The sequence below is a fragment of the Diospyros lotus genome, chromosome 5 (assembly GCF_014633365.1).
Source record: "Diospyros lotus cultivar Yz01 chromosome 5, ASM1463336v1, whole genome shotgun sequence".
NCBI classification, from domain to species: domain Eukaryota; kingdom Viridiplantae; phylum Streptophyta; class Magnoliopsida; order Ericales; family Ebenaceae; genus Diospyros; species Diospyros lotus.
In genome coordinates this window covers 34,931,380-34,992,327 of record NC_068342.1, presented here as the reverse complement: position 1 = coordinate 34,992,327, position 60,948 = coordinate 34,931,380, and the positions used below count along the sequence as shown (strand labels likewise).

The following is a 60,948-nucleotide window of genomic DNA, read 5'->3' as shown; positions in this document are numbered from 1 at the left end:
GTAGCTCTATCGTTGCAAATCCTTTTTTGTGGTCGTTCTGATTTAAAAGATTATAAATTTGTGTGTTGTATTCAACTCATTACATGGGGAGTGGTTTCACTTTATGAGGATTTTTATTTATTACATAAATTATGTATGTTTTGTGCTTAATTATTTTATTCCTTGATATTATCAATCCATTAACAAATTACATATTGGACCCAACTTTAAAACCAAAAAATTAAAAAAAAAATTTAAAGCTTATAACAATGTAAATTTACCCATCATTTTCATGTCTGCTGAACAAGTCATGGTTAATGTCACTTTTAAGCAGGAAAATCACAAATGATGGAAGCTTTACTTAATTTGGTGAGTAGAAGAAAGAATCAAAGAAAGAGACTCAAATTATTCAATGGAAAGGAAGAAAATGCGATGAGATCGTTAGGGTCTCCATCAATAACCCCCCATTCAATGGAAAGCAAGAATGTGACGAGATCAGGCTCTGTCTCACCAACCACCTTTTAATTAATTGTGGTTCCTGAGATTTCTTAAAAAGCTTATTAAAATTAGTGATGAACGAAAATGACTTAGAGTTGTCGTTTCAACATTGCTAAAATATTTTTCATTTCGAAAATACTGAAAATAGTCAGAAACGTTTTTCAAGTCATTTTTATAATTTTAGAAACGTTTCGAGAGAGCGTTTCACAATTAACCTAAGTTATCAGAAACGTATTTTTGATTGGAAATGTGTTTCTGGTGATCGAAGCTGATCAGAGATGAAAGCAATTTTGTCTTTGACCAACAAATATATACTTATGTTTTTTCTTTTTCGGTTCTCTTTCTCCACACTTATGCCCTAGCTCTAATTTCTTGTCTGTAGTTCGAAATTCGACTCAATCCTTTCATCGCCATTCTCATGCCCTATGTTGATGTTGTCATTCTCTCTCGTCGTTAATTGCTTGGTGCTTGTGTCGCTATCTATTCAATTGCTCGATCATTTCGCCGATCTCACTCCCTTTGTTGTCGTTTGATGCTCGTGCCATCGTCAATTCGGTTGCTCGATACTCGACTGCTCCCTTTTGTTGCCAATTGCTCGGTGTTCCATTTCCATACTCAATTGCTCTATCACATCATGAATTATTGGATTACTCGTTCTGGGCATGATCGGGTGATTTTTATTTGTAAGTTTATGTTTAATAACTATTTTTTATATTAAAAATTATATTTATAAAATAAAATTATATTTTTTTATTTATACTTTTATTCAAGTTCCTATTTTTTACTTTTAAAAGAAAAAAATATTATTTATTCATTTTTAATTCGTAATAGAAACGTTTCCTTTTTACTACTTCCGTGCAAGCTAGACTAAAAGTGATCCATATCTATTATAATTCACGTGACTAGATCTTGTTCTCTGCTTTTAAGACGCTACATTAACGACAAATCTTGATATTTTCGCAGTGGACATTACCTAAACGACAAATTATCAGAGAGCTGCCCTCAATAATCAATATTCGTACACTTTTTGGGATTGTAAAATAAATTTATACAATAGATTATTGTTCATAGTACGTGTGTGGGGCCTTGTCGTTGGTGGGTCATAAAGATGAGACTCTCCAGCGGCAACCATCTTATCTTTCAAACCAAACATTGCCAATCCCTGACCCACCATTACCTACAATTATTGACTGACTCGATTTGGGAGCTGTTTGGATGCACAGAAAATCCCACATCTCATTGTCTTTTACTTTCACCATCCACTACTTACAACAAGCCAAGTTAAAAACACTTTTTCACCATCCAGTAGAGAGAATTGTCACAACACGAGGAAAAGAACAAAACAAGAGCACAAGGCGCCATCCCTCACCCTCAAAGCCCGTAAGCCCATCAGAAAGACCACAAAGGAGGCCCAAACCAATCATAATTCTATGCCTATTCCAACCTAGAAAGAGGTCCAAACCACTTAGAGTGGAAGGAGGACTGGTAAGACACCAGCAGAAGAAGCACCACCAGCAAGATGGCGACGCCCCACGGCGAACCCCCGGTCTGGCGAGCCGCGGTGTCGCGGTCGGGCCGGAGCGGCCACAAGGTGTACCTGCCGCTGGTAAACCCAGAAAGCACAATGAAGATGAGCAGAATGGGCAGCAAGAGGAGGAAGAGCTGGACGTTGATCATGGAGTGTTGGAGCTGGGCCTTGTAGTTGGTGTATTGAGAGAGGGATAACAAGAAGATGACAATGGCGAAGATGGCTAGCAGTGGCAGCGGCGGGGCGGAGATGGAGGCCAGGGTCTGGCCTGTCCACCCTTGTTTCCATTCTGGACCCCTCCTCTTTGGGTAGAGCCAATCCATCCCTTTGGTTACAACAAAGCCACTCCTTTGTCTCTCTTGCAAGGAGGATATGAACGCTTTATATAAGAGATGGGGTTAAGGAAGAATCTGCTACTTGAATGGTTTGCAATTACTCAAGAAGCTTGTGTCAATATGAGGTGCATGAGACTGAATATTAGTATTAAAAATTATCTTATATATAAAGATTTTATAAGAATATGAATTTAAGAAAGTACTATAGGATTTGGTAGCTTTACTTTAGGGGTGGGCTTTGGCATATATGCCTTGAGTATGGATTCCTCCCATCCTACTTTGGGGTTTGGACTAATGCCCACTCAAAGCAAACTGATTCCCAATCCATAATATCCCATATAGTTAATATGCTACACATATGGTTCTAAATGACACCATTGACAAATTTTTACCCTAGGAAGGATCGGGATATTTAGTCCGATTTGGGACCAAAAATACAATCAGTTCCAGGTGGGGATACTAATATTTTTATAATTTAATAAATTATTATTTTATTAATAAAACATACCACTCTTCCTAATGTATCATCCTTACAAAATTGAACAGAACTCCTATTTTCGAATCACTACACTTTTCTGTTCCCATTTGCCATTGGGCAAGGGAAATGATGATTCGCAATGGAGCTCTTCTATAGGAAGCCTTTGAAATTCGAAGATAGTGCTACTAGAAGCTTCTGAAATAGGAAGAAAGATCAACTGACCTCGCAGTTGAAGTATGAAGTATCAAGTTCTCTAAGCCAGCCATCCACTAGGTTTGGAATGAGAAACTTATTCTGAATATAAGCTCAAGTAACGCCATAAACGTTCGTATAGCTTACCCTATAATGGAAGAAGGTGATATGAAGTCAAGCATAAAACAACTAAAAAGGGGGCATAAGCCATGCACGAAGTTCTCTACTTTGGGTTAGAAAGGAACATTAACCTCTGGTAAAATACTCGGGGCAGCTTGTATGATTAATAACCTACCTTCCCTAGAAAAGTTGAATAGTATGGCATACGATAACCATGCAGGCAGTGCAAAAACAGGATGCAGTTTCAATTGTCATACTCAAGTAAGAACTGGCAAATTATGCAACTGAACGTGTACACCATCTAGTAGGGCATTATTCTGTGAACTTAATATTATTCTTGTTGAAACAGAACCAGCAAAGAGATGCAAGTCAAGTTGTTTATTTATATTTTTCTTGAACTTAATGGCAGGGGAAAAGAATACAAAATGATCAAAATCCCATGAAACTGATCTAGCTCGAGGTTTGTCAAACCGTGATCCCAATGCCATATGTATGCCGGGGTGCCAAAATCACAGTGCATCATCAGGCAGCAACCTTCTTGGAAGTCACAGAATTGACAATGGTTGCAAATTCAGGACCCTGCACCACAGAATCAAACAGACTTGCGTTGAGTACAACAACAATCACTAAGTCTAACTGACTTGTGGTAGGAGAAAAAACAAAATCTTCGGGCTCCTTTTCTCCAACTACTAAATGAATTGCACGGTCCAGCTCAATGATATGCAAACATTGACAGCACCATTATTCAATCTTTTTGGTACAAAATGTAACCTATTGTACAACGTGTGCATAGTGCAGTGGGCAAAAGAACATAATCTAACACATGACATTTTTTTTCCAGCTGACATTACAAACATTTTACTGTATTTTACTTTCATTTATACGTGCAAGAAAACAACTAGTGCATTCTGATAGTATTCTAAAACTTTCTTCCTCTTAAGGTGGAGAAAGGAATATATTCCATCATTTGGTTAAAGGCACTTGTGGTTGGACAACGAAAACAAAAACCCTCCAGAGCCTGTCACTTCTCTTTTGCCCAATGTTAAGACCAATCATTCTTGTCCTCCGTACTACAAGGATCTCAGTGTTTTTTTTTTCCTTCTCTTTTTCAATGAAAATTAGAAGCAATTGAAAAGGCAGCCCATCCCCCCAATGATAGAAAAAGGAAAATCACTACAACCAATAATAAATGCGAGAGGGCTTTCATTGCAGGTTGCACCTTACATCAATCCGAGAACTAAGATATTCTGAATGTGCATCGAGCTTATTGGTCCCCCACTCCCCACTTTCAAAATATTCTTCTCGATATATTATCATTATTCAATTCATATAGAAATACTTAGCATAGTTCAGTACAAGACCTTTTTTTTTTTTTTTGTAATATATGAATGGTACAATACCTTTAACGAAGCACCACCGACAAGAAATCCATCAATATCTTCTTGTTTTGCAAGCTCAGCACAGTTGCCACCATTTACAGACCCTGAAAAAGAAATTCAGATCCCAAATAGTGATTATTAGCAGGAGCAGATAATAACTATATACCTAGAAGGCTAGAAGCGTTCGCACAAATAGGAATGATCACTAGAGCACTCGAGGCTGTGTCACTGAGGTAGCACATGCCAGTGTATGTGCGTGTGTGCGCGTGCGCGCAAGTGAGAGAGAGAGAGAGAGAACAGTTAGGGGATTTCCCTCTAATAGTCATTTCTGCAACTGAGAATGGAAGACAATATATTCAAAAGTACAGTTGTTGCTAGAAAGCAGTTATTAGCATGGTGATGCAAGCATGCAGACAGTGTGGAAGTGTGTCCGCATGTACATGCGCCTGAAGAACAGGGATCAGCTACCACATTCAAGTGACTCAGAGGTGTTGCCAGGCAGCTGTATCTTCATCATCCTCCAGTCTTGGCTACCAAGCCATGAGATGTCCCCTTCCCAGCTGAGGCTACACTCTGACTACAAGCTCAAGGACGGCAGTCCCTGCCACTTATCCTGGAATGCATCTCTTTTATCAGGGGGCTTGGATTGCTCTCTTGGAGATTGTCTAAACCATGTTTTCCCTGGCCTCCTTTTTCTTTTCTTTGCTAAGTATGTCTCTCCTGGTTTCAAGTACAAGAAAGTAGGTATGCTTTCTCCTATTGCATTTAAACCTTTATCAGTTAATTGTTGAGGCCACAGGCCCTTGAATTACAACAAATACAACAATCTCAAGCCTTAATCATGATAGACAGGGTTGGCTACATGAATTCTAGAACTCCATGTGTCCCTATCCATGGCCCTTGAATTCAGCCCAAATGTTCTATTCTGATGTTGCATTTTGATAGTTGAGTAAACACCCAAAGGCTACTTACCACTCTATTGCCTAAAAGAAAAAACAAATAAAAAGGTCCCCAATCAACTAAATGGGAACACAAGTGGCCAAACTGCATCACAGTCACACAGGTGAGAGAGAGGAAGACACTGTATGACCTTAATACGCATCAGAGAGAAGACTGTCATGTATTACATTGAAAATAGTGAAGGCTGTGGGATGTTTCCATATTTTCAAATATAGGGAGATATCACAGATCAGATACTAAAAACTGAAAAATGAACAAGAAGAATGTGTCAACAGACTATTAAAAAGAAGGGAGAAAGAAAAGAAGCATACCTCCATATATTATACGTGTCTTAGAAGCAACTTCTGCTGAAACATTCTTTTTAAGCCAATCACGAACAGCTACATGTACTTCCTGCGCTTGTTGGGGCGTTGCCACTTTACCAGTTCCAATTGCCCATACTGGCTCATATGCAATTACTATGTTATCCCAACTGGGCACAGCATCTGCAAATTGTGGATGTGAATTCCATTGCTAATATAATAAAACTGTTGTGGTTCACAAGAAACCTAGACAGTCAATCTTTGGGTAAAAATCACAAGCAATAAGTTTGCCTGCAAAAGCTTTCATTTGCTGAAAGCAAACATCAAATGTTTTTCCTCCTTCTCTCTGCTCTAACAGTTCTCCAATGCAGGCTATCACTCCGAGACCTTGGCTCAGGGCATAAGCAGCTTTCTTCCCAATAAACTGAAGTCCAAAATTTGTGGTGAGATACAAATACTAATAACCAAGTGACAGAATCTACTAATGTTTTCAAGGTTGATCACAATTTTTTTTATTAAGTTTTACCTGATCATCTTCTCCAATAACGTGTCTTCGCTCAGAATGGCCAAGAATAACCCATTTGCAACCAATATCTTTCAATTGTTCCACACTGAAAATACAAATGTAATTTTGTTAATTGTCTAAAACTGTAAGATTGTATAGCCAGAAATACTTGGTGTATCTAACAGCTCAGCTGCCAAGAATTATAATATAGGTGGTTGATATTATGAGAAATCCACTTCGTGAAAATAATATGATGAATAGGTCTGTCTCCAGTTTTACCCCTCATAGATAGGGGAATCCCTGTTATTGTCAGCAGAAAGGAAACCTTATATCTCTAACCTTTTTTAAGCTTCAAGACCAACAATATATTACTTTTTCTAGGACCAAGGATAATAAGTTACTTGTCTTGGTTTTTTCTTTTTGCTAAATGCCTCAGTTTTTACTATAATAAAACTAAGTGTGTTTCTTTTCTTGGGACCAAGGAAATTAAGTTACTCAGACTGGTTTTTAGCCTAGCAAAACTAACAAAATTCTCACAATTGAATTAAACCTCAGTAAGGAACACTAGTTTCCAACTCTGAAGTATACATAGGATGGGAAGTGCAACCAATACTAACTAATCAAGAAAAAAACATGCTAACCTGATTTCTCCTGTGAAAGCCCCACCCTTTCCAGTCCAAGAATTTTGAGCAGATATCTCAATCCTATCTGTCAATGAGTTCTTTACCAGGTCGATGTAAACAAAGGGAGGTGCAACAACAACATCTGTCAAATCAAATCATATTGAGACTTCGATATTTTTTGAATTTAAACGTGTAAACAATGTAACAGTGACAAATGAATTCAACTATGTGAATAACATGATATTATGCAACACAGAAAAGGTCAGTTAAACCACAAAAGGGTTCAAAAGGAAAAGCTCCCCCCCCCCCCAAAAAAAAAAAAAAAAAAAAAAAAAAACAGACAGTCTGTTATTTGAATTGGCTTCTTGAAACACCATGAGTTCTTATTCAAAAATTCTAGTTGAAGTTGACTTTTGGGTTCATGGGATCAAGTAATATACCCAAGACCTCCCTAGAAAACTATATTGGGTCATGACAAACTCCTCTCCTTTAATTCTTGGCATCCTTGCTAGACCAGAAATCTCATGTCTCAATCTGACCCAAATTAGTCTCAAAACACTTTTTTGGCATGCACCACAAGTCCTCACCTAAAAGTGCTAGATGAAGGTGGCTTCATAGGATGAAGGCTGTTTAGTTGTGGAAAATGATTTGCAGTTTTCTATCTTTAATTTTTCTATAAGATCTCTAGTTTTTATTTTCATAGAAAATTTGAAAAACACATTCAAATGTTAGAAATTCAAAAAACTAATTCCAATCTAGAAATTTGGATGCTTGTTCAAAAAAGGGAGAGATGTTTTAATTTCTTTCATGTAGCTTGTGTTAGAGAAAGAGATGGAGATTATTTGGGAAAATTTTTGAAAAACCTCATTTTCCAAATCTCCAAATTAGCAAGGAAAACTCAGAAAACTCATTTTAGGAGTTTCCCAAGCTTAATTCAAATTTGGAAAACCATGTTTTCCAAATCTCCATTTTCTATTTTGAAAATTTTTGTATTTGAACAAGTTTTCTTATTTTCTATTTTCTGCGGAATGATTTTCTGTTTTCTACAACTATGAATCCCCTAATATACCCAAGACATTCCCAATGGACTACCAATGCAGGGTTGAGTCATGGCACTTATGTTGATTTCTCACATAAAATAACTTTGCCAGTCAACATTTTTGGCTACTTCCATTAAACTTAGTGACTCCTAAAGTGATATGAAGTGACATGATCATACTTACTACCTAGCAACTAATACTGGCCCTTGGTAACAGATAAAAATGAACTTACTGCAATAAGACAAAATATAAAAGCTAGACGAACGATATTTTTGGAAAGTAAGAAATTTCAAATGAATATAAAGAATTGAATGAAAAAACATAAAATCAAAAAGATATAAGGAAATTTCATTTTCTTTTTGCCAGAAAGCCTTGCCTATTCCTTTGTTACATTTCTTATGCAATATTCTTTAGTTAGAATTATTCTTCTGTTAACTTCTTCCAAATCATTATTAATTTTCCTGCAAATACTTATATTGCAGGCAACTAAAGCTTTTCCACATTTACAAATGAAAAAGAAAATAAAAAGAAAAACTGAGTTGTAGACAAGTGATGGAGCTGGGAAATTGTTTTAAGGGGCAATTGAAAACCTAAAGATTGAATTGGCAGGTAAGTATCATTGAAGAAGATGACTAACATTGGGTTAATGCCCCTATGCATGTCATGATGCATCTTCTCTTTCCCTTGTTGATTTCTAATGTATAGATGTGTCACCACCTCGATCATATTTGCTTTAATAAATAAACCATATGTATGATGGATAAAAAAGTGCCAAAAAAAGAGTCCCATACTTTACATCCAAAACCTACAGCCTCTCTATTTATAGACATAGAAAAGTGTCCATAATGAATAAAAAATAATAAGAAAAAAGGAAAAAAGAATACTCAGTCTCAAGCAGAAAAAACAAGGTATACGACAATTGGCCCCTTCAATGTATGGTTTGACAGGTCAACAACCTAAAAGCATGGCTTACCTTAAGCCAAGTAACAAGCAGATTAGTGATCAAAGATTAGTGATCCCCTCTCTTAAAAGGCCAAGCACTAACCAGCAATACTGAATAGATATGGCACTGTGGAGGGTGGATGCAATAAATGACTCATGACCAGAAACTGGATTGTTGTGGAGGCTTGAGTGGTTAAAAAGTATCCATTATGCAATTCATTAGCAATACCACCAAAGTTTACAGAGGAGCATCTACATTTGGTTGTTTAGGTAAGTGTACTTGTAAAGGAATCAGTCTACAAAATAAGTAGAAGAAGAAAGGGGTGGCCTTCAATCTGTGCATGTAGCACCAAGACCAAGGGCAGGGGCACAGGGTTGGATGTGGAGTCAGTAGACCCTACAAAATTAAGGGGCCTGTTCTATATTTCCAAACACTTGGGAAGTTCTTCATCACTGATTGCTCCTAACTATTTTTTCCTTTGACACTATAGAATACACAAAAGTAGGGGTGAATCAATCTTAAATATCAGAAGGCAATGGAAACACATATTTCTGAACTATGAAGGCTTTGGATTCTAATGCATAATGCCCATCGGTGATGAAATATCAGTGAGAAAGTTCCTTGAAGTCCTGAAAATTGAATACCCTGCTTTTAAACGAAGTAGGGCCACATAATTCATGCTCAATTGTGGAAGAATAAAAACATAACCAATTAATCACAAACTTCTAACTCTCCAGAGTTGTAAATAATCCTGTAGTCTAAAAAACTGTGCTTTGATGAACTGAGGTCCAATAAGCTTAGCCCCTCTGGGATGCTTGCCTTGAAACTTAGGTACATAAAACCAAGAATATCTTAACAATCTCATCAAAGATGCCATTGATATTTATTGTTTTAATAAAGGAATTATTGGATAGGCAAGAGTGACTTACCAACATCAGGCTCCAATTTTGCACTGTTCAAGTCAGAGACAAGCTTAGTGATAGATTCCTTTGACCCATTCTATATAAAATGGAAGAAGAATCAATAGAAGATATTACAGCCCAAAAGTTAGAAAGAATAGCAATGCCTATAGTTTCTACAATATTCATCAGCGGATAATCACATATCAGAATGTGATGCTCAACTGATGCAGAACCCAAAAGAACATGAACAAACTAGAAACTTAATCAATAAACTCAAGTTAAATATCTCAATAATATCAAAGGTCAAAAGCTACCTTCAATTATATCCTAAATTACTATATATAGGCAACCAATAATCATAATCCTACCTTAATTAGGATTCCATAATTCTACTCTAATTAGGATTCAAATGGAACCTACTAACTAAAGGAAACCAAAAAAAATAGGAAACAAGTGAAAATAAGGAATAAAGAAAAGAATTAAAATAAACAAGACTAATTCCTATTTCTAGCCTAGATTTGCAAAATATTTGCTTTTACGTCCTCCATCATCAACACTTGCACATGTAGTCTTTACATTAAAATTCATGTTAAAGTGCTATAAAAATCTTGGAATGAAGGGGAGGACAAATGAAACAGACATAAGTTTCAAGCAAAAGAAGCCATAACAAACATCACTATCAATGTGTTTTTTCATGATAAGAAAAAGATTTCCCCAAGCATATGGTGCATGACGCAAAAGAAATAATTACATCTTGTGCCACAACAGAGAATCAGCTCATTCCCCCACCCCACCCCCCAAGTTTAGTCCCTGAAACTCTCCTATAGTATGCTTCCTATTCCTAGAACTTTTCTTCCAAAAATATCCCAAGATGCTCAAACCATTACTATTTCATGAAAAATCATAACTAAGAAAACTCAACTTAAACCCATTAAACATAGACTAAAAGAAAGATAACCAGTTTAGTTGCTGCATTCATTTTTTAAGAAAGTTCAAAAACCCTACTCACATGTCTTCTTGCCCCCCTAACTTCATTATCCACCCCCAGCTCCAAACCTACAAAGGCTTCTGGCAGATGTCCCTATGCAGTTGGGGTGTTAACTGACCAAGTGACTTCCTAGCAATTGGGGGTCTCAACCAAAAAGTAAAGGTGGGGTGGTGTCTTGCAAGGCACATGGCTGCCATGTGACCTGTGCTTATATATAGAAGGCTGTGGGTTTGATTTTCCAAGCTAGACCCTTTGTAATCTCAGCTGATTAATAAAGCTTGGGAAGGTTGCCCTGTAATTGTGGTGTCCTCAAGTTGCACTTGTGCATTGTTTGTGACTGTTTGGCTGAGACTAAGAGGAAATCCTAGTATCATTGAAGGCAGATTGTCCCAGTGACAGTAAAAGAAAAATAAAGAAAGAGGACCCAACCTAACACAGACATATGTATGTTACAGCATGAACGTGCCAGTTCAAGCCTGAGGTGCAACTGCAGCCAAATCTTAGGCTTGCATCGGCTTGACCCAACCTAGCACCTACATTGGATGACAACTGGTAATGGCCTTTGAAAAAATTCCTTCAGCCTTCAGGTAATGTTGAAAAGATTAATCAAAATACACTTAACAGGTTCTTTGTAATCACAAGGTTTCAAGTTCAAATTAGAACAAACTAATTGAAGAAGAGCCCATGCTATCTTTTTCACTTTATCTTACTTTTTAGATAGATAAAACTAGAAGATATAACTTGTAAGAATTATCTTATTGGTTCTAACTAAAACATGTTTATTCTAATGGTTTCTTTCCTGATTGTGTAAAGACCAACCATATTATTAATTTTAAAGAATTATATCTTATTCTATGACTTGTGACTTGTGACTTGTCTTGCTTATGTCCGAGTATGTCCTGAGAAAACCTATACAGTGGGTACGATTAAAAAAGGAAGCATCATCTATCATGCATTACCTCCAGTAATGGAAGATCAAAAAATCACATTGATACCTTGTAGCATCTCTTCAATATTGAAATGGACTTTCTTTTGGCTTCCTACTCAAATTGGGAGCTTCTAAAGATTTTTGATAATCAAAATATCATTTATTGCCTTCACTTGCGAAAGGATGTACACTTAGGTTGATTTGTTGTGATATCTCATTCTGTACAGTATATACCTATAAGGAGAACAATTAAGGGTATTCTGGAAGGCATAGCTACCTTAGTTGTCTTAAAGTCCTGACTGAATCAAGAAGTTTTTACTCTTCCATTTTCATAACACCAGAAACGGAATTTGATCTCCACTAAGGAGGTATCCAGAATGCCCATAAAGACAATAATTTGAAAATTTCAGTAATGTAAGTAAGATATATCATTTGTGACATCTGTGGGAAAAAGAAAAAGATACTTACACATTTCCAATTGCCACCAACAAAGAACTGCAAGCAAAAGAAAGGCAAACTATCAAATTGTGATTAGTAAAATGGGGAAAATTGTATGATGTAAGAGGAAAACAACATCAAAGGCCAGCAATTAAAGATGGACATTGTAATTAAGATAACATTATGGCATGCATGCAAGACAAAGATTGAAACAGACCAAACACTTGAATAGAAGATGGGAAAGTGTCTTGGGCCTCTTGGCAAGGACAAAACAGCAGAATGAATGCACACTATTCATTCGTTAGATCTTAAGCCTGAAAGCGAAGGCATAAAAGCCGTCAAGGAATCAGCATTATCTGTGTTAGAGAAGTGCATGCATCACAGTGAGTGCATTCGTATGCTTGTGTCCTTCATGCGATTATTTGCATGCATTAGGCAGAGTGAACAGTATGTACCTAAGGATAATTTATCAAGAAAGGCACTGCTAGTAAGTTACAGGATAAGCCTAAGTTGAATATATTTAGGTAAAGGTGGGCACCTAAGCTTGCAAAGAAGATGTCTGGAAATATTTAATTCCCAGAAATGATGAAAGTTAATCACCAACTTCCCATCAAAGCTTGAACCTCCTCCAAAGCTTCAAACTAAGGAACCTTGAATTGGAAACAGCAACTAATTTTCTGAGGTTCAAATCACCACATTATTTCTCCATGGATCAAAAATCATCCCCCCCCCCCCCCCCCCCCCGGCGTGCGGCTTCCTATCTCTCTACACTTTGCACCTTACACCTATCCGTCAGTTGGGCATGCTCCTAATTGAACCAACTTTATCTTTTGACACCCTCTTTTTGTTGAAATATGAGTGGTATTTCAAATGGACTATAGTGTCTTTGTCCCACATTGGTTGGAGAGAAACCTCTCTTCTTTTTATATAGATTGAGTCTGCATGGGCTTATGAAAGCTGTGAGAGAGTTGGGTCTTGCGTGCATGAGATTGGGCCAACCCAAGGCAAAATCGAGGATTCCCCCCCCCCCCCCCCGGGGGGCGAATTAGAGTGCATATTGCAACCTTTTGTTCGATTTTTCCTTTTTTGACCTTACCCGAGAATGATTTGAATTAGTCTTCAACCATTGAGAGAGAACAGGTCTCTGCTAACCAATTCTTTTCCTTTATCCTTTGAACCAGTCTTCCAACTGCCCATTTTTCCTCTCAACGGTCACTTTCCTCTCCTATAAAAGCAGCTTCTTTCTGCACTTGTGAGCCACAAAACCCATTGGCCTTTCTCTTCATTCCTCCTCAAGCTGTTATACAGTCATTTTGTTGGGTTCATACACTGTTTCTTGCTCTTCTTTTTCCCTAAGACTTGTGAGTGCACATGAGTTTTGAAGAGTTTGTTGTATCCAGGGGATAGCCACCGAAGCCTTTGCACCATTTATGAGGGGTGGAAACTATCCTTAAGCCTAGTCACGCTTACTATCACGCCTCAAGCTTCCAGCATTTACTGCCCACCCTTGCCAACTTAAGAACAACATTCTTTAAGGAGAGTCACAGACGCCTCTTTTCACATCGCCGCCATTAACCATGCTATCGTCGATCATACCCATGTCGCTGGTGCCATTGCAGTCTGTTAGAATGTTGTCTTAAGTAGATCCAGATTTTTCAGCAGTTAAATGAGTCGGTTTAGTGGGTTTAGTCAGGCGGTTACTCAGCTTTGTAATTAATATTAAGTTTGAGGGTAAAATCGGGAATGTCTAATCTTATTATAAGCCTTAGAGATTATCGCTTATTAATCTATAAACAGGACAGGGGTCTAGGCTTAAGTTATGTTGCTCATTTTCTCATGAGGAAGTTTAGAAGAGAAAAGGCTATGTGTTCAAGAAATAGTCTTTGTAATCTTGGAAAGACTTGTAATCGTGAGGGCAAGTTTGTACTGCTATCATTCTGAATTAAAGAGGCTGCTATCGGGAGGCTTTAAGAGGCTGGATGTAGGGTTGTTCTAAGGGCGATTCGAACCAGGATAAACTGCTTGTGTTCTTCTTGTGGTTTGGTTTTATTTTCTGTCACATTCTGTTTTCATTATCATTCATTTGTTTCTATTATCATTGGAATCTGAGTGTGTGCGCAAGGGTGAGGTAGTGGATTCCGTCCAAGAAATCTAATTCTAAGTGCTCCTAAGTTAACATAGTCGATCACACCACTACCGATGCCACTGCTAGTGCTGTTGTAGCAAACCATGTCATCCCTCCTACTATCGACCATGTCGATGGATCACTGTCATCTACTATGCCTTTTGTGCTTCTTTTAATCCCACCTATGCAATATGCAAAGCCATTTCCCGATGTGTCCAAGATCGAATTGTTTGATGGAAACAACTTCAAAAGATGGCAAGAGAGGGTTCATTCAATCCTTGATGTTCACAGTGTGGCATATGCACTTATTGAATCCAAGCCTAATGAAGTTAGTGTTGATGCCAAACTGTTGGACCATTGGACGTATGCAAATAAGATATGTAGGCACACGATAATTAGTACATTATCTAATGAACTATTTGATGTCTACTGTCCCTATAAGGAAGCGAAGAAAATTTGGGATTCCATGAATGCTAAGTACACAACTGAAGATGTTGGGAAACAAAAGTTCATGATTGGAAAGTTCTATCGATGGGAAATGGTGGATGACAAGGAAATCAAGGTTCAAATCAACGAGTACCACAAGCTTTTAGAGGACTTGAAAGGTGAAAACATCATGTTGCAAAAAGAATTTGTAGCCAGTCTACTCATTGAAAAATTGCCCGAATCATAGAACGACTACAAAAACCAACTCAAGCACAAGCACAAACAACTGTCACCTGAAGACCAAGTTGTACACATCATCATTGAAGAAACAAACCACAAAAGGATACAATCTGCAAGGGCAAAGGAATGGCATCCAAGGCTAACTTAGTACACGGTAAACCTCAAAATCCCAACAAAAGGCATGAACACACACAAAAAAAAAAAAAAATTAATTATAAGCCTAAAGCAAATAATCCCAGTTTCAAGAAAAAGAAAGGTTCTTGCTTTGTTTGTGGAAAACCAGGGCACCATGCACCTCAGTGTAAAAAGAGAGTGAGAAATGACAATCCTACTCAACCAAAAGAAAATTTGGTTGAAGCAGATGATATTATTGTCGCGGTCATTTCTCAAGCCAATATTGTGGCCAATGTGAAAGATTTGGTGGTAGACTCTAAGGCTACCAAGCACATATGTACAAATAAAAGTGTTTTTTCCTGTTACATTCCGGTAAGAGAAGGAGAAGGAGAAGAAACAATTTATCTTGGTGATTCATGAACTACGCTAATTCTTGGAAAAGGGAAGATTCTTCTCAAACTCACATTTGACAAAACTCTAGCTTTGATTAATGTACTTCATGTTCCAAATATTAGAGCTAACTTGGTCTCTGTATCTTTGTCAAGCAAGGTTGGGGTTAAAGTGTCATTTGAATGACCAAAAATAATACTTTTATGGGCAAAGGCTATTGAAATCAGGGTTTTTTTGTACTTAATGTTTCTGAAATAATTAATGAGAATGCTACTTCTTTTGTTTACATGCTTGATTCCATTTATATGTGGCATGCTACATTAGGACATGTTAGTATTTCATACATTAAGAAAATGTAATCTCTTGGACTCATAACTAAAATAAATAGTTCTTGTTTGAATAAATGTGAGATATGTGCAGAAGCTAAATTAACTAAGAAAACCTGTGCTTCTACTCAAAGAGAATCTAAACTCTTAAGCTTAATTCATATTGATGTAGGGGATTTAAAACAAACCATGACTAGAGGAGGCAAGAAATATTATGTCGCATTTATAGATGATTGTTCTAGATATGCAAAAGTATATTTAATGAGAAATAAAGATGAGGCCTTTAGCATGCTTCTTCTATACAAAGAAGAAGTAGAGAATCAATTGAATAAAGGAATAAAAAGAGTTAGGTCAGACAGAGAAGGTGAATATGTTTTATTTAATGACTTCTGTGAGAAAGAAGGAATAATTTATGAGATTACTCCCCCTTATTCTCCTAAATCAAATGGCATAGCAAAAAAAAAATAAAAATAGAACTTTAAAAGAAATGATGAATTCCATGCTTGTTAGTTCTAATGCGCTTGATAATCTTTAGGGGGAAGCAATTTTGTCATCTAATCATCTACAAAATAGGATTCCTTACAAGAAAACTGGTAAGACACCTTTTTGATTTATGGAAAGGTTATACTCCTAACTTGAAATATTTGAAAGTGTGGGGGTGTCTTGCAAAAGTTATGCTTTCTGATTCTAAGAAAAGAAAAATAGGGTAAAAAACATCTGATTGCATGTTTATTGATTATGCTAAACATAGTGCTGCAAATAGGTTGCTTGTATTGAGAAGTGATATGCTTGATTGCAATACTATAGTTGAAACAAAGAATGTTGAATTCTTTGAAAATATTTTTCCATTAAAATTTGAAAGAATTACGTATACACCATCTCTTAAAAATGTCTCTAAAAACATAAATGAAGAGTTTAGGAGGAATAGGAGATTAAGAAAGGAAAATTCCTTTGGAGATGATTTTTACACCTATCTTATTGATAATGATCCTTTAACTTATTGTGATGCTATATCTTCTCATGATAAATTGTTTTGGGAGAAAGTAATAAAAGATGAGATTGACTCCATTTTACAAAATAAAACTAGGGAATTAGTTGATTTACCTACTGGAGCTAAACCCATTAGCTGTAAATGAATTTTTAAAAGGAAATTTAATCTTGATGGTTTTATTGACAAGTATAAGGTTAGATTAGTAGCTAAATGCTTCACTCAAAAACAAAATATTGATTATTTTGATACATTTGCTCCAATAACTAGAATTTCATCTATACATGTTTTAATTGACTTAGCTTCAATTTACAAACTTTATATTCACCAAATGGATGTTAAAACTACATTTTTAAATGGAAATTTAGAGGAAGAGATTTACAAGGTGCAAATTGAAGGTTGTGTTATCCTTGGTCAAGAAAATAAAGTTTGTAAACTGCTTATGTAACATCTTGCATTGAGCGATAGGAAGGACCGGATCAACTTACCCTAATGGGCCTACGCGAACTTCCCAGGAGTCACCCATCCTTGAGCTACCTTAGCTCAAACACGTTTAACCTTGGAGTTCTTTATCCACATTCAGCTCAAAAAGTATCAAACTGGTGTTGTTTTATTCCTTATTATCTCTAGAATCCTTTTTTGGACCTGACCTTGAGCTCTCGGGGTATTACATTCTCCCCCTTGAGCATATGACGTCTTCGTCATGTGAACTTACAATTGATCCCGGATCTTCTCCCCTTTGGAGGCTGCCATTTTAGAAACCTGTCAGGAGTCGCTCCATGTTTAGGCCCTCACGTCTCGGCGCCACTCCCCACCCTCATTGGACTACCTTCACCAAGGGTCAGCTTTGATACCACCTGTAACATCCCGCATCGAGCGATAGGAAGGACCAGATCAACTTACTCTAATGGGACTACGCAAACTTCCCAGCAGTCACCCATCTTTAAACTACCCTAGCTCAAGCAAGTTTAATCTGAGAGTTCTTTATTCACATTCAGCGCAAAAGGTATCCAACTAGTATTGTTTCCTTCTTTACTATCCTAGATATATATACTACCTTCTCTAGAATTCTTTCTTGGACCTGACCTTGGGCTCTCGGGGTATTACAGCTTAAATTCTTATATGGATTAAAGTTAGCACCTAAATAATGGCATGAAAAGTTTGATCAAGTTTTGACAAGCGATGGTTTTTCTTTTGTTGAAGTAGATAAATGTGTATACACAAAATTCATTGATAATGAATGTGTAATTATAAGTTTGTATGTGGATGATATTCTTATTTTTGGTACTTGTGATGCAAATAGTGCATAGTATTAAAAGTTTTTTAGCTTCCAAATTTGATACGAAAGACATGGGTGAAGCTAGTGTCATTTTGGGTGTTAAGATCAAAAGGAGTAATGATGGTATTATGTTGTCACAAGAACATTATATTGAGAACTTCTTAAGAAGTTTGTCACAATAGTTATTCCTTCCGCCAGAAAGTGGTAGAGTCACCCTTCCCCATTCATTTGAAAATATAGGAAGAAAATTTACAGGCATTCTGGACGATTCGCATTCATTTTCGACTACAAGAAAACGCCCAGTATCTTGTGACTGAAACAAGTTAATCGAACAAACAAAAAGGACATTTCAATTAATTCGACGAATAAACGACAGATCCAGACGAAGAGCTGAAAGGAGAGCACCTTTCCGGAACCGGCCATGGAGACGACGGCTCTGCAACCTTTCCGCGAAGAGGCGAGACGGAGATGCGAATCGACGCGCTGGAAGAGAGATTGAGTGGAGGAAGCGAGGGAGAGAGAGTGGTCGAGCTTGAAGCAAGATCGGCGCAGGCCGGAGAAGCTAGGGCAGTACGAAGGCTGCGATTTGGGACCGGAAATTTGCGAGGCGAGAGATGTGGATGCAACGGCCATGGGAACGCAGGCTCGGTCTCTCAGTAAACACGACGAAAGGTGACCGTTGGAGGATCCTCTCCGAAATCTCTGGACCAGAATGCTATATCGGCTGCGCTTTACTATCAGCTGGAGCTTTACTATTAGCTGAATATGTGGCGTTGTGTTTTATGGCCATCCACCGGACCGGATGCCGACGCGTATCCACGCCTGTTTGCTGCGCGTCTACTCCACGCCGCTAGATTCAAACATTCAATCATCTAACTACTACTTTTTTTTTTTTTTTGTTAATGTTAGTTAGAAGGGTGGTTGGGGTTTGAGTTTGTTTAAATTTATTTATTTAATTAAATAAAGAAGTTTGAACTTTTTAAATTTTTAAGTTTAATTAGTAAAATGAATTTGAGTTTTGAAGTTGATGGTACTAAACTCATTTGAGTATTTATTTACAGACTTTATTGATTGTAGCCACATTTATAGTTTATTTATAGGTTCGCATGAAATTTATTTTAAAGTAATGTATTTTTTAACCCCTAATTATGGATCGTTAGGAGGGAAGAAACAGCACGTGCGGTGTGAGCAGTGGGGTTGGCAAATGGCGATGGTGGTTGGTCCATGAAAATATCAGGAAGCATTAAATGAGAAGTCGTTGCTGCCCTTCAACGACGGGACAACGAATAGAGAGAGCCACGAAATCCAGTCGAAGCACGACGTCGTCTCTCCCCAGCTGGGAACATTTATGCGAGCACTGCCGAAAGGACGAGGTGGCTATCTATCTTGAAGCGTGCGTCTTCGGACTATAGCAGCGGCGGCTCGTGATGGGTAGGATGCAGCGGTTGCCAAATGGTTCCTGGGAATATCTATATCTTCTTCATATGAGATGTGAACCAAACGCAACGCCATATCGAATGATTCTTTATGTTGAGACCACAAGAAAGAAGAGATAACTGCGTTGCTTGCTTGCGCCATGGCCCATGGGACCGCAATTTACTATATGAATTGCAAAGCAGCACACACACAAACACACACACACACACACAGCAATACTTCCTTATCAGAAATTGATAAGGTGGGTCCCAAGAATATTCTACTGGACTGCTAAATCGCAGTACTGTTTAAAATTATAAACCCGTATTTCGGTTAATGTTGTCAAGACCCACCATACGCTAAACCCTGATTGAAGAGATACATACCCGAAACCTCCAAGTTTACTTCCTTGCAATGATCTATTCTGAATTTACAGCACCGTTTAACACAAATCCCAAGCACCTCTCCATATCGAAATGAAGATGATGAAGAATACATAGTTCCCTAGTAACTCTAACCTTGCACCCTACATGTTCTGTGCCTAGCAAAGGTGACCGATTCTACAGTCACATGCAGCGTAAGTATTACGCCTATGTAAGATAGATATCTAACTTGGAGGTGAACGAGATTAACATAAAAACTACTTGAGATACCATTAGTAGAATATTATTCCCCATTTATGACCTTCTTCAGTCATCGGCCTTCCCACCGCCAACTACGCTACTTGATGAGCTATCTTGGATGCTAGGAGATGAAGAGAACCTAGTCGAGGAGCTCCCATCTGTGAGGCTGTTTTCCTTCCTGGGCAATTTCTTGGATTTCCTTTGTCGAGATGAAGAGTCCTGCAAAGCAGTTAATAAAGACAGTTAACAAAGACCCAATAATATCAAGCAAAACAAATCATTGAAGATGATGATGCCTTTCTTCCCTCATTTTCTTTGCCTTTGTTTCAGCTTATACACTTTATTTTTTTCACCCTAGGAACATGTGGCGGGACTGTTAAAGTTTTAGAATGGCATCCAAAGATGAACATGACCTTAGGCATTTAATTTTTACTCTTCGCCTAATTTTTTATTCATTAAATATTTTTCTTTTCTAATTTCCCAACCGTGTCACAGTACAATGATTGTTTCTAAAGTATTGTCCTCCAACATATTTACCTATAAACATTATGACTCACCTCATCTCCAGTAGATCCAGGTGTCTTGAGCTCAAGGTCTGTTGTGACATCATTTGAGGCCTCACCTCTTTCAATCTTGCTTTCCCCTTGACAATCAGATGCCTTTTTTCTTGAATTTTGTTGCCCTGAAATATTCAACCTAGTGCCCGGCTGTACGGCAGGAGATAGATTCTGGGTGGACTGTTGTTCAATCATGGTATTAGGAGTTACATATGGAACAAAAGTTGAACAAGGGTTAGGAATAACACCAGGATTTTGATTCCCAAAAAAGGGGTATGGTTGCAACGATGGATGCATGGGAATTGGCCCAGGGGCTATTGGCATGGGAACTGGCATTGGCAAGGGATATGAAGGAGGGTGCATAACAACTGAATGATCAATAGCAGCCCATGGAAATGTAGTCCTGAGTCTCTGCTGATAGTGAGTATTAAGGTTCTCAATATCAGATTTAAGAGAAGCCTTTTCTTCTCTGAGATCATTTTTCTCCTGAGTCAACTGATTTGTCATGCAAAAGAAAAGAAAGGGACAATCAAATACCATATTGAATGGGTCACACAGCAATATAAATTTATTGCAAAGAAAAATCACCTCACGGGATTCTGTAGTCAGTGTGGCATACTCCACTTTTAATCTCTCAACTTGAGTTGTCAAATCCTTCACCATTTGGATTGTATCGGTGAGAATGGATGCTTTGTCATTTTTGGGTCTATCAGGATCTGCAATTTCAAGTCAATGCAAGATTATCTAATTTGCCAGAACCAAAGGAAATTTACAGAAAAACTCTTGGCCTTGCAGACAAAAATGACAAAAAGGATGGGTCTGACATAGCTGGTTACAGTTTCTCCAATAGTCTAGGCATCAGACCATAATTTAGTGCTTATTTACTTCGTTAATAATTGCAAAGTAAATGTATTAAGGGAATATGTTCAGGATAGTAAAAGCCAGTAAAATTATTTCCTCCTACAATAAAAAAAAGTAATTTCATTATATAAAGATTCATATCCACATCCCACCAGACATCATACCTCACACCTTCACCTACAATGTTAAAGGATCATGCAACTCCAGCTAAAAACTGGTTGGACACTACGCACCCAAACTGAAATACCATATATTACTGATTAAAATCAAAATTTTCTGCCACCTCCTAAATAAAAGTACATATGCTTATTTCAGGAAGGGATAGGGGCTCATTATGGAATAGTGCTAAGCCAATCGAAGTTTACAACTTGAAGATATCATTAGAGCAGCAAAGTCTTTTTGGATATTAACATTACCAATTGAAGTTCAATAGGTAAACAAAACAATTCCTGAGCTAGCTCAGCCTGGTTAATGCCACATGAAAAGACACCCCAGTAGTGTCAAATAGTTTAGAAGATAGAGTTCAGCGGTAGGAATTTCATGGCAAACTACTCTTGTCACTTGCTCAGGTAAAAATCCCAAATTCAAAAGAAATATACTTCCCAGTTCCCACCCTTTTATTCCAGGAAAAAAAAAGGAAACAACATCTTCTGGAGAGTCCCTGAATCAATTTTCAACCCCAAGATTAATGATAACATAAAACTTGTATGAGGTATATTAAAATTAAACAAGAAAAAATAGTTTGCCCAATGCAGTCATAGATGATTTTTCCAAGTTTTACTTCCTCTAAGGCAGGGAATAGGAGACGGAATCTATTCTCGAAGGATTCCTGGTATGATATAAAAGGTCTTGCCAACTTTCTTGGTATTTCACTATATGCTATGGGTTTAGTGACACATTATTGATTTCTTCCCCTTCAGCTGGAGCTTGGCTGAATAATGTGCCACTAAACCCATAGCATGCCTGGTGGTCTATTCCATGCAAGCAGGGGCCAATGACATTCCAGTATGGATAATGGATTAACCCAATTTGTTGACTGATTCACAAGATTATGGAGGGAATTGGATTATGATTTCATGGTCTAATCTTCCCAACCTAGCACATATTCTATCTTCAGTATTTAGAAAGAAATTGGAAAGATTTAGATATTTCCTAATCTTGTTTTCTGTATCTTTGAATTTTGTATAGTGTACAGCCTATCCTTCCTTATTGTTTATCTTTCCTATGTTGTATTCTTCTTCCCTATTAATAGGGGATGTAATATTCAGTTCAAGTAATCCAGAGAATTATTATTCTTTGTTCCTCCTACATCCTTTGATCTATTTTTTACATAGTATCAGAGCCAATTCGCTTGAATCATTCTTTGTGAGCCTTCATTGCCACGGTTATACTTTGTTTTTCCTACACTATTTTTTGTAATCCTGTATGATGTCTGAAATTTTTGAAACGACTTCTCCCATCTCAACAAAACAAGCTATGCCAATCAAACAACCAACCAGTGGTGCCCCTGCTGGTGAGCTGCCAGGAATGCACCATTCATAGCGCCTAGATGGTGGGAATTACTTTAAATAGTCTCAGCTAGTGAAACGTTTCTGAAGGGTCGGGGAAAGATTGCTCACCTTACTAGTCCAGTACCTAAAGCCTCGGATCCGAGATTTGTTGCTTGGGATGTAGAAGATTTAATGTTGATGTCATGGGTGTGGAGTTCAATGCTACCGAGGTAAGCAAGAACTATATGTTTTTATCTATAGCTAAGGACATTTGGGATGCAGTTAAGAAAACATATTCTAAGGTGCAAGATGCATCAGTTGTCTATGAAATAAAAACAAAAATTAGTAGCACAAAGCAAGGATCCTTGTCTATGACTGATTACTATAATAGGATGAATGGTTTTTGACTTGAATTAGACCATTATCGGGACATTAAAATGGTATGTAGTGAAGATGTTGTTATTCTAACCTCTATGCTAGAAAGAGATAGAATAGTGGAATTCTTGACTGGGCTTAATTCTGAGCTTGATCATGTAAGAGCACAGATCCCTAGCAGGAAAAAGATGCCATCTTTGAATGAGGTGTTTTTTATAGTACGTAGTGAGGAGCATAGAAGGGCAGCTATGTTTAATGATCATAATTTGGAAGGGTCAGCAATGGTGTCTAACAAGGTGCAGGGATCATGGACTAAGTGACAACAAGGTAAAGATATGTTCTCCTCTAAGCAAAACAAGGAGGTTATGGTGTTCCTACTATAAGAAGCCAAAACACACAAGGGAGACATGCTTTAAATTGTATGGAAAAGAGGTTGTTTTGAACAAAATGGGAGGATTCAAGAATTTGTAGCCTAAGAGTCAAGCAAAGGTGTATCTTACAACTAAAGAATCGGAGGAACCAACTAAGAAAGTCGATTCTACTATCTCCTCAAATATGGGAGAGTTAAATACAGAAGAAATCGATAAGCTGAAATCCTTCTTAAAGACTCTCCAAGGAGGATCATGCTCTCTAGTCTAAGCAGGTATGTGTTGTAATTCTGAATTCTCTATTGCCTCACACACTACTAAGAATGAGTTATGGATCTTGGATTCCGGAGCTACTGATCACGGATTCCGGAGCTACTGATCACATGACTCCTAACCTGAGTGGGTTTGAAACATATAAACCAATAACCAACTAGAATTACAATAGCTAATGGCCATACGATTCCTATAACCGGACAAGGAAGTATGTGTTTGAACCATTCCCTTCATGTCCAACATGTGCTTCATGTGCCTAGTCTTTCTACCAATTTACTTTCAGTTTATAAACTCACTCAAGATCTTAATGGTCGTGTCATCTTTTCTCCTCATACTTGTGAATTTCAGGATCTGGCCATGGGGAACATGATTGGTGTAGCTAAGGCACAAAATGGGTTGTACTACATACAAAGGAACTATGAGCTATCTGCAGGAGCTCAACCTACTCTAGCCTGCTCCTCTCAATCTACCTCTACCAAGATTGATGTCTAGCTTTAGCATCTTAGATTAGGACATTCTCTTTTTCATCTGTTAAAGACTATGTTTCCTACTTTGTTTCAGGGTTTAGATGTTACTGATTTTCATTGTGATGTGTGTGAGATGTCTAAACATCATCGGGTGCCTTATGTTGTTAGTAATAAATTCTCTTTTATTCCTTTCTTTTTGGTACACTCTAATGTGTGGGGGCCCTCTAAAGTTCCCAATTGTTCTGAGGCTAAATGGTTTATCTTCTTTATTGATGACTACACATGAATGACTTGGGTGTACTTACTAAAAGATAAGGTAGCCAACAGTGACATCCCACCTTTATTCCATAGAATGATCCTTACTCAATTTGGGGTTTCTATTAAAAGATTTAGAACTGATAATGCAAGAGATTATTTTAATCACCACTTAAATCAGTTCTTTCAACAAGAGGGTATCATCCATGAATCCTCTTGTGTTGATACTCCATAACAAAATGGAGTTGCTAAGAGAAAGATGAGGCACCTCCTTAATGTGATTAGAGCTCTCTTGCATCAACATGTTGTTCATAAATCTTTTTCGGGTGAAGCAGTGCTCACTGCAACTTATTTGATAAACCCAATTCCTTCTAAAGTGCTCAACCACCTCAGTTCTTTTCAGTGCCTTTCTTCTCACTTTCTTAAACTTGGTCTCCGTACATCTCTTCTTTCAAAGTGTTTTGAGTGTGTGGCTTTTCTTCACATTTCTAAGCACCACAGGGACAAATTTGATCTTAGAGACCTTAAGTGTATTTTTATTGGATACTCTCCTACCCAAAAAGGACTATAAGTGTTACCATCCTCCCACTCACAAATTCTTTGTGTCTAGAGATGTGACTTTTTGTTGAAACTCAGTCCTTTTTGGGGACTTTTCTTTCTGGTCCATAGGGGGAGAGAGTGGACAATGACCATGATCCGCCCAATCTACCTAATTTGGACTTGTCTTTGGATTCTTAGCCACACCCTCCATCAGAATCTAACTCACCTACCCTACCTATTCTCTCTGTACTAGAGTCCTCAGATGTAGAAGTATTGGGAGAATTATTATCATCATCTCCTAGTCCTTCTATTCCAAACCAATTAGTGATGCCATCTCCTTCCAGATTTAAAGGTTCACCCTATGTCTACAAGAGAAGGGTTTAGCTAATTTCATGTGCAAAGCAAGGACCAACATCTACTCCAAGGTCAGGTATTGAACTATCTCAATCTTCTGTTCATTCTGAACCTATTCACAGTGATTTAGATTTGCCTATTGCTGTTAGAAAAGGAGTTAAGAGTTGCACACAACATCCTATAGCCAATTTCATTTCCTATCATCGCCTTTCATCCAAACACAAGAGTTTCTTGTCTTCCCTTGATTCCATAACCATTCCTAAGTCAGTAGAGGAGGCATTACAGAATCAGAATTGGATATAGGCCATGCAAGAAGAAATGAGAGCCTTAGAGAAAAATCAGACTTAGGTGATGGTGCCTAGACTGAAGGGAATTCAACCTATAGGTTCCAGGTGGGTGTTTAATGTGAAAGTATAATGTAGATGGTACATTAAAATGGTATAAGACTCAATTGGTAGTTAAGAGACATACACAAACTTATGGCATTGATTATTTGGAAACATTTGCACCTGTGGCAAAAATGACTACTATTAGAATACTTATATCTCTAGCTAGTTGTTAGGGGTGGAAATTGACACAATTGGATGTAAAAAATGCCTTCCTACATAGTGATTTAAAGGAGGAAGTCTTTGACCCACCTCCAGGCTTCACTAAAGATGTATCAGGCAAAGTTTTCAAATTGAAAAAGGCTCTTTACGGGTTAAAGCAATCCCCAAGGGCTTGGTTTTACAAGTTTTCAAAGGCTATCAAGCAAATAGGGTATTGGCAAAGTAGGGGAGATCATTCTCTGTTTATTAAGCATTCTAAGCAAGGTAATCTAACAACTTTACTTGTGTATGTAGATGACATTATTGTCACCAGGAATAATATTGATGAACAGCAACACCTGAAGGAGAATTTGGCTTGAGAATTTGACATAAAGGACCTTGGCAAGCTTAAGTATTTCTTAGGCATAGAAGTAGCCTACTCTAAGGACAGTATCTTTCTTTCCCAAAGAAAATATACCATGGATTTATTGGAACAAACCAAGTTGTTAGGTGATAGGACAACTGGTACTCCATTAGAACGAAATCTCAAGTTGGGAAAATCTGATGGCCCAATGGTAGACAGAGGGAGGTATCAAAGGTTAGTGGGCCAATTAATCTACTTATCACACACAAGAACTAACATTGCTTTTACTGTCAGCTTGGTGAGTCAATTTATGCACAGTCCAACTGAAGAACATATGCAAGCAGTGAAAAGAATCTTGCATTACCTAAAGGCAACACCAAGGAAAGGTCTTTTGTTCAAATCAGGAAAAGAATTAGAAGTTACAAGGACAGATGTTAATTATGGAGATTCTCTTGTGGATAGAAGATCTACTACAGCTATTGTGTATTCTTAGGAGGAAATTTGGTATCCAAGAGAAATAAAAAACAAAACGTAGTGGCCTGGTGCAGTGTAGAAGCTAAGTTTCAGGCAATGGCCCTTAGTTTATGTGAACTATTGTGGTTAAAAATTGTGCTAGATGATCTACAAATCCCTTGTCATGGTCCAATGAAGTTGTTTTGTGATAATCAATCGATTATCAGTATTGCACATATTCCAATGTAACACGTCCGCACCAAGTATGTTGAGATTGATCGCCATTTCATCAAGGAAAAGTTAGAGGCTGGAAAAATCTGCATACCCTTTGTTACTTCAGAAAATTAGCTAATTGATTTATTGACAAGGGTCTTCCTATCAAAAGGTTTGAAAAGCTTATAGGCAAGCTAGGAATGATAAATATTCATTCACCAGCATAAGGGGGAGTGTTAACTAATTCACAGGATTATGGAGAGAATTGGATTATGATTTCGTGGTCTAAACTTCCCAACCTAGCACAGATTCTATCTTTAGTATTTAGAAAGAAATTGGACAGATTTAGATATTTCCTAATCTTGTTTTCTATATCTTTGAATTTTGTATAGTGTACAGCCTATCCTTCCTTATTGTTTATCTTTCTTATGTTGTATTCTTCTTCCCTATTAATAGGGGATATAATATTCAGTTCAAGAAATCGAGAGAATTATTATTCTTTGTTCCCCCTGCATCCTTTAATCTATTTTTTACACAATTAAAGGAGTATTCTCAATCTCCTCATTATATTAGTTTCCTATGGGTGTTGTCTCTCATTTTTTTGGTTGAAAATTTATTTTTCTTTACTTCTATAATCTCATCACTTATTTGGGGAATCATACATCCATATAAGGCATCCAGGCACTCTTTTCAGCATTCTAATAACTTCTTAAAAAAATTAATAATAATAACACTATGTCAGGTCCCGGAGGACTGACTAGATATTTTAGAGAATGGGAGAGGGAAAACAGAGAGAATTAGGAGAGAGGAAGGAAGAACAGAGGGAGAATTGATAGGATAGTGATATTACTTCTCAATGAATATCCAATCGGGAGAGAGATAGCCCATATATAGCTGGGATTCTCCTCACGTGCTGTAACCGATTACAGCTATAGGGAATGTACAAGCTTAATAAAGTAGCAACAGATTATGTACTACCCCCCACAACAACTAACTAACTCAGCCCAACCTTTCTTATCCAGTCCTTCTATTACATTTTATTGCAAAACTACCCTTATCCCCAACGGTATATGACAATTACCCCACCCTTCAAAACTTTTCTTGTCCACAAGAAATATGGAGGAGGCTGGCCACACGCGGAAATTGGGTCAAAATGTCCGGGAGGTACTCCCACGTATTATCTTCGAAGTGTTGATCAGCCCATTTAATGAGAACTTGAGTGATTGGAGCACCTTGTCTATAAATCACCCTTTTGTCCAGTATAGCTATAGGTTCTCGGAGATGAGCTTCAGCTTGGGGGAGGTTAGGTAGGATGGAGCTTGCTAGCTGTGCCCCCACTGCTTTCTTGAGAAGCGAAACATGAAAAACTGGATGCATATTAGTACCTTCCGGCAATTCCAAACGGTACGCCACTGATCCTATTCGTGCAATAACTGGAAAAGGTCCATAGAACTTCGGATGTAATTTAGAACTGGGATGGGGAAGTAGTGTCCTTAGGTGTCCCGGTTTCAATTTGAGATACACGATATCCCCAACCTGGAATTCTCTTTCACTTCTTTTCTTGTCAGCAAATTACTTCATCCTATTTTGGGAAGTAGCCAGCTCCTCCTTAATTCCCTGCAAGGCTTGCTGCCTTTGCTGTAGGTATGTGTCTAAAGAGGCCACAGTTGAATTATCTGCCAGTGCCGATAGTAGGAGTGGGGATTTGTAACCATAAAAGGGCTTCAAAAGGGGACAATTTTATGGTTGAATGGCGGCTAGAATTATACCACCATTGAGCCATCAGAAGCCACTTATGCCATGTCTTTGGTTGCAGAAAACAAGTACACCTGAGATACATTTCCAAGCACCGGTTAACCCTTTCGGTTTGTCCATCCGATTCAGGGTGGTATGCACTAGACATCTTCAATTTCACTCCCAGCAACCCCATCAATTCCTTCCACAGTCGACTAGTAAAGATCTTATCCCTATCGGAAACTATGGCCTTGGGTGTTCCATGTAGTTTTACTACCTGGTCGAGGAATATCCTGGCCATTTCCTGGGCAGTGTATGGGTGAATCAATCCCATAGAGTGCCCATATTTGATAAAACGGTCCACGACCACCATAATGCAGTCTTTACCTTCTGATTTGGGTAGCCCCTCTATAAAATCCATCGAAATATCTTCCCATGGACCCCAAGGAATATTCAGAGGTTGGAGTAACCCAGGTGTTGCCACATTTTCTAGTTTGCACCGCCTACAAGTATCACACCTGATCACAAATTCCATAACGTCCTTCTTGAGTCCTGCCCATCGGAAGAGTTGCTTAACCCGATGATAGGTGTTTACAATACCCAAGTGGCCCCCTATGGGAGAGGCGTGCAGTGCCTCTATAATTTTCCTTTTCAGTGCTTCCTCCTCCCCAATCACCAGCTTCCCTCGGTGTCTAATCATCCCATTACTCAAAGTGTATCCTGGTTTGGATGAGGGATTGACTACCAACTGTTGTAAGAGTTCTCAGGTCTTGTCACTTGAGGGATAACTAGCAGCGATCTCTTGGCACCATTCTGGAACAATGGTTGAAATGGCAGCTGCACTTCCCTCTTCAAGACATCTTGATAGAACATTTGTTGCAAGATTTTCTTTACCCTTCCTATATTGGATCACATAGTTCAAACCCATTAATTTAGTCATACCTTTGCGTTGTAGTTGAGTATGTAGCTTTTGTTGTAACAAGAATTTAAGGCTCTCATGGTCAGTCTTGATTACAAAACTCCCTCCCTCAAGATAATGGCGCCATCTTTCTATCGCCATCAGGATTGCCAGAAGTTCTTTCTCATATATGCTCAATCCGAGATGTCTTGGTGCAAGAGCTTGACTGGGGAAGGCTATGGGTCTACCTTCCTGAACCAAGACTGCTCCAATCCCATTGCTGTTGGCGTCAGTTTCTAAGATGAACTGTTTGTTGAAGTCAGGTAATCCTAGAGTGGGCACTTCACTCATAGCCTGCTTAAGTTTGCAAAAAGCCTTCTCGGCCGTGGCATCCCACTTGAATCCATCTTTCTTCAGTAGGTTAGTGAGAGGCCGACTAATTATGCCATACCCTTTAACGAACCGGCGATAGTATCCGGTTAACCCTAGGAATCCTCTCAACCCTTTCACATTTTGCGACCGAGGCCAAGACACCATGGTTGTAACCTTACTTGGATCTGTGCTTACCCTTGAATTGGAAATAATATGCCCAAGATACTCAACTTGTTGCTTAGCAAAAGTACACTTTGACTCCTTAACATATAGCTTATTGATTCTAAGGACTTCAAAGGTGGTTTTCAAGTGGTTTAGGTGTTGAGCGAAGGTGGGACTGTAAATTAAAATGTCATCAAAGAATACTAGGATGAATTGGCACAAATATGGTTCGAAAATTTTGTTCATTAACGCCTGAAAAGTTGCAGGGGCGTTAGTTAGGCCAAAGGGCATTACAAGAAATTCATAATGCCCTTGATGAGTGGTAAAAGCTGTCTTAGGAATGTCTTCAGGCCGCATCCTAATTTGATGGTAGCCTGATCGAAGATCTAACTTGGTAAAAACATAAGCATTGTTTAGTTCATCAAGGAGATCTTCCACAATTGAGATGGGAAACTTGTTCTTGATGGTCATAGCATTAAGTTGACGGTAGTCAACACAAAACCTCCATGACCCATCTTTTTTCTTAACAAGCAATACCGGTGATGCAAATGGGCTATGGCTGGTTTGGATAATGGACTTCTTTAACATATCTGTTATGAGTTTTTCTATCTCAGTCTTTTGTCTGGGAGGGTATCGATAGACTCTTAGGTTCACTGGCTCTACATTAGGCTTAAGATTAATAGCATGGTCATAGGGTCGCTGGGGTGGTAGGGAACTTGGCTCGGAAAAGAGGTCCTTATAATCAATTAACAGTATGTTAAGAGAGTCAAATTCATGTACCTGCCACGGGCTGTGAGTGTTACTGCCCGTTGTGCGTGCCAGCTGAAGTTCTGCCCCTTGCTCCCCGATGGTGACATCCATGGTATGGATAGAAAATAGTTGAGCCACCTGTGATAACTTGCTCTTGAGTATCCTTTGTAACCTCTTACCCAAGATGATTTTGCATACTCCCACCTTTGGTTTGCCTGTTAGAACCTTCTTGCTGCCATCTTTCTCAAAAGTCACTTCCATTTTGTTGAAATCAAAACTGATTGGATTGACTCCCTTCATCCAATCCACTCCCAGCACGACATCACAGCCTCCCAGCTTAAGCAACCTCAAGAAAGTTGAGAAATTTTCCCCATTCATCTCCCAATGGAAATCCCTACAATCTAACTGACTTAACACCTTGCTGTCGTTCGCAACTGTGACTGATAATGGTAAGGAAGTACTGACTTCACACCCCAATTTTCTTGCCACAGTTTCATCCAAGAAGCTATGAGTACTCCCACTATCGATGAGAACCATAATCGGATTGCTATTGACCCTTCCTTCTACCTTGATAACCTTACTATGGTTAACTCCTTTCAAGGCATGCAATGAAATCTCTTCTTGGTCCTCCCTCTCATTCTCCGAGAGTTCCTCTCCTTCCTCCTTGTCCTCGTCTTCCCCTTCCAGCAACAGTAGTTGCCTCTTGCACTTGTGGCCCATGAAATACTTGTCACCACATTTGTAGCATAGACCAGCTACTCGCCTCTGCTCCATCAGTCTTCCTCCCTGGGCGCAAGCAGGGTTGGTGGACAGTAGAACCAATACACCTCTTCCTTGGAACCCTCCTTCTCTGGGTGGCAACCTATTGCCAGTTTGCCAACCTCCCGTGATCACCCCTTTCACCGAATTCCTTTGTTTCTTAGCCATGGCATCAACGATCATCTCTTGTAACCTTGCGCTCTCGGCAGCCTGCTTCACCGAGTGCGGTTGCATCATCTTCACCATGGGTCTGACCTCGTCCCCTAAGCCACTGATGAAGCTCGATACATAATACTCCTCGGATAACTGGGGATTATGTATCATCATCAGTGATCTAAGCTCCTCGAATTTCTGCTGATATACCTGGATCGTCCCTTCTTGTTTGAGTTTGTTAAACTCTTCGATGATGTCCCGCATGCATTTATCTCCGAACCTTACACACAAATCTTCTACAAACACACTCCAAGGACTCCCCTCCTTGACCGCGAGCCAACCTTGATACCAAGCATCTCCCGTATCATTCAGATAAGCAGAAGCCATGGTGACCTTCTGCTGATCTGGAATTTGATATAAGGAAAATACTCGTTCACATCTTCTCGACCACCACCTCGGGTTCTCTCCTTCAAATAAAGGAATCTCGAGCTTCAACATGGGGTAATTCGGATGGTCTCGATTAGCCGTCATTCCCGGCCTCCTTTCCCTTACATTTTCTCCCACTATGTCCGTATCAAACTCGAACTCCGACGTTCCTCCTGGTCGAGGTTCTACCCCTACTCCTGGAAAAATGGGCTCCATTCGGTCTCTCGGAGGAAACTCAGGAGAGAGCCTCAATGATTGCTGTTGAGTGAACATTCACACGATCATTTGCATTTGTTCCATCATTTGCTCCCGAAAGAGAGTGTTCTGCTCGCGACTCTCCATCCTCCAACGTTCCATTGCCTGGTCGATTCTGGAATCGACTCCCGCTCCGATCGATAGTTCCAGTGATCCTAGTCGATTCTATACCTCCGTTATTGCTGTCGTCATCTGTTGTAGCTGCGATTCCATCTGCTTCATTCTTATCCTGTCTGCCATGGTGGTCGCTGACACCCAAGAAGGATGCTCTGATACCAGAATGTCAGGTCCCGGAGGACTGACTAGATATTTTAGAGAATGGGAGAGGGAAAACAGAGAGAATTAGGAGAGAGGAAGGAAGAACAGAGGGAGAATTGATAGGATAGTGATAACTTCTCAATGAATATCCAATCAGGAGAGAGATAGCCCATATATAGCTGGGATTCTCCTCACGTGCTGTAACCGATTAAAGCTATAGGGAATGTATAAGCTTAATAAAGTAGCAATAGATTATGTACTACCCCCCACAGCAACTAACTAACTCAGCCCAACCTTTCTTATCCAGCCCTTCTATTACATTTTATTGCAAAACTACCCTTATCCCCAACGGTACATGACACACTAATAATAATAATAATAAATAAATAACATATTTCATTTGCATAATATCTATAATGAAATATTTATTTTACCTAACACTTTTCCCAACTCCAAAAACTGCTCATTCAGACGATCCCTCCTCAATTTCTCACGGTCAGCTTTCTGAACTTTTCTTGCAGCAACACTGTCCTTGCATTCTGTTTCCAGCCTTTGGTTATTAAAAGAAAAAGAAAAGAGAAGTAAGAAAGAGAAAGGAAGTGGAAGGCAAAGCAATAGAAAGGAAAACAAAGAAATACTCTGGTGCATGACGGAGTTGAAAGTTTGTTTTAAAGTAACTCAATAAATTAAAGAGACCAGCAGGAAAAGACTAATGTACATGATTATTGCACACTGGGTTTACAACTCAGTATTCAGTATATCTGTCTTCTTGTTGCACATGCTGATAATATTCCCAAGACATTACATGAACTTATAGTCTTATATTTTGACTGCAAATTACAGAAAGGGCATTATATTGTAACTTATTATCTCTTGAATAACCTCTTTGGATTGAACTTTGAACATGGTAAAATCCTTCACCTAGAAGCTAACTTTCACTAATATAATCTAGCAAGCCAATGTCACCAATATGCTGATCACAAGAGGGGGAAAGGCACATTGGATGAAGGATAGAATGCATGCAATAAATAAAGCGCATTCTAACAAACTTAATCTTGATGCATGCTGGCCCAGGAAACTTCTCTCCCATTACAGAAAAGAAGCTACTACGCATAAACCAGGCAGAAGTATAACCTAGGCACTGGAAGAAAAAAAAAAAGAAAAACCTACGAATAGTTTATATACACAAAAATGTTATGACAACTACTTTTCTTCTTCTTCATTCTGGGTTGGAAACTGCCTATTACCAATACAACTCCGGTGTAAAAATATAAGGTAATCGTAAACCAGGACAGGGATTGGAACGGTAAAAACTAAAACAGTTAAAATACACAAATGAGCTATTACAACTACTCCTTTTTCTCATCTTCTCCTTTGTGCTGGAAATGGCTTCGTTACCAATCACAGCAAGTGCTCAAGTCAAAAGATGGGCAAGGTAACAGCACTACCATCATCAATAGGTAATAACAACCAGCCACAATAATTGAAACAAAGGTAAGAGTTCATGTGCAAAAATTAGAGATTACCAGTAGCATTAAGACAAGATGCATGAGACATGATTAAGATAGTATGATCATGTGAGAAAAAGGTCAATAAAAGCACTTATGAAGAGAGTGGATGGAATGGAAAAAGTTTGCAGCAAAGAAGTAGAGAGAGATCAAGGAAAACTTGGAGGGAAACTCTTACATATAAGGTGGGATATAATCACCTGACACAAGTTATTATCAGATGATTGGAGAGCTAGAATCCACACAAACAAATGACAATACAAGCACCACATGACAGCCTCAGCATCATGCTGTGTGGTGACACATGGATTGTGACATGAGTACTAGCTTGAAATGCCACGTGGTGACCTTTTCTTTCAAATTCAATGCATACAACTGATCTCCTTCTCCATTCCACTTGGGGCAATAGCTCTCCCTTACTACTCATTCTAAATTGCCTGAACTCCCTCCAGTCCACACATCGTAGCCAGACTCGGACATTTTGGAGCTTAATATCCCTTCACAAGAACCCTGGTAGCCTGTTCTGACTCCTAATCACCCACAAGAATCAAAGCTCTAGTAGTACTATTCAAGCTGAACTCTTGTTGGTTTATCCTACTCCTGTGTCATGATCCTAGGGTTTAGCCTAGGATTGGAATGACAATTGGAAGGAGCTGATGAATAGAATGGGGAGAGAATGTAGCGAGAATTGAGGGAGAGAATGTAGAGAGAAATGAGAGGGAAATTTGGGAGAATTGTAGAGAGAGAATCAGTTTTCATTTATCATTTTAATCATATCCTCTCCTCTTACAATGGGGCCTTTATATAGGCTTCATCTAACAAAATAACAGCATCCATGTGCTGTAACAGCATTACAAAATATCTCCTAACAACTTGCTAAGTCTATTACTATAATGACCTTCTATGGAATCTTGGGTCATGACATCCCGCAAATGGGAGAAGTGATGATCATACCTTCTTGACTTTTTCAGTCATATGCCCTCCTCTCCCCTGTGTACTCCTCCAAAGCACTATTATCCCCTCACTATTTAGACATGAGCGCAGGCAATTATAGATGCATACAAACATCTATGAAAGAAATCAATCTTCATTGTTGCTAATAAAATAGACGCATGCATACATCTATGAGAGATCAATTTCCATTGTTACCAATTAACAAAGTTGGCACATAAACATTGAAAATCAATTATGAAATTTACAAGGTAAAAATATCAAAAAGAGCCACTCCAATCTTACTATGAATAACCTCATTTCTAATTTTATCTTTTCTTGTATGATTGCAAATCCCTCTTAGCATCTTCATCTCCATTATGTTCATATTCTGCACATGTTAGTGCTTTATTGCCCAACATTCTATGCCATACAATAAAGTTGGTCTTATAGTTGTCTTATAATTTTTTCTTTTAGCTTTAATCAAAGGAATCTTTATGTTAGAGGAAACCTATTTTCTAACTTATTACAAAAGGCGAAGAACAAAAGGAACCTATAAACAAATATCTTGGGTGTTGGGGTGTAAAGCAAAGTGCTGGTGAGAAAGGCCATTTAGTAATTATGGAAGATACGGACTTGGACAAGTAAAGCCAACTAATATCAGGTCAACTCTGCAAAAAATCAATGGTCACAGATACACTTCATAGAAGTGTGGCTTTAGATAGAATGCAGTCATTTAGCTAAGGATTTCAATGTGGGATGTCTGTGGCCTTTACCTTCTATTTAGACAAGAAAAAATCAAAATCTACTTCTAGTCAAAAGGAGCAAACAGATCTGTTTTATCTCTCTTTACACCAAAGCATTAAAGACACAAAAATGGTAGGGATCATGGCAAAGAGTGGGAGCTGAAAGTACAGTCAAAAATGAAATTGACTTCGATGGAACAAAAACAACCATCAGGATGACAACTCACAACACAATCTCAGTGATTCTAATCAATTTAAAACGATATTCTGTAATAGTTGATTCCGAAATCTGATTCAGACATTTCACTTTGGTTGATCAGCTGCACTCATGATCAAGAGGGAATTCAGATTGCCTACATTCTTTTCTACAACTGTGGAATAACATGAGATGGTATACACATAGTTACACAGTTAGTGGCAACCCCCCCCCCCCCCCCACCCCCCACCCCCCCCCCCCCCCAAAAAAAAAAAAAACTGCGTTTCTGATTGTGCGAATCTATTCGCGAGATGAGTGCGTACTAGAACAGGAGGGACGTGACTTGGATCTCCAAAAATGGCAATCCCAAAATTATGAACAGTACAAGAGCTGATAAACTGGTTTTTATTCATTCAAATATTCATCTTCAATCACAGTTTTGTCAAAATTATGAAGTTGGATCTTATAGAAGATGGGATACTGATCGAGATAATGATAACATAGAGGATTATGTTACCAGATTGGAGGAGATGATATGGAGTGCTCTAGATAGCAAATATGTTGAAATGTGAAATGAAGAGGAATCTACACAAGCTTGCTCAAGAGCTTTGCTTGCTGCCACATACAAGCCATCATATAAGCTTGTGAAAGGAAGCAATTCTAAAGATAGGAGGGGAAAAGTAAATTATAAACATGGTGGTTAGAGATTTGGGATTCTTGGGATTTAGGCACTCTTATTATTAAGCTTTTGAGATGATTGTTAGCTTTAAATTTGTTATGTTAGCATTTAGTTTTTTTTCCCCTGTTTCAATTCTACTATTATGGTTTTATGTAATTGCCAACTAGCTTTTAGTTAAATTGAACCTTATTTTCATTGCAAGATCTCGTGAATATAAAAAACAAAAAATTCCTTCAAATTTTAATACTCATTCCAATACATTATTCAAAGCGAACCACAAACCAAACTGCCGTACCAACTAATCCTACACCCCACGAATGCATACCACATTCCGCGTAACTATGTTTATACATACAATAAATCTTAGAAGTAAGATATGTTAAAAAAATAGATAGGCTAAACAAAAATGATAAAATAATAAAGGTAGGTAGAAAATGCCACCCCTTTCAAAATTCAACAAATAGACAGCTGAACTTTTCCATCAAAACCCAAATCCCCTGGCAACATCCGTTGTGACAGTTGAAATTGATGGTTGAAGTCCTTGATAGTGTTAATGATCATCATCCAAGTAACCAATTGATTCATAATTCATCAGTAATTAAGAACTAGTAATACCTTTTACAGAAAGGAAGTGAAGCTATACATTTCACGTGCCTAAGGAGGTACAAGAGGCATAAAGTGCTATGCTACAGCAACAAATACAAATACACCTCCACTCCCTTTCCGTCCTTTACACTCTCTTCGAATTTAAACTTGCCACGACAATATTCATCCAGAGCTAAATAAACCCTAAAATATCCAATATGTATTACATGTTTGACCTATCAATCAACTTTCTATTAGCTCCTGTGAACGAAGATCAATGGTCTTTCCACAACATCCGTTCGTGGAGAAAAGGTGAAAGAAAAAAACGATAAGCAACACGTCCTTGCTTCTTGAACCACCAAGATCTCCGGCTAGTGTTGATCACACGCCTTAACTCGTGATACTCTTAATACCCACTACTTCACCGCAATTCTTACTAACTATTCAACAATTACAAATCAAAAATCCTTTGCTAGTGAACATAGTTAAGATTTTTTCCCATTAATTGCGCCAGTGCCGTTCCCTACTTGCGCTTTCTTTTTCTGTAAATCTAGCATCGAACACCTCCAATTGAATCGCCATACCACAAATTCAGAAACAATATCCGACAAAAAAAAAAAATGCAATTTGTACGGGAAGAACCTGGAATCGGGAAGGTGACCAGCGGACGGCAAGGGCGGGAGAGGGAGCTGCTGATGAGCCTCGGCGACCGATGTGCTTAGGGCTTGAGAGGATTGGCGGAAAGGGTCTTTATCTATTTGATCCATGGGCGCATTGTAATAGGAGAAATTTTCCAGAGCTTGTCCTCTTGAATTGACAAAGAAATCCGAGCGAGACGCTTTCAAGTTTATCTTCTTATCCCTGCCATCTGCGCTCTCCAGCCTTCGTACCACTAAACGGGTAGGCCCGGATTACCGATTCGGATTAAATATATCATTTTGAAATTTGAATTCTTTTTTTAAGATTTGTATTTTTACTGTTCAACTTGGATGTATCATCATTATCCAAACTTTGCATACATATATAAGCACTAAAGTGCAACTATTAATCGTCACTAAATAAATATTTATTTTAAATTTTTTAATTTTTTTGCTTGTACATGCATAATACAAACTACATGTTAAATATGGATAAAGTAAACTTTGATATATATGGACATACCTCGTTTGCACTTATAGACATTTTTTTCTTTTTCTGTTAATATATTTTGCTTATAGAAAAACTAAGGATAACCCGCACGGTGCAACTAAAAAAAATTGAACATTAAATTTGAACGCGAAATAATCAAGTACTGAATTTAGATACGTATTAAATTGAAAGTTTAAAAATTGAATATTGAATCTGAAGACAATGTATATAGTTTTTAAACACGAAATAATCAAACAATTAATATAAACATGCATTAAGCTGAAAATCATTTGAAATAAAAAGGGTAAAAATATGGATATTCTAAAAATATGATGCAATAAATATATCAACCTATCTACAAAATTTATATATCTCATAATTATAATCAAATCATGTCATATGCACATTAAAATCCAACTATGTACTAATTACCATAACACCATTTTTTCTACACAAACAACTATATCAAGACTTGTAAAAGTGACAAACAAAATAAACCCATAAAAGTTTTCAATCACATACTACTTTAATCACAAAACAAAATGACATAAACTATTTATAAATCAATTGCTATCTCAATGAATGAACAAAAACTAAGCAAGAGGTATTGAATTATATTTTTGGTCACTAAAAAATTTGCTTAATTCAAAATTCAAAAACCATGTAATGAGAGAGTATCCTTCGAAAATGTAAATTGAAATCAATATAAGAAATTTTCAATTTTTTGACAGAATATCTTTTAAAAATATGATACCACAAATATATCAACATGTCTATAAAACTTATATATTTTATAATCATAACCAAACCATGTCATATGCATGCTGATTACCACAAAACATCATAACAATAATAACCATTGTTCTACGTATTTCGAACTATTTACCATTACAAAATAAACCCATAGAAGTTCATGTAAGCATTTTATCAAACATCTTTTGCTCATCCTATCAACCAACCTCATACTTACCATCAACACGACTGCTTGCTTAATCAAGCCATAGTCAAAAACCTAGTTCCTAAAACCCAATTTTGTGCTCCAAATTTGTTCAGTTCAATTATATATATACACACAAAATTTCCCCCATAGTTCAAACACTGGGTCCGTTCGAATATCATTTCCCCCATAGTTTATGAACTTACACACAAAATTTAATTAATCTAATATACAATGTCTACACGTACAAAACAAATATACAGAATACACAATCCATTTTGGGACTACAGAATACACGAAATACATAAATATACACACACATATACATAATATAAACACGCACACACTGTTACATAAACACACACCCACTGCCACACACTCTTTCTCTCTCACCCATTTTGACCGTCACACAGAACACACACATATACATAATATATACACACACTATATACACAAAGAACACACACACATATATACATAATATAAACACACACATACTGCCACATGAACACAGACACACACACATAATATAAACACACACCCATTGCCATTGCCCGCCAATGCACCGCCAGGCACACTTTCTCTCTCTCTCTCTCTTTGTGTGCGCCTTTAGACAAAAAGGCACGTGTCTAACAAAGGCACATTTAATTACATCGTATTTGCTACTCATTTAATCTTAATATACATACATTTAATTAACAACTATTGATATACATAAATGCTCATTTAAGATCTTGCATATATATAACAAAATGCTCATTTATATTATTCCAAATGATTAAGATCTTGCATATATATAACATAAATGCTCATTTATGCACAGAAACGAAAACCATTTAAGATTGCTTCTGGTGTACATACATACATGCATAGAAAAAACAAAGAACAACAAACATTAGATTACTTCTATATTCTAGCAAACAAAGAACAACGTACAAAACATCTTAAACCAAAAGCATACATTTGAGATGTATGTACATTTAAGATGTATATAGTTCTTATAAGCGTACATTTACATACATATACATATACATTTACATACATACATACATTTGAACATGCTGTCTACATACATTTCATTTAAGATTACATTTCATACATTTCATTTAAGATTTATGTATATTTTCCTAACGTGGCTGTCTACATACATTTCATTTCATTTCATTTGTATTTTAATCTTAAGATTACATATACATACATTTCATTTAAGAATAAATCTCAAACGCTGCATACATACATTTCATTTTTCTTTCTATATAAGCTTACATTTACATACATACATTAAATATACGTATATCTTAAACCAAATTTAACGGGATACAGTATTTTAGCAAACATTAAGATTTAATTCCAGCAAGCATGCATACAACGTACATACATTTAATATACATAAATGAGCAGCAAACACACAATATATATGTATACACACAAAAATGAGCAGCGAACACCATCGTTTCTAGCGTACATATATACATACACAGAAATATATGTATGTAAACACACACAAAATACATACACATATACCAGGAAGTGGCGTTGGCAGGGGCGATGGGGACGGCGAGGCGAGCTGCGCTGTGGCCGGGTGGGGGCGACGATGGGTGTGAGCGGCTGCAGGGGCAAGGGCGATGAGTTTCAGGGGTATTTTGGGGGGTGACGACAGTGGCTAGGTGGGGGCGTTGGTAGGGGTGACGTGGGCAGCGGGTGGGAGCGATGGTGGTCCAAGAGGCCGCAGGAGCGGGGGAGATAGAGAAAGAGAGAGAAGGAGAGAGGGATGGATAGAGGCAGAGCTTCTAGCGATGGGTTTGACACAACGGTGGGTTTGACACTTTGAGAGAGAGAGAGAGAAGGGGAGGGGGAAAGAAGGACAGAAGAGACAGTGTGTGTGTGTGTGAGGATGAGATGGTTTTAGGGGGGAATCATAGATTTTCAAAACCCATCTCAACCATTAATGGAAAATCAAAACTCATCTCAACCATCCAAAAATGTCCCCTTCACATTTGTCTCTCAATTTCAAAAACCATCCTCCCTTATTATATAAATATATATATAGATAAAAATTTTAAAAGAGAGGTTAATATCACTTCAATCCAACGAAACAATAGAAAGTTTTATCAAGCGTTTTCAAGTTGAGTTTATTTTATTGTGGAAATGGCAAAAAGTAACCATTATTCAAATATAAAATTTGTTTTTAACCCCTTTTTAAAAAAAAACATTTTTGTACTTTTAAACAAACTAATTATATGATATAGCCACTTTGTCAGATTTGGCCATTATTTTATTTAAAAAATCAAAAAGAAATAAAAATAACCACAACAATAGTCAAATACTAAAATACCCTTACCCCCTCATTACCCATTTCACTCATCCACATCATCTCTCTCACTACAACAACCACTTGTCACCGTTGTGATAGCCACTTGCCCCCGTCGCCGTGATAGCCACTTGCTGCAGCCTCCATAACACACCACTATTACCACCGACGATCATCTCATCTTGGCTGAACAAGGTTAGAGTTTTTTGCTTGATTTTAATGAACAATAAGATGCTAGAAATGGTCGCCGACGAAGCTTCGTCGTTGGCGACCATGGAGACCGACCAGGCTTCGTTGCAAATGAAGCCCCACAGTTGGGCTTCGTTCGTGACGAAGCCCCCTGGGGGAAGAAGCCCCAAGGAAGTCGATAGGGCTTTGTCTCTCAACGAAGCCCCATCAGCTTCGTGGCAAAGGCAACGAAGCCCCAAGGAAGTCGATAGGGCTTCGTCTCTCAACGAAGCCCCATTAGCTTTGTGGCAAGGGCTTCGTTCTGCAATGAAGCCCTAGCCCTTCAATGTAGAGACGAAGCTTCATCTCTGCATCGTCAGGCTATTTGCAGACGAAGCTCGAGGCTTCCTACAACGAAGCCCGATGGGTAGCGACCAAGCCCTGATGCCCAATCGAGCTCCCCCGACCGTTGGGGTGACGCAACCCGATTATCGCTGCCCAACGAAGCCCAATCAGGTTTGGGTTGCGATGATCGGGCTGCGACAATTGGGCTTCTTCTTCTTTTACTTGTGCTTTTACATGGTTACTGGCTAAGACAATTGTTGTTTTTGTATTTTTTTTCTTATAGATGGCTGAACAACAAACTATAAAATTTACTTATGTTCATGTTCACCGAATATTACCACCCGCAATGCGAGTTACTATTCATTATAGGATCAAACACCTTGAGGCGATGCGTCGTGCTCTAGACCAATACAAGTTATTGGATAGATTTCTACAGGGCCCATTAGGACATTTCTTGAAGATGTCTTTGTCCCTCCATTTGACTGCACCACAATTGATATATCATGTTCTACTTAGGGAGGTGACATTTCTGGGTGTCCGCCATGATGAGATGTGGTTCGAGATTAGCGGCACACCATACAGGTATGGGATGCAAGAGTTCATACTTATTAGTGGACTCCGATTTGGGGCTATTGATAGGGAAAGCCTTGAATTGAAACCTATTGAGCCGGAGAGTTTACATGCTCGACTATTTTCACAACATAAGAAATGGGTGACTGGAGACGACATTGAATTACTTATTAGTACCAGAGAGGACATGGTTTCAGAGGATGCCCTGAAACTGATTTACATTACTGTGGTCGACATGTTTTTGTTGGGCCAAGATGAGCGCGGGCATGTGGATGATTTCTTGTGGACTATGGCCGAGGATTTACACGCATTTAAGACGTTCCCTTGGGGTACGTATGTCTACAGTAAGAGTCAACATTACATCCGGTTGGCCAGGAAAGAAAGAAAATTGACTAGTAAAGGTGGGAAGAAAATCAACCTTTATGGTTTTGTATGGGAGTTTAAGGTACTCTCTTCTTATTGTATATGATTTATCTATAGTAACTAAATGTTTGTTTTATTTTTTAATTTTTATTTTCATTTTTTTTTGGCTCTCTACAGTGGTGGTTGATCGAAATGTTCCCATGGATTCAGAATAAATGGGCCGTCAGACTGTCCGACGCAGACATTCCAAGATGCAGAAAATGGCTATCTAGAAAAAGGCCATAGATAAAAAATTACGACGATTATCTTAAGAAGTAAGTTTGCAACTTATCTCTAAATTTCGTTTATTTTTAAATCATATCTATCTAAATAATACAATTTTATAGGCATGAGGATCGAATCTGACTCTTGAGCCCACTGATGATGAGTGGGAAACGAATTTTTGGAGGTCTTTTAACCCTTAGCACTCGGTTGGGGTCGACGTCTATAAATTTGGGGGCGGAGGGGGTGAATAGGAGGAAAATAATGGCGGGGATGAGAATGAGGCAAGATTCCCTGATAATTCGCACCACGGACAATACGAGGTAGGGGTATGATTTTTATTATAATAATAGTTTTAATTTATATATTTTTTAATTGTTTATATATTTTTTATAGGAGGAAAATGAGGAAAAAGATAAGGAGGAGGCAAGATTCCCTGATAGTTAACACCACGGACAATACGAGGCAGGGGTATGATTTTTATTATAATAATAGTTTTAATTTATATTTTTTGTAATTGTTTATATATTTTTTATAGGAGGGAAAGGGGGAGAAGGATAAGGAGTAGGCAAGATTCCCTGATAATTCGCACCACGGACAATACGAGATAGGGGTATGATTTTTATTATAATAATGATTTTAATTTATATTTTTTATAATTGTTTATATATTTTTTGTTTGCCTTTTGTAGATCACCGAGATGCTGAAACAAACTCTAGATATGTTGCGAAGAATAGATGGGGAAATGAGTCAGGTGAGGACATAGTTGTTGAGACTAGAGAGGGCGCAAGAATCACCAGAGATGGGGCAAGCAGCACTAGAGAGAAGGCAGGCAATACTGTGTGCTCATCTATGCATCTCGCATATTTTCTCAGATCACAGCGATCATGCTCATGAGCAGTCCTAGGGTGGTGATCAGGTAGATCCTGATCATCACGATGAGGAGCAGGCATCTACATCTAGAGTAAGTTCCAAATTTACTTTTATACGTTTTACTTCATTCTAAAATACTATTTTGTAACAGTTAGGTTTTGTTTAGCCACAGGAGGAGGAAGTGGTTAGGGTCGACAGACGACCTATGCGAGATAGATTGCCATTGTAGTTTCGTCGGCCACCCTTCACCGATCTAACAAAATATAAAAGGAGAAAGAAGGATACTACTTTAGAGGGGTTGGACGTGGACCCGACGCCGCCGGTACTAGACCCAATGCCGCCGGACATGGAGACAGTGCCCCCTGAGGGCTATATTGAGTTCATAGGTTCCAACGAAAATATTAGGTAAGTAGTAATATTTACATTTTTTCTATTTGCCACAACAATATATTCTTACTCTTATTTTTCTTGGTTGTTGTAGTCTTCACACAGGTTTCATTCTCAACCTAACATCGGATGACTTTCGAAACATAGAGAATGAGGTTGTAACACCCCGTCCTATACAGGCGTGTCACTATAAGGAAATTTCTGGGGTTTTTTTTTTTTTCCAAGTCCGTTTCTTGCGACGCCGTGAGCACAATCTTCACATGCAGATGAAACACTCGTCGCAAAACTACAACCGGCACCCGCAGTGATTTAAGAACAATCTTCACATGCAGATATAAACCCCGAGAGTTCCAGTCTTGCTCGTTTAATTAACAATAACATAATCATAATTGAATGAGACGATATAAACACAGCGAAAAACTTAAGCATCAGAATGACGTGGCCTACCATGTGTTACACATAAGATGTTTCTACACTGGTATATATATAACACCGTTACTAACAATTACAACACCGTCGAGCGATTGCTCATACATATAACATAGTAAATATCAGTGCTCCCAAAATAGTACAACAACTGTCAGATAAACACCACTGGCTCACCGACCGTGTCCTCGACCTCGCAGCTGTCCCTGACTGGAACGTTGAATGTTCCAGGGGCATAACCCATGTTAGATGATAAACCATCTAAGTGAAGGCATAAAACAGTTTATACAATGCATGAAAGATACACGAGCATGGCATACTGAACGACAACATGCAAGACACGTCTAACTTGAGAGATATCCCTGACATACTTAATCCCTCGAATGCCCCACGGTGACACCCGTTCACCTGGTTTAACGTTAATCCCTCGGGTGCACCGTCGTGACACCCGTTCACCTGGTTTAACATTATTCCCTCGAGTGCCCCAGTGTGACACCCGTTCACCTGGTTTAACATTGTCCCAATCTCAAGTAGATCCCATCCCGTCCCATACGGACACAACACCAACACGAATATCAATACCCCGATGATATGAAAATCACACGCCATGCACCGACTATTTTATAAGTAAAAAAATTTGATGCAATATATCACATGTTCAATATGCAAATGATGCCACAAATACATAAGTAAAACGCCTTTGCAGAACAACCCAAGTTCCGGAGGGTAAAACCGCTCACTAGAATTGGTCCCAATTGTGTGTAACCTAAGTTCGGGAGGGTAACACCACCCACCTGAACCCACTACACACCTTCCAACATATTTTCAAGATAAGGTAAAGATAGAATCAGACCACTCACATCGAATCGGAAAAGTCCAGATTTCACCTCGAAAAATGTGCCACACCTCGAAAATTGTGTAATCCTTCTTCCAACGGCCCAATTGACTCCTATTTCATCATTTAAGACCTTTGGAATCAACATTTCTATTTTTCCACAATTTTCTCTATTTTTATTTATTTTTCAAACATTTCTACTTTCGGAAATTCACTAAAAATACCTAACATCAACTTTTACAAAATATTTTTCCATGATAATTCTTAAAATAATTTTACCTAAATTCTGAAATTAAAAACACATAAAAACCCTACCTCACGCGCCACCCCGAAGCCCTGCGAGTGGGAGCCACGCGCCACCGCACAGTCGTCTTCTCCGACCTTCTTCTCCGGCTCTGGTGACTCATTTGGCCAAAACAACTATGGGGCCTTGAAGATCTCGATGAGGCGACCTCAATGGTACCCTCAAATGCCCGAAACGATCACCGAAAAATACCTTAAATGGCGGTTGCAGGTCGCGGTCTGGCGGCCCTCGCTTTTCCGGCCAAGCCACTGAAACTCCACCAAACGTACACGAAACTCCTCGAAAATTTTCAGAAATGATCCTTGCAACTTGTAGAACAAAAGCCCTCTAATCTCCTTGCTCGATTCTTGCCAAAACGGGAAGAATTTGATCGACTTGTGCGTTAACCCTCTCGGCCAAGAACCCATTTTATACTCCACCTCGACCCAAATTTCCACCACCAATCGATTCGGCCAAAACGGAAAAATCTTACGCCATTAAAACCGGTCATATCGCCGCCGTGCTCGGCCAATGGCCACCCCCTGAAGCTTCATCATCACCTGAAGATCATCCTAGCACCCTTAGGCGAGCTTCCCAACGTCTAGAGGCGGCTGGCTGGTGACCCATGTGCAGCGGTCGCGTTCACACCATGGCATTTTTGAGAATTTACAGTTTAGCCCCTAGTTAATTTTTAATTGCATTTTCTCCTAACCTTAAACACCCTTGAACTATCCAACACTTCCACAACGACCCTCAAGTTCTATATTTTCCATTTCCCTTTGGAATTTCTAAAAAATTCGTCGATTCGACCTTCCTCTGATACTTTGCAAAATCTGCACTTTTGCCCGTACGCCCTTATTTGTGTACTTTTGACTTCAAACCTTTGAAAATCTCTTGATTGTGTCGAGTATTGCTTATTTGAACCATTTTGACCTTTGTTGACCTACTTGACGCAGTCCCTCGCCTTCTGTTTATGTTTTGCATATTGCACTTAAACCCGAAACTATTGTAAATTCCATTTTAATCCCATAACTTCCAAAACTTCTCTTAATATTTAATACTGGGTATTACAGAGGTCAAATGGTTGGAGGGTTACCATATCGATAGTTACATGTGTTGCTTGAGACGTATATAGTTTCGGTGTCAATATGACACAAACTACGCTATCATGTCAACCTCATTTTTTGTGAGTTTGGACTACTCTTTTTTTTTTTTTGCATCTTAATTTAGTCTATGACCAATATTTTTATTTTATTTTATTTTTTAGGCATCTATAGTAAGATTTTGGGAACAGGAGTACGAGGGCAACATGAGGGTTTTTGCGTCTTCTATCGTATCTGTCCTGGAAGAGTGGACCGGTTTCATCGACGGGCACACTAACGGGAGTCTCCCTTGGTGGACGGTCGATTATGTAAGTCTTAATTCATTCCATTTAATGATTTATTTATTTATTTTCGTACGACTGACGTATTAAAATAAAATACAGGTGTTACTCCCTTGTAATGTAGCGAATTCTCACTGGTTTCTCTTAAAGATTTGCTTAAAAGATAGGAGAGTTGTCATATATGATTCCAATGCCATGAATGAAGAAAATCGTAGGAGCAGGGCTGAATCTATTCAACCACTTGTGAGCTTGTTACCCATTCTACTAAAGAAAGCTGCATATTATGAACATGTAACTGCAACTGCGACACTAGACAGAGATTGGGAAGTGGAGAATACTGATCCTCAGAAGTTGCCTCAACAACCAGATGGGTAAATTAATTTAAATTATATTACAGAGTCAATTTTCATGAAAATATGGTTATGCTTCCAATGTGTGTTATGTCTAATACAGGGCCAGCTGCGGGTGCTACGTTATCAAATACGTTGAGGACATATTGAGGCATAATGAAGATCACTGGCAGATGCACCCGACTGTGGATGTCCGTACCCTCTGGAGACAGATTGGAATATTTTTGTATAGACATAGCACGGTAGTATACTTATATATCAATAGATTAGAAGATTCTTTGTTTTGTGTTTTTATTTTCATCTAGTTCAAATGTTGTATATTTTTGTATAGGTATAGCAAATAGCAAATTGTGTATTACTCACTTGATGAAATGTGGTTTGCAGTGTTATTGAGGGTAAGGGATAAGTGGTTGCGGTGGCAGTATGTTGTTGGGAAGAGAGACTGAGTCTCTAATGCTGTGATGGTAAATATTATCATGGTAGTATGTTGTTGGACATAGAAACTGAGTCTCTAATGCAGGTTCAATGTCCAAGAAACAAGGGAGACTCTGTCGAAATTTTTAAATTACACTTGTGGGGTAATTTGAAGATCATTACATCATGTTGGTCCAATGTTAGTAGTTAGAACAATTCATCATGTATTTGTTGTGCATTCTACCTTCAACTAACCCGAACAACGTAACAAGAGATCATTTTAGTATTAGTGGAACCCATAGATTGAGAGGAAAAAAATGAAAAACTTGGAAATGACAAATGAATTTTTTGAAGTTGTTCCTCACAAAAGTGAAAAATAATGATGACGTTATATACATTCGGGCTTATCCAAGAAACATAAAAAGACATCATTTTAGTGCTAATGGAACACACTAATTTAAAAAAAAATTAAGAAAAATTAAAAAATTTCATTTTTGGGCTTTGTGGGCCACAAAGCCCGATGGTGGGGTTTTGTGGCCCACAAAAACCGATGGCCGGGTTTTGTGGCCCACAAAGCCCGATTTTTTTTTTTTTTGCAATTGATTTTTTTTTTTTAAGTTTCCCACTAGTAGTCTCAAATAATAATGATTATTAAAAAATTGCACTCTAATTTTTGAGCAAGTTTATTATCATAGGGTTATTATCTTGCTTTGTCCAATATTATTAGTAGTTAGAAAACAATTGATCATGTGTTGGTTGTGTTGATGGTAGATGAACATCCTCACACAAAATGAAAAATAATGACGTTGTTGTGATATATACATTCGGGCTTATCCAAGAAACATAAAAAGACATCATTTTAGTGCTAATGGAATACACTAATTTGAAGAAAAATTAAAAAAATTCGTTTTCGGGTTTTATGGGCCACAAAGCCCGATGGCCAGGTTTTGTGACCCACAAGGCCCGATGACCGGGTTTTGTGGGCCACAAAACCCGACCATCAGGTTTTGTGGCCCACAAAGCCTGATTTTTTTTTTTTTTGCAATTGATTTTTTTTTAAGTTTCCCACTAGTAGTCTCAAATAATAATGATTGTTAAGAAATTACACTCTAAATTTTTAGCAAGTTTATTATCATAGCGTTATTAATTTTCTTTGTCCAATATTATTAGTAGTTAGAAAACAATTGATCATGTGTTGGTTGTGTTGATGGTGGATGGACATCCTCACACAAAGTGAAAAATAATGACGTTGTTGTGATATATACATTCGAGCTTACCCAAGAAACATAAAAATGCATCATTTTAGTGCTAATGGAACACACTAATTTGAAGAAAAATCAAGAAAAATTAAAAAATTTCATTTTCGAACTTTGTGGCCCACAAGGCCCGATGGCCGAGTTTTGTGGCCTACAAGGCCCCATGGCTGGGTTTTGTGGTCCACAAAGCCCGATTTTTTTTTTTTTTTACAATTGAATTTTTTTTTGAAGTTTCCCACTAGTAGTCTCAAATAATAATGATTGTTAATAAATTACACTCTAATTTTTTATCAAATTTATTATCATAGCGTTATTATCTTACTTTGTCTAATATTATTAGTAGCTAGAAAACAATTGATCATGTGTTGATGGTGGATGGACATTCTCACACAAAGTGAAAAATAATGACGTTGTTGTGATATATACATTCGAGCTTATCCAATAAACATAAAAAAACATCATTTTAGTGCTAATGAAACACACTAATTTGAAGAAAAATTAAAAAATTTCATTTTCGGGCTTTGTGGGCCCCAAAACCCAATGGCCGGTTTTGTGGCCCACAAAGCCCAATTTTTTTATTTTTTTTTTTGCAATTGAATTTGTTTTGAAGTTTCCTACTAGCAGTCTCAAATAATAATGATTGTTAAGAAATTATACTATAATTTTTGAGTATTATCATTGTATCATCTTGGTCCAATGTTGTTAGTAATTCATATTTCAAAAAATTTTAACAAAGTCTCCCTTGTTTCTGGGCCATTGAAACTGCATTATATACTCAGTTCTCTGCTCAACAACATACTACAACACAAGTTATCAATCATTAATTATGAGTTTAGGTGAAGGAAACTGAAAGATTACAAATATGAATAAATCCCAATTCAAAGATTAATGTAAAAAATAATATTCATTTCTGAACCCCCGACAAAAAGAGATTTGATTAATGTTGTCATTCTTTTGTATCGTGCCAGTGATTTTTGAGCATTGCTGAAACACAGAGGATATATGGTCAGTAAAAATTCCATTAACACTTTGAGAGTAAAAAACATGTTTTTTTTTTTTGCACAAACGATCTAACAACTATTGATAACATATGTGATAACATTATATCATACCTGAATGAGTTCATGTCTATTGATTGTTTTCATCATTGCTAATATTATCATCATCTAGAATTGACAACTGTACAGGGCACCAACGACGAATGTGTCCAATCTCTTTGCAAATGCTGCATTTTCGGCTTACCTTTGCAGAGGCCCTAACAGCGTCCTTGGATTCTGGAGTAGTGGCTGTGCTCGACTCTCTAATGGAGGAAGTCCATTCATTAGGGCAACCAAAACTGTTGTGTCCTAGTTCACCGCATTTTTCACATTTTTTTCTTCGATGAGCTTTCCCCATGGAAGGAATCCGACCATTTCTCGGTCTACCCGGTTGTTTTCTTTGTACAGGTGGGAGTATAACCATCTATCTGACGTACGCTGGAAGAACTCAAGCGGCCTTGTTAGGGAGAGGATTGATGAGAGGTGCATATGCGCATCTGACCCAATCTGCAGTGTAATATGAATGGCAAAGCATATGGTAGTGCACTCTCATGAAATTGTTGCATAGGGCAAAGAAACACATAGTGTTAACATATCATACTAAATTACAAACATAATACACAAATAAAAGTCAAACCATGATACCTACTAGCAGCAATTGCGTGAAGACATGGCATTTGATCAATGTCCCACTGTGACAATTGCATGTACTCGCAATAATGTCAACTATCCTATCGTCTTTCTTTGTATGTTGGACGAGGTATTTGTTCCCTTGTATTACAGGAACTACACGACATCCTCGATCTAATGTTTTGGCATGCGCCAAGTTGACATGTGCCACTACAGTGGAGGTCACAATGGTTTCGAGTTTGGCAGTTGCAACACACCTATCACTAAACCATTTCTGAAGCATATGTCTCAAAAATTCATGTGCACTTGTTATAGGCAACCGATGTGCTTTCATCATGCATTTATTGAGAGACTCGACAATGTTGGTGGTTATCATGGAATATCTTCTTCTTAGACAATATGCACGTGACCACTTTTCCAGTCTTACTTCCATCAATGTAAGATAAGTCTGAGGATGCATCGACTGTATTTCTGCCAAGTATGTATCACACTCTGCTGTGGTGTAGCTGTATGTTGCAAGGTAGAATGCAGTCATCTTTTCGCTGTCTACAACATTTCTTCAAGTTTTGCTTAAGGTGGAAGAAATAAAAGACATGTGGGACAGAAGGGAAGACATGGCTCATCGCATTCACAATGCTTTGGTGACGATCAGAAACAATGACTAAATCTTCTCGCACTCCAATAGCCTCTCTCAATTTCATCAAAAACCATATCCATGATCTGTCAAACTCACCATCTCTAAATCCAAAAGCGATGGGATAAATCATTGCCTCCCCATCTTTGCAAGTGGCAACGAATATCACCCCTTTGTGTTCACCTTTCAAATGTGTGGCATCAACGGCAACAACCGGTCTTATGTAAGACCAAAAACCATGAAGGCAAGCTCCGAGTGCAAAAAATGAATATAAAAAATAATTATTTTCATTTGTCTCTATTGTCGTGATACTGTCAGCATTTGTTTCTTTTAACATGTAAAAATATGAGGGTAGTTGCTGATATGATTCATCCGCATTACCATAAGTAAGTCTCTTTGCATGTTGTAAAGACCTCCAAACTTTAGTGTACATAATCTACACATCATGTTGCTCTAGCAACTCCCCCATTAGCATTCTAGGTGTATATTCACTACTCGCCACTCTTTCTGAGAACAAACTTCCGATGACAATAGCCTTCACACTTAAAAAATGTGAATCGTAGACGTCCGGAGTACATGTGTGACTTGGCATAAATTTGCAATTCACATCCTTGCAACCAGCCTCAAATCAGATTGTGCACAAACGTTTGACTCGATAATCTATCTTCACATCAACACAATATTATCCAAATGCCAAAATTAGTTCCTGTTTACTTTTAAAGAGTGCACCCATGTGTAAAAGATCACCCTAGTATGGAATCAACATTTCGAGTCTTATTTCCTCTATTGCATAATTTTCTACACCAGGAACAACCCAATTTCTTTGTAAATGGTTGTCCTCAAATTGTGAACCTAAAAATCTTACTTCTGGGTACTCCGGACTGACTCCTCTTTCATCACCACCACCATCACTATTATCACCATTGCTATCGTCACTATTATCATCAGTTTCATTATCACAATCATCATCCGTGTGTGGAGCGTCATCTGACAAACCACCCATACCATATGTACTAAAATCATCATTTTGCAGTGAACTACGTGCGGATGTAAATGAAATGGCAACACCTGAATCTTGATTACCACCACTATATAGGTTACAAACTCCAACATCTTTACAAATCATATCAACATACATCATTTTATATTTTCTGTCATCGCACATAATAAACTTGACACCATAGTCGTCCTTGATAGGGAACTTGGTAGCTGGAAGTTTGCTTGAGTGTTCCGTTACAAAATGAATGGTGATGTCGTACCTTGTTTTATCAATTCCTGTCACCGTGTACACAATTTCAACTAATTGAGTAAAAGTCGTATTTTTGTAGATTCCCGCACACATCTTATTACCCCTAATATACTTATTATCATTTCATTCTCCGTTTCACACGATGACCAATTACACTAAATCTATTGCTGCAAGATTGAAAGGAGAAAAAAAAATAGTCTCACCATTACCATGGATGCAACGGACCCACACACACCCAATCGGGTTGAATTCCTCATTAAACCAAGTCATAACTATAAGTAGGTAAGTTTATTTGCTTTTTGAGATTTGTATTTTTTTTTTTTTAAAGAGATGATTTGTACAATTAAACATGATTTTTGACTTATAAACTAACAACCAAGTCATGATTTTCATTTTTCATATGTAGTTTAAGAAAAATATTTAAAAATTTTATGAAAAACATTGGAGGATTTTAACATAACACATTTAGGCACAAATGCTTAAGAAGTCAAATTTTGTTAAACAATATGATAAAATTTAATATATTATATTAAATTATATTATTTTACTCATATATAATATTAAATTATTTAACAAAATACTCATATTATTTTAAAAATAATATATATAAAAACTATATCGGGATTGTGGACAACAAAAATCATAATCGGACTTAGTGGGGGAACAAAGCCCGATCGGGTTTTGTTCCCCCACTAAGACCTATCGGGCTTTGTTCCCCCACTAAGCCCGATCAACTGTTATTGCCCACAAAACCTGTTAACGGTGTGCAGTTTCGAATTTTTTTTTCCACCCAAATTAGTGCAAATTTGGAATGATATCTATCAAAATATGTTCTGCTCACAACTACAATCATTCTACACAACCTTAATAAGCAATGTGAACACAAAAATTATTTTAAAAAATAAAATAAATATAAATCGAATAGATACCTTGAGATTGGGTGAAATTGTTTGTTGGAGAGAAAGAAAATTGTTGAATGGGACTTCAGTGAGGTCGCTGCAATTGATAAAGAATATTGAATGACCCAACAAGCAAAAAGATTGAATGTATGAAGAATGACTGAGTTTGGATAGTTTGACAATGGAGAGAAAAAGAGTAACGTGAATGTGGGAAGAAGAGAGAGAAGAAAGGTTATATGAAAGAGATAAGGGTATTTTGGTAAATGAGGCTAAGGACAGTAGGGTTTTCTATTTTAAAATCTTATTAAGGGTATTTTTGGTATTTTACATAAAAGTGGCTATAGAGTGTAAATTAGTTTGTTTGAATAATTAAAAACGTTTTTTTTTCTATGAAAAGTACAAAAAGAATTTTATACATTTGACTTTGGTCAATTATGAATTCAACCCTATTTTATTTCTACTATGCAAAACTTTTTTGAAGAAACTTCCCTTAACCCACTAAATAAAGCATGATTATTAGCTTCCTTTATGATAACGCATAACAATCTTTCAACAATTATCACAAAGTTACCTAGTTTTTATAATCTTGGTGCATGAAACATGTTACGTTATTTTATTCAAAACATCTTTTTAAGGAGTAGACTATTTTAGTTCCCTTCTTTTGCAAAATAATTTTTAGTTTTCCAATTATAATAACTTAATATAATAAGTTTTATACTTGATGTTGGTCCACTAAATAATTTTTATATTATAAATAAGTGTAAAACTCACTAATTTATTCGATTTTTAAAAAAGAACAAATCAAATAAGTTAGCCTATATGGGTCTCCACAAGGAAGAGGGTAAAAATCCTCCCTCCTTATAGTTGCCTCCCAATTTTCTTTTCTCTTTTAGTCACTCATTATTTTATTTCTTTTTACTCCATTTTTCTTTCCTCTTTCACCCAACTCCATTTTCTCTCTTCTCTTGTAGTTCTTTCTCTCTTTCCTCTCCCCATTTTTCTTTCCTTACTTATTTTTGCAACGATAATATCATGGCGAGGCTTCAAATCCTTCCTTTAATTGATATAGAGTGTTGTTCAATGGTTGATATTGCGATTATAAATAGGGTTTTTTCTAGGTTGATTTACTGGCATAAGTGATATTTTTTCTCCTTAGTAATATCTCTCTCCCTTTCTTTCTCTCTATTTTAGTTTGTCTTGCATTTAGTCTTTTAAGTTGTTTTCTTCATTTTAATGTGGTTCCTTAAGCGTGGTAGGGTAAACCTTGTAACTATGGACCATCATGCCCCCTAGATTATATTCTTCATTTGAATGTGGTTCATTGTGCCCGTATTGATTAAATAAATAATATGGTTGATGCTACAAAATATTTATGAATAAAATTACACAAAATGAAGATAAGATCTAACTATTAGACTGGGAGGTGCTATGGCACACACTAAGAGGGAGGGTGAATTGGTTATTTTAAATATAACTTAAAAACATTGAAATCTTTTTCAAAACAAATAAAAATATAATAAAAAAATTGATATGTGAAACAAGTGAGGAATAAATAGGTGTTTGACAATGAAGATAATTTAAAGAACACAAGCACACAAGAACACCAAGATATATAGTGATTCGACTTAACCCAAGCCTAATCCACTACCTTAACTCCTCACTAAGAATTTTGCAAACAATCCACTAAAATCCGCTACTTAAACCAAGTAGGTACTCTAGTCTAAGACTAAGAATTACAACTTCCTACTTATACAAGTAGACCCTCTAGCTACACAAGTTAGGAAGTACAAGAAAAGTACAATATGAGAGATTAAGAGATGAATCTCTTAGTTACAAACTTACAATGTCTTTCAAAATGATACAAGGTTTAAAGTAAATAATTACAAGTGAAGATCAAAGCCTTGAAAAGAGAAAATTAAAGCATAGTTAATGTAAATACAGATAAGTATGAGATGTAAACTCAAATCAATTTATTTTCCATCCATTAATCTTCTTAAGACATTATTGATTTGTATATCTAAGCATCTCATTAGCTTTGCCCAAAATTAACCGTTTTGTGACCGTTGGAGTTTGAAAAACTAGCTGTTATGATTTTCTGCGAAAAGAGTTAGTCTACAGAAAACAATAGATAGTCGACATATTCATAAACAAAATAAGACATAGTCGACAGAAGAGATGGGATGGTCAACAGAACAAAAATATGAAGAAAATACCTTCTAAAATATACATTAATAATCGACAGATCAAATTATTCTGTTGACAGAATCACGAGAATAATCGACAGATGCAAGGCATAGTCGACAATTGCTACAAATTTGTCTTTAACTTCATTTTTCAATATTTTGATATTTAATTAAAATTTAATACTTTATTTTTCCAATCTCCTAAATCATAAACAACACATATATATTAGAAAATACTTGGATCAAATATCTTTGAAACTTGAGAACCAATATGAAAAACTTTGGAGAAATAATATGAGTTCATTTAATTTGGAGCATCAAGATAATAATCATTCATAATTTCATTATCAAAATATAATTATTTTTCAACATCAAAACTATATTAAAGGTAAAACATCACTAACTAGCATAAAGACGAGACTTATCATTTTTTAAATAGGTCTTATCTTATCTCTTGTAATTTTGTCTATAAAAACTCTCTATTATCAACCACATTATTTATTTAATCAATATACTCTTTATTGTTTGTAACTAGGAAAATAAAATAGTACTTAAAAGCAAACTTTGATGTATATGAACCTTGGTAAGCAATTTTTAAGACTCATTTGATATAATTGTTGCTTTTAGTTATTTGTTTCCTTTTTAAAACAATTTCATATACAAAAGAAAAAATATCATTTTTGTCTTTGTTTTTAGGAAACCTACAAATTCATGAAACTTAGGAAAAAAATGGGAGATTTGATATCATTTCAAACTAACACAGAAGCTAAGGGTTCATTCTCTTTGGGTATTAATTTTTAATTTTGAGTTTTGAATTCATTTTTAGTTTTCTATTTTTATAAAACTGAAAAATGCGTTTGGTTTGTCTAAAGATAATTTTCTGCATTTTCAATATTTTGGGAGTGTTTTCGCTAAAAACATTCAAAATGACTTTTTATTACTTTGAGTTTTTTTTACAAATTTTTTCCTTATTTTTGAAAATATGAAAGTAAACGAGTTTTCAGTGTTTTAGAAAATTGAAAATTCCAAAATAGTCTGAAAATAGTAAATATAACACGCTCTAATACTTCTAGAAGACGTTTTGGTGTTGGATTTATTCACCTCAACTTAACACAAAAATTTTAAAGAAACTTATTTTAGATAATTAAAATTTTAAAGACACTTGCCTTGACTCTCCTAATAATGCATTACCTTATCATGATTAGCGACATCCCTTACAATAATAGATGGCCACCCTTCAATTATTATTGCATAGTTACCTAGTTTGTGGAATGCTCAACACGAGGCATGGTGCAAGCTTCTTTTAGTTCCTTTTTCTTCTACAAAATAATTTTTATTTTTTAATTATAATAACTTGATGTAATATGTTTTATATTTATTTTTTTTTCATTGAAGTTATTGGGCCTTGAAAAAGGAATAAGAGTTAAAGGCACACCAAGTTTTCAAAGCCCAAAAACTTAAAGGCATTATTATCCCTAATATGTTTTATATTTGATTTTATTTTAACTAAGGGTAAAGCCCACCAAAATTTTGGGTCTTGAAAAAGGGATAAAAAAACAAGTTGGGCCATACTGATGGAAACCCATTAGGGTTTCATGGTGGAAGGGTAAAAACAACCTTCCTTATCGTCTTCCGTTTTTCTTTTCTCTTTTAGCGAACCATTATTATTATTTCGCCTCTCCATTTTTCATTTCTCTATCCTCCCACTCCTTTTCTCATTGTCCCTATGACCCTTTCTTTCCCTTTCTTATTTCCTCTACAACCCTTTCTCTCTCATTCTCGTTTCCTGTACCCTCTCTCTCCTTCCCTCATTTCTCTTATGACCTTTCCCTCTCCGTCCCTTCTTCAACTATTTGTTAAAGACGACACTACAAAGAGACCCCAGGTTCTTCTTTTAATTATCATAGTATTGTTCGATGGTTGATATTGAGAATATAAATAAGGTTTTTTTTGTTGATTTATTGGTGTTAACAATCTTTTTCCTCCTCAATATCTCTTTCTATTTTGGTTTGTCTTGTGTTTAATCTTTGGTTGTTCTCTTCATTTGAATGTGATTTGCTCCATTAATGACCTAATCATGTTTAATCATCTAAGATTTTTCTAGATCAGACATCTAATACCTCTCAACAATACCCTTTATTTCTTCTCCATCTTTTGTACTGTAGAAGTATGTTGATTTATAAATCGTGGCCTTTTGGTGTGCACGAAGCTGGCCTCATCATGTTGAATCACCAAGATTTGGGCAAATCTGACTACTATTGAACTTTTACAATGCCCCTTTTTTCTTAGCTATCTTCGATAACGAAGAAGGTGTAGATCGGCAAGTCACAACCTTTTGGTGAGCTCTAACAAACACCTTTTATTGTTTTCCTTACTCTAACGACTCTCTACTCACTTGTTTCAGTTTTAGCAAGCTCCTATTAGGTAAAAACCCAGTCTCCCATGTCACAATTAAATTTTATTTTATTTATTCCTCTTTTGTTTTATTTTCTACAAAAGAATTGCAAATATTGGGTAAAAATTTTATATATATATATATAATTTCATTATGTGAACTTACAAAATTTCCATCACTGTATGGAGAAAAAAATAAAAGAAATAAACTTATCAAAAACAATTTTTGTTTTGTTTTCAAAATGTCAAAATCAAAAAAAGAATATATGAGAACTGAAAACAAAATCAAACTAGCACTTGATAAAATATTATACTTCAATAGTGAGAGATGAATTAAGATATCAATCTATATTCTCAACTAGTTAGAGTTTTACCAAATTCCAAAGTTATATTTATTTATTATTATTTTTTGTAATTATTTATAAAGATTATCATGATGACCTATTGATATAAACACATATTTACTAGGAATAAAGGTATCAGGGCACAAAAGTTTGAGTTAATAAGATATGTTAAGTAGGGAAGAGTTTTAACTAGACAATCAATTTGATGAATTTGTACCAAAATTAACATAAAAAGTGAATTGTTTATGTTTAACATTTTCTGCTGGATAGAACTTAACTGATGTGTTGGCTATATTAATTAAAATATCACATGCAGATTGTCTTATTTTACACAAGGGCCCTCAAGTATAGTGTACCTTATCAGGTTTGAATCCTTATTGATCATAATTTCAAAAACTGAATTGTTTGTTTGATGTTTCCTATCATTTTGAAATAAATTCAAAAACAAAACAAAGAATTTCATTTGATAAGTATACTCTTTTTTTTTTCTTTCTCCAAAAAGATATGAAAAGTTCACAAATTTGTGTAACATAATTATATAAATATCAACTTTTAACCTAACAATTTGTAGTAGAAAATAAAACAAAAAATTACAATGTGGCATCAGAGAGTGGAGGGGTTATTTCAGAAGGGAGAAGATAAAACTGAAGCAACTGAAAAAAAAGCAAGACAGTCGGAGTAAGGAAAACAAAGAAAGGTGTTTGTCGGAGCTTATTAAAAGGGAATAACTTGCAGATCTACACACTTCTTCACTGTTGGGGATAAGTAAGAAAAAGAGGCATTGGTGAAGGTCATTAGTGGTCAGATAATTTTTCCCAATCTCAATGCTTCAGAGTGATCAAGCCATTGAATATTGTCAAAATCTCGGAAGGTAACAGGAGGTATGTTAAATTCAAGTGCATAAAATTTCAATATTCCAAAATTTTTCTTATATGATCCTTGATTATTTGATAAACGGAACTCTAAGTTCCCCATTAGGATTAGTTATATTGTTTAGATGTTTTAGAAAGCATTATCTATTCCCGATTAATGATTAATTAAGTGTATTAAGGTTCTTCAAGTTTTTATACATACACTTGCTAAACGTTAGAGATTAATGCTGAATCCAGACCATTTATGAGGATTAACATATGTTAAAAGCTTTTTTTTTTCTTAGCAAAATGTAACTTTACAAACCTTAATACATCTACAATTCAAGGGTTTAATACACAATGCAATATAATTTTTCATAAACTAAAAGTACACATATGTGTGTGTATATATATATATATATATATGACTTCTCAAGATTTAGTCTCTATTGAGTTTTGATTGCTTATTTAGAACATGGAACAACATATAATGGCATATGAATAATTTCTATGTTAAACATTAATTTTTGAATGTATAAAAGTTATTCTTTATGTTAAATTTAATATTCTTAGAGAAATCCAAATTAGTGGATTTCCACTAATTTAATAAGTTACAATAAAGAATAAAAGAAAACCAACTTGGGGATGAACTTTTATCAAAATTATGTATATATAAGGCAGTTCATCTTGTATATGTTGAAAATGTAAGGCCAAAAACACTTTTTTGCCCCTCAACTCTTTCGTTTAATCATTTATGTCTCTTTAACTCGGGGAAACCTATTATGTCTCTTGAATTGCCAGAGAAATCTGAACGAGAAGCTTAAAAGTTTATCTTCTTATCCCTGCCACTCGCACTCTCCAGG

At 37.0% G+C, this 60,948-nt stretch overlaps 4 protein-coding genes across 4 annotated transcripts; 1 reads left to right on the top strand and 3 right to left on the bottom strand.

The window, feature by feature from the left end:
* Positions 1 to 1,756: 1,756 nt before the first annotated feature.
* LOC127801747 (uncharacterized) lies at positions 1,757 to 3,229 on the bottom strand. Its single transcript, XM_052337124.1, has one exon. It carries the CDS (start codon positions 2,326 to 2,328, stop codon positions 1,912 to 1,914), a length of 417 nt encoding a protein of 138 aa, XP_052193084.1. The 5' UTR covers positions 2,329 to 3,229; the 3' UTR covers positions 1,757 to 1,911.
* A 125-nt stretch (positions 3,230 to 3,354) lies between these two features.
* On the bottom strand, positions 3,355 to 18,780 carry LOC127801746 (triosephosphate isomerase, chloroplastic). Its single transcript, XM_052337123.1, has 9 exons — positions 18,432 to 18,780; positions 12,169 to 12,195; positions 9,812 to 9,881; positions 6,918 to 7,041; positions 6,298 to 6,382; positions 6,063 to 6,195; positions 5,781 to 5,954; positions 4,531 to 4,613; positions 3,355 to 3,709 (listed from the first exon to the last, which is right to left on the bottom strand). Exons 1-9 carry the CDS (start codon positions 18,657 to 18,659, stop codon positions 3,653 to 3,655), a joined length of 981 nt encoding a protein of 326 aa, XP_052193083.1. The 5' UTR covers positions 18,660 to 18,780; the 3' UTR covers positions 3,355 to 3,652.
* Positions 18,781 to 19,720: 940 nt separating this feature from the next.
* LOC127801745 (transcription factor bHLH121-like) lies at positions 19,721 to 38,459 on the bottom strand. The gene is made up of 5 exons (XM_052337122.1): positions 38,216 to 38,459; positions 33,364 to 33,479; positions 21,211 to 21,338; positions 20,623 to 21,117; positions 19,721 to 20,284 (listed from the first exon to the last, which is right to left on the bottom strand). The coding sequence occupies exons 1-5, from the start codon at positions 38,338 to 38,340 to the stop codon at positions 20,132 to 20,134; spliced, it is 1,017 nt and encodes a 338-aa protein (XP_052193082.1). The 5' UTR covers positions 38,341 to 38,459; the 3' UTR covers positions 19,721 to 20,131.
* A 4,391-nt stretch (positions 38,460 to 42,850) lies between these two features.
* On the top strand, positions 42,851 to 48,587 carry LOC127802228 (uncharacterized). Its single transcript, XM_052337940.1, has 6 exons — positions 42,851 to 43,477; positions 44,348 to 44,410; positions 47,728 to 47,871; positions 47,995 to 48,215; positions 48,298 to 48,436; positions 48,579 to 48,587. The coding sequence occupies exons 1-6, from the start codon at positions 42,851 to 42,853 to the stop codon at positions 48,585 to 48,587; spliced, it is 1,203 nt and encodes a 400-aa protein (XP_052193900.1).
* The last annotated feature ends 12,361 nt before the right edge of the window (positions 48,588 to 60,948 follow it).

Bases quoted from the DNA above. Each gene is read 5' to 3' on its own strand.
- LOC127801746 (XM_052337123.1), bottom strand. From the start codon at position 18,659: ATGGCCGTTGCATCCACATCTCTCGCCTCGCAAATTTCCGGTCCCAAA. The intron at 6,383-6,917 runs GTTAGCATGTTT...TTGTATTTTCAG, and splicing joins GCTTTCACAGGAGAAATCAG to TGTGGAACAATTGAAAGATA. The intron at 4,614-5,780 runs GTATGCTTCTTT...TTTCTTTTTCAG, and splicing joins GACACGTATAATATATGGAG to GGTCTGTAAATGGTGGCAAC.
- LOC127802228 (XM_052337940.1), top strand. From the start codon at position 42,851: ATGCGTCGTGCTCTAGACCAATACAAGTTATTGGATAGATTTCTACAG. The intron at 44,411-47,727 runs GTGAGGACATAG...TTTATTTTTTAG, and splicing joins TAGATGGGGAAATGAGTCAG to GCATCTATAGTAAGATTTTG. The intron at 47,872-47,994 runs GTAAGTCTTAAT...TTTCTCTTAAAG, and splicing joins CTTGGTGGACGGTCGATTAT to ATTTGCTTAAAAGATAGGAG.
- LOC127801745 (XM_052337122.1), bottom strand. From the start codon at position 38,340: ATGGATCAAATAGATAAAGACCCTTTCCGCCAATCCTCTCAAGCCCTA. The intron at 21,339-33,363 runs GTAAAATAAATA...TTGAAATTGCAG, and splicing joins GGAGTTGGGAAAAGTGTTAG to ATCCTGATAGACCCAAAAAT. The intron at 20,285-20,622 runs GTGAGTCATAAT...ACTGCTTTGCAG, and splicing joins CTGGATCTACTGGAGATGAG to GACTCTTCATCTCGACAAAG.
- LOC127801747 (XM_052337124.1), bottom strand. From the start codon at position 2,328: ATGGATTGGCTCTACCCAAAGAGGAGGGGTCCAGAATGGAAACAAGGG.